The sequence below is a fragment of the Pinus tabuliformis genome, chromosome 1_1 (genome assembly GCF_031772625.1).
Source record: "Pinus tabuliformis cultivar Carrire ecotype Pingquan chromosome 1_1, CPIR1, whole genome shotgun sequence".
NCBI lineage: Eukaryota > Viridiplantae > Streptophyta > Pinopsida > Pinales > Pinaceae > Pinus > Pinus tabuliformis.
This window is the reverse complement of record NC_142297.1, coordinates 257,192,493-257,264,581: the sequence shown is the minus strand read 5'-3', so window position 1 is coordinate 257,264,581 and position 72,089 is coordinate 257,192,493. Positions and strand designations below refer to the sequence as shown.

The window sequence follows — 72,089 nt, the reverse complement described above, 5'->3', positions numbered from 1 at the left end:
TGCACTAACATTTTGACTGTAAATTTTGAAAAACAGAGTGGTGGCTGCGGAAACTGCTACCAGCTGCGGAAACTGACATAGCACCCACTTAGTTGAACAAATATAGTTAAATAATAACTAACTGAGAGAAAATGGTCCTGAAAGGGACATTTATTGATGAAATGGAATGAAATGAATGAAATGGAGTGAGATGAAGCGAAGTGAAGTGAAATGAAAATGAGATGGAGATGGAGTGGAATGGCAAATGAAGTGGAGTGAAGATGGAAAAAGAAGGAGAGAAGAATTTTTTTGGAAAATATAGAGTGTCAGGTGTCCCTGATTTTCACTCTATATTTTCTATATAAGACCGCCAATCTGTGATTGGTTTTCAGGCTTATACAATTTTATTTTATTTTTTAAACTGAAAGAAGTCAAAGGCTAAGCTGGTGGGGAAGAAGGATTCTTCTTCACGAGCCTTATTGCAGAATTCTCTTGAAATATTTTGACAAATTCCTCTTTTGAGAGTGGCTTATGATAAATTTTCAATCTGTGGCCATTCACAATAAGAGGAGTTTGAAATTCATCAATGGTCTTGATTCTTACCGCTCCATTGCTAAATACTTTGTCAATTTCATATGGCCCAAGCCAACGGGTCTGAAATTTACCTTTGAAGTCTTTAAACGTGGAATCAAACAGTAGTTCCCAATCTCCCTCTTGAAACTTTTTCTCTTTGATGTATCTGTCATGCCACTTAGCTCTTTGATGTTGAACTAGATCAGTTCTTAAGATTACTTCTTGTTTGATCTCATCTAGCTCGTTTAGTTGCTCCATTCTGTGCTTTTGGGCTTCTGATAGATTCATCCCCAACTGAACTGCCATCTTGAAAGTCTTGACTTGAAACTCAATGGGGAGTAGGACTTCTTTCCCATAAACGAGTTCATAGGGAGAATGTCCTGTTGTATTCCTCCATGTAGTTCTGTAGGCCCACAAGGCTTCAGGAAGCCTTTCTGCCCAATCTCTTATGTGTAGATGGACAGTTTTGGTGATGATGCTCTCAAGAACTTTGTTTGTAGACTCCACTTGGCCATTTGCTTGTGGATGGTAAGGAGTAGATTTTCTGTGCTTGATTTTGTATTCTTCCATCAGCTTCTCCATCAAGTTAGATGTAAATTGACTTCCCTGATCTGTCACAATTTCTCTTGGGACACCAAAACGAGTAAAAATATCCTCATAAAGAAAATTAACAACTGAATTTTCAGTGGCAAAAGGCAATGCTTTGGCTTCTACCCATTTAGTGACATAATCAATGCATACCAATATATACTTCTTCTGTTTAGATGGTGGATTAATGGGTCCAACGAAATCTAAAACCCATTTTTCAAAGGGTTCGATGAGTACCTGTGGTTGTAATGGCATTTCATTTGAAAGAGTCGGTCTCCCAACTCTTTGGCAGCTGTCACACCTTCTGACATATTGTTTTGTATCTTTGAAGAGGGAAGGCCAATAATATCCTAAAGAAAGGATTTTATAGGCCGTCCTTTTGTTAGCAAAGTGTCCACCGCATGGTTCATCATGACATGCCTTGAGGATGTCAGGAATTTCATCTTCCCAAACACATCTTCTGATCACACAATCTAGCCCTGTTTTAAACAATTCGTTAGAAATCCATGAATAATTCGAACTCTCCTGAATAATTCTTTTTTTTTCACTAGGAAATAAATGTGGAGGTAGCTTCCCTGTAACCAAATAGTTAGCAATATCTGCATACCAAGGAGTTTTAGTAATTACTGCAAATAAATATTCATCTGGAAACTTATCCTCTATAGGAGAATCTTCGTTAGTATTTTGGATCCTAGACAATAAAGTCAGCTACTGTATTTTGTTTCCCTGGTCTATCCAACACAGTAATATTGAATTCTTGTAAAAGTAAGAGCCATTTTGTAACTCTGCCATTAGTAACAGGTTTTTTCATTAGATATCTAATTGCAGAATGATCAGTATGGACAAAAGTTTCATAGCCTATTATATAATGTCTAAACTTATTGATTGCATGAACAACAACTAAGAACTCTTTTTCAGTCACAGTATAGTTCAACTCAGTGGGAGTCAAATTTTTACTGGTGTAGTAAATGGCATAAGGAACTAAGTCCTTTTGACCCAACACAGCTCCTAGCGCTGTATCTAAAGCATCTGTAGAAATATGGAAAGGAAGTTTCCAATTTGGCCCTCTCAAAATGGGTGCTTCAGATATTCTTGTTTTCAAAGTTTCAAATGCAGATTGACAATCAGGATCCCATTTGAATTCACAGTCTTTTGTAAGTAATTTGAAGAGTGGAGATGCTATTTTGGTGAAGTTTTCTATAAATCTTCTATAGTATCCAGTAAATCCCAGAAAACTTCTAACATCTTTTTGAAAATTTGGAATAGGCAACTTGGAGATGACTTCAACTTTTGATCTATCAACTTTAATCCCATCACCTGAAATATGATGTCCCAAAACAATACCTTCAGTAAACATCATAAAGCATTTTTCATGACTCAATGAAAGGTTTGTTTCTTTACACCTTATAAGGACTTTTTCCAAATTCTCTAATGCCTCTTCAAATGAATCACCATAAACTGTAAAATCATCCATATAAACCTCTACACAATCATGGATTAGATTAGAAAAGATTCCTAGTACTGCCCTTTGAAATGTTGCGGGTGCATTACATAATCCAAAAGGAAGTACTCGGTAAGAAAAAGTTCCCCATGGACAAGTAAATGTGGTCTTATCTTGATCTTCAGGTGCTACCTGAATATGATTATAGCCACTAAAACCATCCAAGAATGAAAAGTACTTCTTGCCTGATAGAGTATCTAATACCTGATCGATAAAGGGTAAAGGAAAGTGATCCTTCAAAGTTGCTTTGTTCAATTCCCTGTAATCAATGCATACCCTCCATTTACCATTCTTTTTAGGTACTATAACCAAAGGAGAAACCCATCGGCTATCTGAAATTGGATATGAAGTTTACATTGAGTAGTTTTTGGAGCTCTTCTTTCACTATCTCCCTAAGGTTTGGATTCATCCTTCTCTGAGGTTGTTTGATTGGTCTACCATTTTCCTCAATGTAGATGTGATGAATGCAAGTATTAGGGTCAATACCTTTCATATCAGTATACTCCCATGCAAATGCAGTAGAATGTTTTTGCAAGATTTTGGTTAGCTCTCCCTGTTGTGATTTTTCCAAGTTTTTGTTGATATTCAATGTTTTACCTGGAAAGATCTCAATGGCAGAACTACCAAACTCTTCCATATAGAAAAGAGACATTTGTCTAGATGATAGATACTCAATGTTAGAATCTAACTGAAACTGTGTGTGGTCATATTCTGAAGATGTTTCAAAGTTTTCTAATGTGTTCAAAATTTGACTATCTTCACTGATTTCAAAAATGGTAAAGACGGGTTGTATAGTATCCTCATCATCAATCCACTCATTATCTCCTATTTCTATAATTGCTTTTGCTGGAGGATACAGATTGAATTTCTTTGTCGAATTACCATCAGAAATATACATATCCCCAGATCTACAACTGATAAAAGCATCAGCCGTGGCTAGGCAAGGTCTTCCTAAGATGAGAGGGTGTCCTCCTAAATACTCTTGGGAGTTAAAATCATGAAATCTACTGGATATTCCCAAGAATCTAAAGAGACCAAAATGTCTTCTAATACACCATCTGGTTTGATAATTGATCGATTTGCAAGTTGCAGTAAATTAGGTGTAAAAAGAAGATTAGGAAGTTTTAGCTGTTCCATAGTCTCTCTACTCATAAGGTTGATAGCAGCCCCTAAATCAATCAAAATATTTGGAATTTCTACCCCATTGATATGTGTTTTGACAATTGGACTACCGGGATCTACATACTTCTGCATAGTAATTTTTCCCATCATGATATCTGCAATTTTTCCTACCAAGTGGATTCTTCTTGTATCTCTTGGTTTCCTTCCTGGTCTTTTAAGACTCAACTCCTTTATTGTTTTTTCTAGAATAGGAATCTCTCTAATGGCTTGTAACAAGGGAATCTTGATACAGACATTCTTTAATTCATCTAAAAAATCATAGTCAGGCAACAAGATTTGTTTTTCCACCCCTTTGTCAATTTGTAATCTTTCAGGAAAAGGAGGTGTGGATGAAGATGCAGGTTGCTCAACTATAGGAGTTGTGGGGGTTGACTCTTTTTTTCTTTTTTCTTTTTGAGTGCTTGGGTTTTGAAGAGATGCTTCAGAACCTTTATTGGCTTCAAGAGAATCTTCCTCACAAACGCTTTGATTTTGAGCATCTATAGAAGGCTTATCTAAAACTCTACCAGATCTGAGTTGTACATCATTGAGAGGAATAATCATATAGGTAGGAAATTGTTGTCCTTCTACCATGTAAGCATTTTGAGGGTTTTTATTGTTTGGGTTTGGCAATGGCTAGGAAGGTAGTTGATTTGTCTTCTGTTGGAATGGAAGCAAGAGTTGAGAATTTGGATTCTGTTGAGAAGGTTGTTGTTGTTGTGGAAATGGCAATGATAGTTGTGGATTTTGATTTGGAAGTTGTGGAGCTTGCTGATTTTGGAAAGATGGAGGATATTGATAAAATTGAGCAAATCTCCCATAAGGATTTTGCATACCTTGTACCCATGATTGAAAAGGATTTTGAGATTGGGACCTAGGTTGTTGCCAAGGATTCTAATTTGGTGGGGCTTAAAAGTTCATAGAGTTGTTAATCCCTTGATTTTGTTGCCCCTGCCAAGGTCTCCTTGCAACAAAACAAAGAGACTCAATTGAATTTGGATCTTCTTGAAAGACAGCTTTGAGCCCAGGAATTGAAGGACAATCCTTCGTCTCATGGTTTTCTGAACAAATCACACATGTTTCTACAACTTTTGCATCCAAGGGACATTCCCTTAGAGCATGTTTCTTTCTACATTTTGGGCAAAAGATAGCCAAAGCTTCAGCTTCTGCTTTCTGCTTGTTTTGTATCTTAAGGGTGTCTAGTTGCTCACTAAGACTCCCTAAGATATCAGTTTTGAATTCATCAATCATGTTGCCAATCTCAGCCCTACTTACTGATCCAGTTGCAGATTTGTTTGCTCTAATGAGAGAAGGATCTCTAGGCCCTTTTCTAGTCTTAGATTTTCCCCTTGAGAGATGGACACATAGCTCTGCTATATCATGAAGTGGAAGTTGAGATATATCTCCTTTTCCCATCATGTTCAAAATATCTATCCATTCATCTCTAATGGATTTTAATAGAAGGGCTTTCAAGGTTTCCTCATCTAAGTTATTTATTTTTGCTCTTTTCAGGTTGTATTGAAATCTTTCAAGTAAATCCTCTAAGTTTTCATCTTCTCTTTGCAACATTTTGAATACCTCATCCTTGTGATTTGTGGGCATACAATAGTCCAGGTATCTATCCAAATATTTTTTTTCATATCATTCCAAGTCCTAATGGATTGAGTGACTAATCCCATGAACCATTTCAAAGCAGCTCCTTTCAATGTTGAAGGAAACAATTTGAGTTTTTGAGAATCTTCCAGATAATCATAAGTTCGACTCACGACTTCAAACTCAAATAGAAATGTTTCAGGATCCTCATTTCTTAACCCATGAAAGTTTGGGAGGACAGATGGTGAGATGTTTTTCATTGTTGCTCGAGAATCCTCATCAACTATAGGAAATCCGAATGAGTCATCTCCATCCCTATTTCCCCCATTGTTACCTCTACCTCCTCCATTGTTTCATCCTCCTCCTCTACCTCTACCTCTACCAAATCCGTTTACTACTTCCTCTGTCATGATAGTTTCCTCAGAGACTTTAGAGTCCTCTGGTTCCTCTACTAATGGCGAGCAAGGAATAATTTCTCCCTCTTTTTCTTTAGGTGATTCTACTTCTTCAATTACAATGTGTTTTCCTGTAGAAGTAAAGAAAGGGTCTTTTCCTAATTCAGATTCGGTGGATAGAGTTGGAGAGTCTACTAATTCAACTACTGCCTCTTGAATTCCAGGAATCCTAAGGCTAGGAGTGTGAGTTGGAGATGATGGAGGTGTCTCTTGTCTATTCCTTGAAGTAGATGGAGTTGTAAAAATCGAACTCTTGGCCCTAGCTAAAAACCTTCTCCTAGAATCTCTTGCTCTATGCATGTCATTTTTTTTACTTTTCTTCAAGTCGGGCTAATAATTCTCTTTCTGATCTTCCAGGTCACTCTAGGTGTAAGAAGAGAGCATACTCAAGAAATTATTAAACCAATAACTCTCTTTTCTGATCCTCCAGATCACACTAGGTGCAAGAGGAGAGCATACTTTGAGAAGTTATCAATTTTTACCTTCCTTGAAATTTTCTTGTTTTTTTTTTTTAAGAAATTGGCTACCTAGTTTCACTTCCCCGACAACGGCACCAAAATGTTTGGTCAATTTAGTGTGTCCTAAATTGCTATTTAAAATGTCAATCCGAGAGTCGTAAACTGCTGAAGTGAAGTGCACTGTATATGCAAGATAACCGATTTCTTAGTTCTTTGTCGTTTTTGAGTTTTTGGTTTGTTTTTGGGTTTATCTTCTGTTGATTCCCTAATGTGAGATGGCAGAATTGAAAGTCAAGTATGGATGGTAATGGTGATTTCTACAATAATTTTCCAAACTTTAAAGTTCTCAAAAAGGATTCAAACTGGCTGTGATGAAATCAATTCTAAAAAGAAAATAAAAATGTACCAAAACAGTGAACTAGTGACAATGAAGCCCAGTATCCTTACTGCTGTATAAAAAGAAAATAAAAACTAAACTCAAAGCAATTCAAAGACTGTAAGCAAAGCAAACTAAATCACACTAATTCAACTCATATTCTGACCATTCACCTTTCGAATCGCTCTGGCTATAGGAAGTAATCATAAACAAATCGAGTAATATGATATCTAAATTGCAGGAAATGAAATTGCATAAAATGAAACTAAGATTTAAACTACTCATTCATACTTCAATCCCTGAAAATGACATAAGTAATTTAATCACTAACTTGCAGGAAAGTAAACTAAGTCATACTACATCAAGTAATATTCTGATTCTTCACTATTTGAGTCGCTTGGCTATAGGAAGGAAATCATAAACAAATGAGTAATATGATATCTGAATGGCATAAAAGTAAATAAGAAAAGCAGAACTGAAAGAAATGACAATGCTGGAATTAAAACTTACAAAATGAATCAACAGAAAGGACAAGATGATCTCATGTCATTATTCATTAAAACTATGTAAATTTCTCGGGCTGCCTACAAGAACCTGAAAGAAAAAAACTGATCAGCTAACAATCATGAGAAAGCATAAAAGGAAATATGGACAGCAGTTAACATGAATAATATACAAGTAAATGATTATGAAAGAAGTGAAATAATGAAAGAAAGCGAGAAACTATACAATAGATACAGAGCCTTGGTGTACAGGGGCCCTCTGCAACCTCGGCCAATCAATACTCAGTCACAAATTGAACTTAAGAATGCTATCTTCTCATATATTAAAGTGCAGCCAAAACATAAAGATAGAGCACGGCACAGTGGATCGTAAACAAAGTCAAGATTACATGTGAAAAGCTAACTATCAAGCGTATGATAACGTGTTATTTATAACTGAAGATTCTATAACTGATTCCTAAATTCTACGCTGCCAAACAGACACGTAAATCTCCACGTCCTGATATCTAGCAGTATGGTAGCTGTGACAAATAAATCTATGGAGTGGTGGCTGTTTGATTTGGTTCACGGATTGATCCACAGGTGTTAGTACACCTCCGGAGATTGAGGAACTTGCCACACAAAACTTCACGTGGGCAAAACAGAGTCATGCCACCGCAAAACTCTTGGTTTGACCACTCCTTTGATCGTCCTTGACCATGGCTGTTTGTGAGTGATTCGGCTGAACCAAGGGGACACGCTCCATGTACATGTCATTTGCATCTTGCCCATGTAGCCGGATTCTCCATTGGACCCCTGTAACATAGTCTTCAACAAAATGGCTACGGAAATTTGAGCTGGCTACGGAAAGTGACAAGTTTCCGCAGTTGATTGAACAAAAATCTAAATAAAACAGCAGTCACAAACATAGTTATGAAACCATTTTATAAGCTCTTTTTAAACTAATATGCAATGATTTCACAACTTGGTGGGTCAAGTAAATGGAAAAGAAGGTTGAAAAGGTGTATAGGGAAGATGCAAGTTTGGGACTCAAAAGCTGGAACCAAGATACAACTTCCTCTAGGCTATTCTTCTGGAATAAATGCGCTGATGTCGATAGAATAGGGCCAGTGATAAGGGAGGCAATGAGGATCCTCAAATAAAGCATGAGGGAAACTATTAATGTGGTTAATGTAATGACACCAGGGATAATGGGGAAAAGTGGGACCGAGGGGCCAAAAGAAAGCTTCCCTTGTCAGAGCATAAAGTGCATGGTTGACCTGGCAACAACTGACTCAACTCCTGAGGAGATGGGGACAGTATGAATAGAAGCCAAAATGGGTGACACAGGATGGGCGGTATGCAAATATGGATGCAATACAATGACATGATATGATGGGACATGACATAGAATCCAAGAATGCAAGGGTGACTCATCGCATATGCTCTGAACAAGGGTGACTCGATGACACTACCACACAGACTAGGCTTAGTGGGGACCCTGAAAACATGAGTAAATGATGGTTACTCATGATGAAAATCGACATATGGTATGAAAAGTATTAAGAGGAGGTGGACCTCAAAGTAAAAATGTCGCTTTATGATGAAATTTGATTTTGAGAGGCGACAAAGTGACCTTTCTTCGAAAAAAGGCTTCTTAGTGAAGTGCCAAATCATCAAAAAATGAGGAAGACCCATTATATAGCTCAGTGAGAGATTTCCAACGGTATTGACAGTTCGTCAAACTGAGCAATGGTATAGTCGCAATGGGCAATAGAAAAATTGTGGATTTTTCTATGAAAGGACGTTTTCCCTCCAATTTGGATTCATTTGCTAAGTGCGCTATGGTGAATTTAGAGAGGAGGAAAAGGCCCTAAACCTTGTGGAGATTGTAGCCAAGTCACTTTTTACATGTTCAAGGGATGTCTAAGCCTCAGTCATTCATCTGTGGTCCTCGTTGACCTTTTGTTTCAACCATCCTTGTGTGAGTTATACCTCATGACTTCATCCATTCACATAATATCTTGGTCTATTCCATGTCGATTCATGGGGGATACTATAAGGCCCTCCTTTAAAAAAAATTCCCATGGTGACTTTACCTAATTATTTAGAAGATTTATCTAGAACCAGTAGGAACTTAGAGCTTGCAAACGTCAATGACAAGCCTCCTCGTGATCGATAGTGGGTTTACCTCATTGAATCTTGATTTAACGAGTCTATGACTATTTGATTTTAACTCATTTATTCACGCTTTGTGGACTATATTAGGTACCTTGGGGTCCATTTTCATCATTGATGGGTCCCCTCACGTTTGTTTGTGGTATACACTAATGATCAAAAGTTAGAATATTTCGACCATGTTTGACATTAGCTCATTTATTCATATTTTGTAGATTCGTACCATCGAGGTTGAGTAGAAGACCTTAGGATATGGGCATCTCACTCTTATATGGAACCCTTCCCAAGTTGTGTTTGAGTTACATATCATTATATGTACTTTGAGGGCTACTCTTGGAAACATGTTCTATATGCTTCAATAGCCCTGCTAACGTAAAATGTGACATTGATCACATTGTTTTTACTAGTGGCTATGATCTTTTGGTTTGTCACATAGATCCATTATGTATGTCTCGTAGCCATGCACTAGCATTACACTGTGACGTTGATCACATTGTTTTAACTGGTGGCTATGATCTTTTGGTTTGTCACATATATCTATTGTGCCTGTCTCATGGTCATGTACTAGCATTTCATGTCATGGATTTGCAGTGTATGGTTAGCAACGTGATTATCGAAAACAAAATCTAATTAATTTTCTTAGGCATTAATATGTGAGGTCACTACATTATTTATTTTGCATTCAATTTAAAAAATTTAGACGAACCAATCAAATTCAATACATAGTTAGTAACCATGGCACTAAATAAAACTATTTAGTCATAAATAACAAAATGTTTCTCATTATTTGGTCACTGAAATTAGAATTTGAATGTTGTGAATGATAATTGAGCTCTATGAATAAGAAATGCATTATTGTTAATTTAAATTTAAAGTAATTGTTAAAGGATTGGGATAAGTTTTTTCTAAACATATATATCTTCAAATCTAGCTTTCCTCCATTCCATGCACGAAACAAGATTGAATTCTATTAGCCATGTCTAATATTCATTTCTTTTTTTTCAGGACGAAAAAGCTAGATATTATATTATATGAGAGATATAAGAGTTCATATATTTACATCTGTAATTGACCCAAAACATTTGGTCAAAAAAGGATCAACATGGAAGCAAATCCGGATAATAATAACAGGTTCTAGATATCGTATATATATCTGGGGGTTCCCCATTGTATAATGTTCCAGAGATCATAGAGTACGGAAATCGAAAACAGAAAACGCCAACCAGAAACACAATATATACATAAGCAGCAGCGTATGATCAAAACGATCCAAGTAAAACTTGTGAAATAAAAATATGCAACCTAAAAATCCGGGAGAGTAAACTCTTGGATATGAAAGATTTCCCCATCAGAGAAAATCTACAGAAACCATAATCCTGGAGCAGAATGAAGGCCCATTTTAGACAGAGAATCGACCTGCATATTTTTGTCCCTGCAGATATGGTGAATAGAGCCTCCGCCCAAACAGTCCCAGAAGAGATTAATCCTATTCATCCAGCCAATCAGATGAGGCACTGAAATATGATTTTTGCTTGTAACGAAATCTATCATAACCTTCGAATCTCCAAATACCGAGACATGCTGAATATCAAGAAAGAGGCAAAATTTTAATAACCCAGCGAGAGCCATAGCCTCCGGTTTACTGTTGGAGCCTTTCCCCCCATTCCAGTGAATGGAGAAATGAGTGTTTTCATTTATCATGATGAGGATACAACAACCGCATGAGCCAAGTTGTTCAGCTCCGTCAAAAAACGCCTTAGGGAAAGATGAGAACTCCTTTGATTGACCAGAGTAGTCGACCTTTTTTTGATTGATAGGCTTCTGCGGGAGGGCATCAAAATCAGCGACAATTTTAAAGATGATTTCTGAGTAGGTAATTTTAATGACATTGAAGATATTGATGTTACACCACTTCCAAATGCTCCACAGGGAAAGGATGAAGATCCTTCTCCATGTTTCCTTCTGCTCACTACACCATAGGATCATTTCATAAATTGAAGCATGCGCCATATGCTGAATTCCATAACTGATCTCCAGAGCCTGCCATATTTGTTGCGATTTTTTTCAATTTATAAACAAGTGAACATTACTTTCCCCTTCTAACCTGCATAATGGACATAAACCAGGCCCGTGCCATCCTCTTTTCATTAAATTATCCCAGGTTAAATTTTTGTTGTGAAAGGTAAGCCAAGCAAATAGGATCATTTTCGAAGGGCAACCATCCTTCCAGAAAATTTGAGGGAAAATAGGATTGCGCGAAGGTCGCTTCGAGTCAACTATATGTTGATATACAACTTTGACTCTTACAACGTTCATCTCTTTTGAGAGATTCCATATAAGGTAATCAGAATCCACAGTGCAAAAAATGCCACAGTTTCTAAGGCCTGCCCTAATGCAATCCCATTGAAGTGCGATCTCCTGAGGCATTTGTAGAGCGTCTGCATCTTTCCACAGAGGAATGGGACCCTGCCAGCTAGCTATCAAACTATCCCAATAGAAAAAACCTCTTCTATGAAAGAAATTCAATAAAGATTCTGGAATATTAATCTCCCCAGTGCCACTCTTGAACTGATCCTTACCAATAAGAATCTTACTACCAGAGTGAAAATGGAAGATTAAATTCTTCAAAAAATAAGCTTCAATCTTACGGAAGCTAAGCCAAATTGAAGAACCATATGAGGCACCGATCATTCCTTTTCTGTACCAGAAAGGTAAGCTCTTCCTTCTTAAGTATTTCGTCTCAATCATGTTACTCCATGGACCTTCACCATGAATAGCTCTCCACAGCAACTTTCATAATAGGGCCTTTCCAAATGAATGCATATCAATCAAACCCCAACCCCCCATGCTTTTTGGTAAAGAGATACTGGCTAGTTTTGTGAGATGGTATTTCCTCCTATCTACTTGACCACCCCACATGAAGTTAGCTGATAATCTATTCATGCTTTTGATAATACTCGCGGGGAGAGAAAATAAATGCGCCCAATAAACCGCGAGTTGATTTAATACGGATTGCACCAGAATCACTCTTCCCGCCAAGGATAGACATCTGAATTCCCAAGCTGAAATCCTCCTGTAGAATCTATCCAAGATCCAATTCCAATCAGTTTTTGAGTAACCATTAGCTTTAATCTGGAAACCCAAGTACTTAATACCACAACTGATAGATTGCGTATTTATTCCAAAAAGTTCAGATAACCATGCAACAGCGTCTTGATTTATATCATTGTGATAGATTGCTAACTTCTCATTGTTAACTTGCAAACCCGTAGCCTTTTGGAAGTTTTTTATGATTTCATAGAAACATATCTAAGTGACCCTGCAAAACAAGCCGAATAAGATGATATCATCTACGAATAAATTGTGTGAGATTGAGATATTTCTGCATATTTTTAGGGGACGGCACATGTTTTCCTTGACAGCGTTATTGATATGCAGGCTAAGAGAGTTCATTGCCAGAATAAATAGAAGGGGGGAGAGGGAACATCCCTGACGAAGACCCCTTTCTGCATGGAAGAAAGGGGATGGAATCCCATTAATGATGATTGCATAGACCACTGGCTCAACGCAGGCCATGATCCAGTTGATCATATTAGTTCTCAAACCAATTTTTGCGAGCAAACACCTGTTGAAGCCCCAATCTAGGCAGTCGTATGCCTTCCAGAGGTCGATTTTGAGAATAACCGCATCACATTTTTTTGAATGAATAGCATACAGACCCTCTTGAGTACTTGCAACAACATCATGAATATTTCTTCCTTTCAGAAAACCGTGTTGCTCCTTTATTAGGAACTCTGAAAAAACTCCTTTGATTCTCTCAGCTATGATCTTCGAAACAATCTTGAAAGAGATGTTACATAGCGAAATCGGCCTAAAATCCTTAAAAGATTGAGCATCCCCCTTTTTGGGAATAAGCGCTATGTTAATGAAGGAGAGTTTTTGATTAATACTGCCCGCCATCCTCGTGCCCTCTACCATCCGCAATAGATCAGATTTGATGATTTCGAAGAAATGAATGAGGAACTCTATCGTCCAGCCATCTGGACCAGGACTCTTGTCCCTTTTGAAGGATTTCATAATAGCAAGCAGCTCTTCGTCTGAAACTGGTTGGAAGATTTGATCATTTAAATCATCATCAAACATCCGTGGGAACAGATCAATTCCCCATAAAATATCCTGGATTTTGCATTTATTCGATCTTTTATACTGATTTTTGAAATATGCCACAACCTCATTTGTAATATCCTGTTGGGAATAGAGGAAGCCCCCTTTTCCGTCACTAATTTTCCATATCGGATTTTTTCCCTTTTGGAATAAGCGTAATTATGGAAAAATTTTGAATTTTTGTCTCCTTCTTTCATCCATATCGCTCTACTTTTTAACTTCCAGAAAGTTTCTTCTTGTTTCAATATAAAGAATCATAAGCCATGGAATACGCGACACTGTCTAGCTCCATTTGAATTTCCCGGAGATCTTTTTTATTCGCTGCCTTTTTTTAGCACTGCCACTCTTTTACAACCTTTCAGATTTATTCAATCTTATCTCTGAAAATCATTAAGGTAGGTAAAGATTTTGAAGACGACATCTCGTTCCACGCTTTTGTTATAGTGTTATTAAATTCTGGATCCTCAATAACGTTTGCAATATATTTGCAATATATTATTCCAGGTATGATCACAAACTATACAATTTGTTAAGTTTGATTGAATGTGCCCATGCAACTATGAAGTGAGATATTTAGTTTGCGTTCTCATCAAAAACTATAAATCATTTTGTATACAAATTATTTCAAAGAAAGTTTTATTATGAATTTAAAGTTGTTTCTCTTTCACTTTGTTCCTGCAAAAACGCTCTCTTGGAGAGCAAGTAATAATCAAAGTCTATCGCCACTTTGACCATCATTGCCTTGGAAAACTAGAAACACACATCAAAATAGCTTGCCCAGCAAGTAATACAAGTATATGTAAGTCTACCAATTAGCCTTTTCTTCAGGTTTTTTCGCTTTTTCAAATTACCTTATTATTTTAAACTATACGAGATATATATTTTGACCTTTACGCATTAGTTTTTTAATAAATTTTCAGCCGCCTCGTTTTTGTGAAAAAAATCTTTAGCCTTTTCTTTCTGGTTTTTTCGCTTTTTCAAATTACCTTATTATTTTAAACTATACGCGATATATATTTTGACCTCTACATATTAGTTTTTTAATAAAGCTTCAGCCGCTTCGTTTTTGTGAAAAAAAAATCTTTTCAGCCGCCTGGAAAATCAATGAAAATTAATTTTCTGCCAAAAGAATAAATCAGGCGGTTTATAAAATAATTGCCGCCTGGCAGTGAAATGCCAACTCCGCCGGTGGCCTAAGCGATATTATTATTATGTTTGATTTATTATACATGCGGTAGTTATTATGCATGGGGCTTTTCGTGCAAATATATTAGTTTGGTTTCAACCAACAATTTAATGAATTATTTTTACAATTTATTTTGAAAATGAAAATTTATTATTCTTAAAAATAATATCATTTATTTTATTGGTTATCTAATTTAATATGTTATTACTTATTGTATGGGGATTTATGTATTTAAGGCTTTTATGTTGATGGGTGAGTCTGCTTTGTCGCTGGTACTTTGGTGGTCTCTTGGTAAATTTTGATATGTTAGGCGTATTTTTCACTAAGGTCTGTAATACATGAATGACCTGATGCCAGTAACAATACTCTCTATTTAGGTAATTTTTTAGTGCATTGTATTTACTGCACTGAATTTATTAACTGAAAGTTGAAATAACCAATCAAGTACATCTGATATCATTACGATTTGTTCCTGAAATTCGATGGTCTGATTTTCAAAGCCCCACATTAGTTATGTGTTTGCATCAATTCCCGTGTAACTCCATGAAATGGACATAGAATCATAATTTCCAATCAATATTAATTATTATTTGATGTGTATTATTTTTATCTTTACAATAGATTATTTATTATTTTATTTTGATGTCATTTTTTTTTAATGAAAAGATAAATGTAGATTTTGTTATTTAATAAAAAAATAAATGTAAAGTTAAAAATACAAATTTAATTTGTAATTTTTGACTTTTAATAAAAAACTTTATTAATATAATAATTATTGATTTTAAATTTAATTTTTTACCTTTATTTAGTTTGTAGAATGTCATTATGTAATTTTGTTTTACATTATGTTATATGATTTTTTCACATTTTGAAAAAAGTTTGTTGTTTTATTTTATTTTATTTAATGATCTAAATTTTAATTTTATAAAATTTTAATGATCCCTTGTGCTTCTTAATCCCTTAGGTTTTTAACATTTATCCCTTGGCTTCACTAATTCCTTGGGCTTATAATATTAAATGGTTGGGTATATTAGTTCCTTGAGTTTATAATATTAATAATCCATTTAGTTTATTATTCGCTTGATTTTAAAATATTAATTCTTAGGCTTTATTAATTCAACCATGTTTATTTTAGTATTTTTAATATTTATCTTAGGGTTTGCATACCTTGGGTTTATAATATTAGTCCCTTTTGTTTAAGGAGTTGTCTATAATGCGACTTTTTGAAGATTCTGGTGACGGAATCCGTTGAGGTCAAATCTTGATTTCTTGCAGTTAAAATGGTTTTTTAACTGCATATTTGGATTCAGCATGAAAAACCCTGGGACGCTTTCATTGAAACTACCTATAAACTTGCGATTCCAATAATTCTATTTCGAAAAAATAATAAAAAGTATAGACAACTCCTTTGTTTAATATTGTTCCCTTTCATAATTTTGGAGTTTTGGTATTAATTTGATAATAATAATATAATATTATTATTATAATAATAATAATAATATATTATATTATTATAATAAGAATACAATACAATAATAATTATTATTATTATTATTATTATTATTATTATATAATACTACATCTTCATCATGTCCAAATTTTCACATATTATAATATTATTATCCATTATTACTATTTTATATTATTACTATATTAATATAATAATAATTATAATATACTATTATAATAATAATATAATATAATTATTATTACTAATAATATAATAACTATATTATTATTATTATTATTATTATTATTATATATTAAAATAATATAATAATAATTATATTATTATAATAATAATACAATATTATTATTATTATTATTTGTTAAGCTTGGCAGGACCATTTCATTTTCTATTAAATATAAACAAGTTTACACCACACAGATAAACCAAGTGGCTTCAACTTTCCCCGAAGGGAAACCAAGTCTGTTGGCGACCAGTCAGCTGTATAAGCCATCCAAAAACAAAATTGTCTTAGTATTTTTAGACAAGCTAGATATGTCTCTACTTCATGACCAACCACTACATAACTAAATAAACTAATAACTGCAACATAGAATTTAAAAGCTATCCGCATAAGACAAAATTATGCATGGGTGTCGTTCTAATCCTTCTTATCCTCTGAGATAGATTCAACAAGTGACGTGGTCCTAGGAAAAGTCACCAGGCATATCATACAACTCCATGATGCAAGGGATATAGTGGTCTATTATGTCCAGCCAAATGTTGTGTTTATGAACCTGAAAGAGGATTTTCTCCATATCCTTCTTGTAATTTAGCAATTCTTGTAGTGTCACTACCATCCCAACTAAGATTTTCTCCAAAGCCTTGCTTAATAGGCTCTTCATGAGCCAATCCAGGTATAGTTTGCTTAAACTGAGTGATTCTTCCACGGGTGTTTCCCAGATTTGGGACTAAGGTCCTCCAGCTGCCCATCTCCTCCTCTAACACACTGCCTTATTTCACTTCTTCTTCCCATTCTTCCAGCAGCTTCTGGGTGCCCTCATTTGTCCCCTCACGATAAGATTCTATTGCCTCTGTTATGAGCTGTTCAATAGATTTTCTTCCCTTGCGTGGCTCCGACGTGTTTAGCCCCTTATCTTGCTTGGGAGTCGGGCCTCTTCTGCCACATCCATGGCCTCGCACAGCACGGGTCATACCCTGATATCCTGAGCACTGATGACATCCACAGTAAGTTAGTTTGAAACACAGGATTGAAATAATACACCACGTCTTGCCTTGTTTCTCTTCACCACCCGTTCTCGCCACAGTCTTGCTAGGGTGGGTCGGAGCCCATAACCCCTAGTGGGGAAGGCCCTGGCCCCAACCCCTTGAAGCGGCATTTTCCCCCTCTCCAATTCTTGCGGCCATATGCAGGTTTACCGTCCCCTACCCATGCCAAGCTCTCATTCCCCCGTTGCAATCTATAATATACTAGCTATGGCTCAGGTTCATATCCCCCATTGCCTCCATCATAGAGATCTTACCGCTCGTTCCCCCCCAACTAGGTCTCCACCCATAATTTTTGGCAACCCAGTGCTTACTATGCGAATTGTAGGCATGGCTGCATCCGAGGACACCTACCACCTGTGTTCCCCTGCCCCCATCTATACTCCACTTCCCTTCCTGCGTTACCCTGTGACTAACAAGCTTCCCCTTCCCCTTGATGGCAGAGTGCAACACATCCCAACCTAATTGTGGACAATTGCCCCCCCCCAACCGGCATGGGTTTTACCCATTTGACATAGGGAAAAGATGCAAAACTAGGCCGTGACAAGAAGTTTCCTACCCCATTGCCACCAGCAATTTCCTATCCCCTAGAGAGACCCCCTTACACCCTAGCTTAACCACAGAGATACCATAATTACAAGTTTGAGGAGGAGCCGAATAACATGCCCGGAGTTCGCAGTTGTTTGACAACAATGACCCTGGTTCTTCACGTTCTGACGCCCACCACCAGCTCTGAGCCACCACCCTTCTCCACAGACTATTGCACTAAGACTGCATGTCAAAATGCCCCTTCGTCCGATATACCTTGTCGTTCCTCGAGTCCTGCCACCTTGCCCACTTCCCAGCTTGCCATCATGTCGAAGGACAATACAACCCCCACCTCGAGCATGTGGGGGGCGACAGTATTAAGTACATGGGTATCCAACATACCTACACCCATGTGCTCCAAGCTGTCGGCTCGCATCCCGATCGGGATTATTATTATATTATTATAATAATATAATGATAATCTAATATTATTATGAGTTATTATTATTAATAATTAATATTACTAATGTTATTATGAGTTAATATTATTATTATAATATTAGTATAATAATCATATAAAAATATATAAGAATGTGGTTATCATTATTTATATAATTATTAATAATCATAAATAATTTGTGTTTAAAAAAATATACGTAAAATTATTAATATAGTTAATATAAGTCTATTTTCTTAAAAAAATATACATAAAATTATTAATGTAGTTAATATAAGTCTATTTTCTTATACCAATTATATTAGAAAATGTAATCGTCTACATGTCCATATAAGATATCCGCCTATATCAATTTATACTACCAATGTCCAAAAATATTATAAGATGAGTGACTTGAAAACCTAATGAGTGATGCTTCATGACGAACCCCATGTTAATTTAATGATGCTTCATGCACACTTCGCCGGATGACGAACGCCATGACGATTGATCCTGCATTCACTCCGCAAAAACCAATTGATGTTAGACCAGATGGATTGAAAGCCGTGATGAATTGAAGTTGGTCCGTTCAACTTTAGACCACTGTCAGATGACGAACGCCGTGACGGACTGATTACAAATGAATTATTATTACCCCACATATACACCTCTATATATTGATGAACTCTCCTGCCTCCATCTACATCTACGAGGCTAAGCACCAACGAGAAGAAGAAGTACTATATTACCGGATCGATTGATTGAGTGCCGCGCAGAGAGCGGAGCAATGGCGGGATTACCATCAGTGGGCAGGTTAAGTTTGGGGTCACAAGGATTAGAAGTATCAGCACAGGGGTTAGGTTGCATGGGCATGTCGGCGTTCTATGGCCCTCCAAAGCCCGAGCAAGAAATGATATCTCTTATCCGACATGCCGTCTCCAGAGGTGTTACTTTCCTGGACACTTCGGACGTTTATGGCCCTTTCACCAACGAAATCCTCGTTGGAAAGGTAAGGTTGATGCATGTGGTTCTCTTTTTATCTTGTAATTGTTATTATTTTTTTGGGCTATATCATGGCTATGTTTAATCACTTTATATCCAAAACCAAACCCGTAAACAAACACCTTATAATTACTATTACCAGTTTTCATCTGCAATTTCTAATATACTGTAATATAACGGTTTGCAGGCCATTAAAGGAATTAGAGAGAAAGTCCAATTAGCCACAAAGTTTGGAGGTAGTTTTGTCGATGGAAAACTGAAGATTCGAGGAGACCCTGCATATGTCCGTGCCTGCTGCGAAGCAAGCTTGAAGCGACTTGAAGTGGATTGCATTGATCTTTATTACCAACATCGTATTGACACTAAAGTCCCCATTGAAGTTACGGTATGTGCTGTTGCAATAGCTCTGGTTTACTTCTGGAATGATTCTGGATTTCAGGTTTACTTCTGGAATGATTCTGGATTTCAGAATGGATTTCAGGTTTACTCCTGGAATGATTCTGGATTTTAGAATGGATTTTAGAATGGAGGCTTATGTGAAAAAAGCGATTCTGTTTTAGCATTTAGGAATTCCTCATATTGAAGCTTTTATGGTCAAAGTTTTTGGCTATCAAATATGACTCATCTACATCTTCAGTACAGAGATAGTTTATCTTCTAGACAGAAATTAACCACACTCAATGGCTCGAAATGTCCACTATGAGAAAAGCAAGATCTCTCGGTAACTTTCTTGTCCTTTTAAATACAGCTGTTTGATGTGGTGCTTTTTGTGTCCATCTGTGACAGATTGGAGAGCTGAAGAAATTAGTTGAAGAAGGGAAAATAAAGTACATCGGACTTTCGGAGGCCTCCCCATCGACAATTAGAAGGGCTCATGCTGTTCATCCTATAACAGCAGTTCAGTTAGAGTGGTCTTTGTGGACTAGGGATGTAGAGGACGAAATTATTCCCACTTGCAGGTATCATCAGATGTTGGAGTTGGCATTTTCCATATTGTTATTAGCTTTGTATTATGAATTACTAACATACATATTAACATTCTAATGGCAGAGAACTCGGTATTGGAATTGTGCCATACGGCCCTCTAGGGGGAGGTTTTCTTTCATCTGGAGCAAAGTTAGTTGAAAATTTAACGAATAATGATGCTAGAAAGGTATATCTGCGTTTATCTATATTTTATTTGAGTTTAGTATTTTAAAAAAGAATGTTGATATATAAAAAAAGTTGTATTATAAATATAAGTATTGCTTTAAAAGTTAAAGTTAACATTCTTAATCTTATTTGATATTTATCCGAAACATTTCATTTTAATACCCGTTCCCCGAAATTACTGAGTTCATTTTCTCAGGATTATATTGAGTTACTAGTAATGCATTGATAAATTTATGCATTTTATTGTTTTGTCGAAGGTTTTTTACAATTTTACTAAGTATTAATGTTTTGTACAGACAATGCCAAGGCTTACAGAAGAGAATCTTGAAAAGAATAAGGTGACTTTTGCAAAGATAGCTGAAATAGCTTCCAGCAAGGGATGTTCTCCGGGTCAACTTTCACTTGCTTGGATTTTTCATCAGGGAAATGATATTTCGCCCATTCCTGGAACCACCAAAGTGAAGAATTTAGAAGAAAATATTGGTGCTCTTTCTGTGAAGATCACACCTGATGAGATGAAGGAAATAGAAAATATATTATCCAATTATGGATTCTCAGGAAATCGATATCCTGATGATCACCAGGATTTCACGTGGATGAACTCAGAAACACCTCCTTTCTCTTCATGGAAGGATGCCGTCTGATAATTTTTAACATTGTTTTCTGCGAACAAAGCGAAATCTCGGATATATGGTTATAAATATTATGTTGCTTCCCTCTTAAGAAGTTGAGTGTATTGTAAGCGTCCTATCCCATTCCTATAATAGCGGCGTTGTGTGTTGTATGTGGTGGAGACAACCTTTAATGGCTTTTGTCCCATTTATTTAATAAATAAGTATTTGTAACAATATTGATTTCTATTCCAACATAGTGGGTCATTGTACTCAATGAGGTTTGAAGCAAAAGGGTGGATTTTTCAACCCTGTTTTGGCGGCACGTGAGTCTGCTCTAGCTAAAATAGGATCTTAGTATACCCGACTTGCTAAAATAGGATCTTAGTACACCCGACTTGCAGGTGGTTGGATGCACTCTTGATGTTATAGAGGCACCTACGAGGATTCATCCTAGGGTCTCCCATAGATTAAGACTGCCAATTACCCATTCACCATGTGGTTTAAAAAAAACAATATTGATTTGGATGGAGCCATCATCGAAACAAGCTTCTCGTCAATATTGTTATTAGACATAATGTACAAATATTTCTTGCAACTGTTGGTAGTAGACACAATGGAAAGAAGTTTCGTGCAAGTTTTGGTACTTATTACTTTAGTAGACTTTTTTATTTTGAAAAAAAAAGATGGAGGGGTAAGATTGAGGATTAATATTTGATAAATATTTTTATTTTGAAAATAAGATGAAGAGTATAAGATTGGATGGGTCTTTTTTTTTTCTAATTTTATTATCAAATAATTTAGTTTAATTTAGTTTTTAAGATGGGATTAAAATGTGTCATAGATAAGATATGTTTAGTTGATATATATAAGATAATTTATCGTTAATTGATGTTGTTGATAGCCTTATGAGTCATAGTTAATTATGGGTAAGATGATGCTAAGTTAGTATTGATAATTTTTTATATAATTAATTTTTAGTTTATTTTTTAAAAAAAATTGCTATTTTTCCAAATAAATTGTTATTTTTTTTGCAGTTGGAAAAAAAGTTGAATAATTATATATATATATATATATATATATATATATATATATATATATATATATATCGTAATATGTATGCTGATTTTTTTACAATGTTTTTTTAGATTGTGTATCATATGACAAGGAATATTTAAAGGTTAAGAAACTAATATGTTAAAATATTAATAAATATTTTTTTAGACAAACTTTTTTAAAATGAATAATTATTTTTGCAAAATAACTATAAAAAGATTGATTTTTTTTTGGGTGAATACTATTATCATTAGAAACTAAAATTTACACAGTGTAGCATATATCCTCAAGTTAACTCTTATTGTGGAGAATAAAAGTACACTCTCCATAAAGAGGAGAGAGATACATCAGTTTTAACATAGACAAAAAGAAAATGACTAAGATGGAGAAATTGGTCTAAATAACCATTTACAAAGTTGACTAAAAAAAAAAATATGAAATCCATCTCCAATATCATAACATATCTAAATCGAAGGATTTGTATTTAATGTTGGCATATGAATGGGTGCATTTTAGTTCTTTGGAGTGCCACTAGCTCTTGGAGGAATACCAAGGTGTAATTGAATCCTTTACATTCTCTCGTCCATATGCCTCTGATGCTTGTGCAAGTGTTCAAGAGAATGCATGATATCCATACATATCTTGTTCCAATCCAAGAGCGTCCAACACAATAAAAATTCCATCTACCAAATTCCAATATAAGTCTATAGTCTACATGTATTGAATGAGCATTCCCCTTGTGTGTCCAAGCAGTCCATTCAATCAACAACTTCATGTTTGAGAGAGCAATCCTATGAGAGGATGCTTCTCCCTTAGATTAAAAGAGTCCTTCTTGAACTTTCTCTTGAGCAAGCCACTGATACATGATGCATATGAGTGTGGCATCTATGGGCTAGCTCTTTAGAATAAGCGGCCCCTCTTCGGACCTGAGCATGCTAGCATGGTATGGTTGTTGGGCATGTCAGAAAAAGGAATCCAAAAATGGCCAATCTTAGCCTTGTTTATGAGAGTTGCAAAGGTAAAACCCTAAAACAAACTCCACCCATGAACCAAACCTCCAAATTTCCTCGGATTGAGAAAGGTAATACACACTCCCACCACCCCCAGAATTATAGTCCAACTTGCACCACCCATAAAGACAGTAACACACCTACAAAGCCACCTTTTGACAAAAGAAAATCCTTCATGCCAACAAGTATTCAACTCTAGTTAGAGAGAGGGTGAGTCAATAGCACAAAAATAAAACAACAAACGTGATAGGAAGCTGAGAGAACTACGCCAATAATTGCTCAAAGATAGAAATAGAAGGCCTTGAAAATGAACAACAACAGAGCAACTTACTAGTCATTAGTTCACCATCCAAAACAACCCATCACCAATATAAGAACACAAAAAGGCAAGCGTGTGACTGAGTATGGCATAAACTCTAGGAAAGAAGTAAAACAACATGGGTCTGATAGGGTGGAAGACGAGGGTGAAAATCTTAGACCAAAACTGGGGGAACGGGCATAGAAAATCACTTAGGGATTTGTCAAATAGTGAAAGAGGAAATCTCATCTTGGAATAACTAGCATGAGAAAGCAAGGATAGAAAAGGAAACAACCACCACTCTCATTTAGACGCCACACAAAGGCCCCTGAAGTAATTCTAAATTAACTTTAAAAAAGGAAATCAAGGGAGAAACATATCAATACTAGGTAGTCAACGCAATTGAACTAATTCGAAGAGGATGCTAGATGTATGCAAAAAAAATATCATTTTAAATGCCCTCACTTGCTGCCATTTTAAACACCCCAATTGCTAGCGAGGTGGACGCAACCTCCACCACTTACTTCCCTTTGTATGTAGCTAAGCCTCCAACATTCCACTTCTAAAAATTTAATAACCAAAGAAATTATTACATCTCCTTCCATCTCATGAATGCACCATCTTCTCTCACCATTCGTAGCATTTTGTCTTCACCTTCCCCTAAAGGATAATAAATCTCAATATATATCCATTATACACATATGATGGGTGCATTAAAATTCACTAGGGATGGGTTCCATGTCTCCCAACTTATTTTCCAAGTGGGGCAGTGGTTTCACCCGTGCCCCCCACCCCCCTTTCACCACCAACTATACAATGTTTGTCACCCCATCCATGAATCTATAGTCCTTCTCAGATAATTACCAATAAACCACCTTAAAATGAAAATCTTTTAGGAGATTCCAATTTGAAGCCAACTTGGAAGAGGCTTCTAGACATCCATGGTTCACTTGTAGGTATGCAATTTTGTTCCTAGTTCCCTAGGCATGGCCGGAATTAGAGCAATAATACAAGAGATGACGAAGGACACATGTTCCAAAATGGATTCCAACTTCCATCTTAATGAATTCTTATGAATGTGGGATCCCTTCTGGAGTTTCTATAGCGTACTTATAATGATTAGGGAGTCAACTTCCACCAGAATCTTAGAAAAACCTTGCATACGGGCATATTCTAACCCCATATAAAGACCAATTAGTTATGTGGAATTATTTTTGCTAATACGAATCATACCAGAATAAATGAACACAAGAAAACCATTGTGGTCTCAAATTGTACCTCCATATCTTGTAGGTCTTATATTTCCCTTAGTTGCACCTTCAAAGTTCAACTTAAAAAACTATGGTGAGGTGATTGCAATTTAACAAGGATCAAAGCCTGGTTACAGGGGAAATAGGAAGGCTACATCCCCTTAGGAGGAAAGGGGAACCACCCCTTCAAAATCCTTGCTTCATTGACAAATGCTAGCCAATCATAAGGAGAACATGATAGAGCTAAAATAGATTTCTTGATTTGTCTAGCTATGGATTATTAGGTGGAGTCCATAGAAATATACTTCCCTTTGAATATTATTTCCTTACATTCTTTCCAAAATCCCAAAAGGATGAATCTAAGTGATATGATCCAAATATGGTTAAGAACCGGATTGGAGAAAGCTTGATATCCCCATCTAACTATAGTATTATGTATACTCAAGCGATCTCTATCTATTCTTAGAAAGAAGTCAGATATTTTATTCCATAGTCCCATAGAGAAAATGTAATAGTTGAATAAGTTATGTAGATCCTATGAGTACATCAGACATATTTGACATCTATAGGGTCTCTCATAATCTATTTTTTGGATATTTTCCCGACTTAGTAGTTTATTCGATAGCAAGAGCGAGAGGAAAATATATATTATTGGCTATACCTTTTGTTTCCATATTTTAGCCCATACCTCCTCCCATTTTATATCTTGATGTCCCACTTCCAATTGATATTCTTCACTTATTAAGAAGATACCTTTGGGTTTATACCCTCTTGGAGTTTATGCTCTTGATGGGAAACAAGTATCCTTCGCTTTTGTAAATTACCCCAAAATTGTTTCCAAAACACCCTATCAAGTTTAGGATGTTGGTTTTCCAACATTATCCATTAGCGCTAACTCAAGTCTCAATCCCCCTCAATCCAATAACCAGTCATTGCCAATCACCATTGAGCTATCATTTTTTTCTTAGCCACTTAAGATCATCTTGCTCCCCTTGTTTCAACAGTTTTTGCGAGGCATCATCTCAAAATAATGTTGTTTGTCCATTTTTGATCTCCTAAAAGCAATGTTTCTAAATCAAATTCATTCCTTTCCTTGATAGATTCCATATTATTGAACCAGGAAAAGTGTATTCAATTTGATTAATTTTTGTTGAGAAGTCTCGGGGGCATACTTGCTACTCTACATTATTTCCCAAGATCTTTCCCCACATGTATCCACCTCCATCAAATATTCACAGCCAATATAGTTACCATTATAGATGGGCCTTGGAAGCCCTATCCACCCTTGAGATTTAGTCAAAATAGCTTATCCTATGATAATAGTAGCCACTCCCTTTCTAATGGAGCTTCACCCCATAGGAAGGATCTTCGTATTCTCTGAAGTTCTTTTTATAATGTTTTCTTCTCAAAGATGTATGAAAAGAACCCACTTAAGATTGTGGATGAAAAATAATCTCAAAAATATAAATGGATACTAAACATTGTGGATTTGTAGTAACTGATAGAAATAAAACCTACCAAAGTCTGAATCTATGCCACAATCATAGTTAAACAGAAAAAAGAAAGAGTAATAACTCCAATCATCCAATGGAAACCAGATATGTAAAGAATAATTTTATTATAACGCATGTCAAGAGATCAGATAAATGTTACTAGTCCCCCTCTATGGGATGGGTTCTAGTTATGTGTTTGCACCAATTCATTTAAAGTAAAATCAACATAGAATCATAATTTCTAATTAATGTTAATTATTATTTAATTTGTATTATTTTTAATGTTTAATTTTTTTTTTTATTTAAGGGATAATTCACAAGATTGATAGAATCTTTAAAAACAAAAGATTGACTCCATTTCTAGACTTTGTAAAACCATTTGTAGTTCTGTAAGATCTGTCAAAGACTCTATTGATCCCAAATGCATGAAAGGTGTTTATTTAATTCAGTGTTTTTGGGGAACCCCATCGGTGAGACTGGTCGTTTTATTTCGCAAAGGATTAGGGGCACGCAGCAGACTCTAGGCACTGTAGGACCGGCTCCTGTGCTCTGGCCGAACATGCTGAATTAACAAAGCACCATATTTGCTTAGATGATTCTTAGGTCTTCGCAAGGGTTGATCAATTTCATCAAGAAGCCATTTCAATTGAAACGAGGAGTAAAACTCTTAATATGGATGATAGATGGAAATTAAGTAACCCATAAATCCCTTCTCTTTTTTATTTCCCTCATTAGTTTCCTTCTTCGGCCTTAAAGTTTATAATATAAAATTTTTTAATAAAAAAATATTCAAATCTTAAAAAAAAATCATATTCAATAAATATATATATAATAAAATAAAAATAAAAATGAAATTCAAAATTGACTAATTTGACTTTATATATATATAAAATAAAATAAAAATAAAAATGAAATTTGAAATTAACTAATTTGACTTTATATATATATATATATATATATAATAAAATAAAAATAAAAATGAAATTCAAAATTAACTAATTTGACTTTATAAAAAAAAATGAAATGAAATCTTTAACCGTTGCGTCTTTTGTTCTCTATGTGACTTTTCCGGAAAATCTAAACATTAAAAAATATAGTTTGTCATTTGCTATTTATCATTTTATTTTGATGTCATTTGTTATACAACAAAAAGATAAATATAGATTTTGTTATTTAATAAAAAAGTAGACGTAAATTTAAAAATACAAATTTAATTTGTAATTTTTGACATTTAATAAAAACCCTTATCATCCTTAAATCTACTCTCCTCATAACTATTTAAATCCCTCAGTTAAGCTCTTCTACTATCAACATTCAAGAAGTCCTGATGATGGATCCCGGTTGGGATTTGAAACGTTGACGGAAAATGGTTTTTGCAGTGGATTCTCTGGTAACTAAGTCAAAACAATTATGTATTTTAAATTATTTAATTTTAGAAATATTTTGTAGAATGTGATTATACAATTTTGTTTTACACTGGCAAAAGTTGTGTTCTATTTTATTTTATTTAATAATATAAGTATAAAATTTGTAAAATTTAAATATAATAAATAATAAATTAAATTATATAATTCAAAAAATTAATAAATAAATAATTATAAATAATATAAAATATTTTTTTATTAATAAAATTGAAATCAATTAAATAATCTAAGATAATATTGTCAATAAAATTAAATCAATTAACATAATCTTAATTCAAGATAATATTGTAGTTAGTTGAAGAGAATGTTGAAAATATAATGAAATACCTTTGGTACTTGATGATGGATGGAGTTACCATGGGAAACATTGGAAGGATCACAAATATTAATTTCAACATTCGAATCAAATAATTTAATTAAAATAGAAGAAATGAGGTGAGCATCAATTTTATCCAAACATAACCACAAGTTTCTCAACATCTTTTTAGCATTGTCCACGGAGTAGAAGAGTTTGTACTTCTCTACTTGTTTTTCTCTTAGTACCAAACCCAATAGTGCCTTCATTTTCCTATGAAGTGAAATTGAATTCAAGTACTTCTTTCTAGCCCTGGTGTGATTAGGGTCTAGGACCCACCCTACCAGGTCGTCTACAATTTAGAGTCAGACAACGAGTGTCTCTCCTCCCTAAATTCTATGTCTAAATCCCTTATCTCCTTGAGCACTTCTTGTGGAATTTCTTTGAAATGTGTCCCCATAGAGTCGTGAGCAAAGAGCCTCACCCCCTCTGTCTCGGCTGAGTTTTGTCGTCACCACTCCTACTTCATGGTCTCTGTTTTTTCAGCATCTCTGAGTCATGAAGAGATAATTCTATATTCCTATGGAGATTTCCCCTACCTGCAAAAGGACACACAAATTGAAACAAACCCCCCTCAACCAAGTCGGAACACTCGCACACAATCTCTTCACAATAACACCAGACAAAGCCCTGAAACTTGGACAAAAATCCACCAAGAAAGAAGAAGGTGACTCAAAGTCATCCACAAACTCAATTCCCTCCACCATTGGACAAAAAAACACCACCCCAAGACTGCGGAGCTACATGGACCCAACGAATAGAGACCCAACTTCAAACCCCCTCACAAACCTAGACTCGATAACAAAATAAAACTGCCCATGCTAGTCCCTACCACAAAATCCAACTGAAGCCACCACCAACATTGCTATGCTGAGACAAACCGAGATATCAAATAACCCTAGACAAATCAATAAAAATACACAACTTCAAGAGGTAATTGATATGCCACAGTTGAGACACACACCCTTTGCAACTCAATTTACCACATAGACCCAACTGGACATCAACCAAGACCAGGAAAAAGACCAGAGCAGACGAACTTAACTTACAGGTCGAGCGCTCGAACCCAAATTGAGATGGTTTGAAGTTCACCACCCAGTGTGACCCAAATGAAAAAGCCACCACTACCTCTGCTCACCAGAGAGCAATAAGCCACAAAGTTCCTCTCCACCCTGTGCGAAACACCAAATATTTCCACACTAGGGTTATTTCCCACCTCACCTTCTCAAACAAGAAGCTCCAAGAGCCGGGGTCTTACCCTCGACTCTCGCTCTCTCTTCACAAACAAACTCGCCATATCTTCATATCATTACAAGAGACCTCAAAGAAAAGTATGAAACACCCGTTGCTTACCAACAACATTAAATAGAGGACATGACACCCTAAACCCCATCTCATCTACCATAATACCCAATCAAAGGTTGATATTGAATTTATTATATATAAAGAAGAATTAAATTTATTGAAGTCTTTTTTTTTAATTATTAAAAAATTATTCCTTAAAAAGAATTAATATTTATAAATAAATATAATTAATAAAGTTAGTAAAACAAATTTATATTGTATTTAAACTAAATAAATACATGCTATCAAATTTAAATTTAAAACATTCTTAAAGCAATGAAGCATGACAACATTCGAAATGGAATTTTCACGGCTAACCACCAAGACATTACAAGTCACATTAGTCACATTTGTTATTGACCAAGAAAATTTCAATTATTTTTACAAGCATGGTGTTTTTTAGGTTAGGTATTGTCTACTTTTTTCATCTCCATTTGACATTTGTCATTTTGTTGTTTTGACATGGGTCAACTTTAACTTAAGAAAAAAAGAATTACACATCTTATTGTAAATGGACCATTTTGTTAAATAAAATTTGGTTATACATAAATGAATGTTATAAATAATAAGGAAGAAATTATCATGGAAGAACCTATTAGAATTGGAATAATTTCAAATCCTTAGGAAATTGGTGGGTAGGGAGCCACTTGGAAGGAATCTAATTTTTTTAATTTATTAAAAGGAATTGACCATTTTGCTAAATAAATTTTGCTTATATATAAATGAATGTTATAAATTACAATCAGGAACTTATTAGAATTGGAATAATCTCAAATCAGATTGGTGGGCAAGAATCTAATTTTTAAAATTTATTAAAAGACAATGCAACCTAACAAACTCTGTAATACACTACAACTCTTGATAAAGATTTCACCAAGTGGAAGGCACAAGTTTATATACAAAAATAAGTGCATATGTATATATGGTTATATAACATGTGTAACTTTTCATTTTTAAAACCATATTTTTTAATGCATAAATGGATACAACATCTTGAAAATTTACTTGGACACTTGGATTGTGTAAACCACATAAATTTGCAATTCCAACAATTCTTTGCTAGACAAAATTTAAATTTAATTTAAAACTAGAATTAATGGCTTCGATAAAATGACTCCAAATTCTAAAACAAACCCCATACTTTATGTTGATTGTAGAAAACCATGGAATCTGATAGCCACTGAAGTGAAAAATGTTCTTTATTTAATCTCATTATCAACACAAACTGAATTTAGTCATTTCCTCCTCTATGCAATTACATTTTTTGTGCGCCACTGACCATGAGGAACTATGGTAACATTTCTCCTCATTACCTTGCATATTATAGGTTGGATATAATATGTATATAAAATTTTGACATAATAATATGATTGGGAAAAAATGATTTAGCGAGGTGATTTGAGCAACATCTATAAGGCTGACATCTGCACAAATGTGAGACTATTACAAGCATGAACACATTTTCTCCCTTCCATACTCCATCATTTAAATTATTATATTTTCTTTGTTACAATATTTTTACAATAATATCATAAACATCTTCAATTTTTTCAATATATCTTTACACATTTAAAAGCAATTGCTAATTTATAATGATTGAAAACCTAATGAGTGATACTTTATGACAAACCCCATGTTGATTTAATGATGCTTCATGCACACTTAGCCGAATGGCGAATGCCATGACGATTGATCCAGCATTCATTGAACAAAAAACAATTGATCTTAGACTAGATGGATTGAAAGCCGTGATGAATTGAACTTTAGACCACTTCCAGATGACGAACGCTGTGATGGACTGAATACAAATAAACTATTATTACGCGACATATCCAACTCTATATATTGATGAACTCGCTTGCCTCCATCTACATCTACGAGGCTAAGGACCAATGAGAATAAGCAGTACTATATTACCGGATCGATTGATTGAGTGCTGCACAGAGAGCAGAGCAATGGCGGGATTTGACACTTCACTTCCTAGTGAAGTGCCAAATCATCAAAAAATGAGGAAGACCCATTATACATCTCAGTGAGAGATTTCCAACAGTATTGACAGTTCGTCAAACTGAGCAATGGTCTAGTCGCAATGGGCAATAGAAAAATTGTGGATTTTTCTATGAAAGGACGTTTTCCATCCAATTTGGATTCATTTGCTAAGTGCGCTATGGTGAATTTAGAGAGGAGGAAAAGGCCCTAAACCTTGTGGAGATTGTAGCCAAGTCACTTTTCTATTATGTTGTTACATGTTCAAGGGATGTCTAAGCCTCAATCATTCATCTGTGGTCCTCGTTGACCTTTTGTGTCAACCATCCTTGTGTGAGTTATACCTCATGACTTCATCCATTCACATAATATGTTGGTCTATTCCATGTCGATTCATGGGGGATGCTATAAGGCCCTCCTTTAAAAAAAAATCCCATGGTGACTTTACCTCATTATTTAGAAGATTTATCTAGAACCAATTGGAACTTAGAGCTTGCAAACCTCAATGACAAGCCTCCTCGTGATCAATAGTGGGTTTACCTCATTGAATCTTGATTTAATGAGCCTATGACTGTTTGATTTTAACTCATTTATTCACGCTTTGTGGACTATGTTAGGTACCTTGGGGTCCATTTTCATCATTGATGGGTCCCCTCACGTTTGTTAGTTGTATACACTAATGATCAAAAGTTAGAATATTTCGACCATGTTTGACATTAGCTCATTTATTCATATTTTGTAGATTCGTACCATCGAGGTTGAGTAGAAAACCTTGGGATATGGGCATCTCACTCTTATATGGAACCCTTCCCAAGTTGTATTTGAGTTACATATCATTATATGTAGTTTGAAGGCTACTCTTGGACACATGTTCTATATGCCTCAATAGCCCTGCTAACGTAAAATGTGACATTGATCACATTTTTTTTACTAGTGGCTATGATCTTTTGGTTTGTCACATAGATCCATTATTTATGTCTCGTGGCCATACACTAGCATTACACTATGACATTGATCACATTGCTTTTACTGGTGGCTATGATCTTTTGGTTTGTCACATAGATCCATTGTGTGTGTCTCATGGTCATGTACTAGCATTTCATGTCATAGATTTGAAGTGTATAATTAGCAATGTGATTATCGAAAACAAAATCTAATTAATTTTCTTAGACATTAATATGTGAGATCACTACATTATTTATTTTGCATTCAATTTAAAAAAATTAGATGAACCAATCAAATTCAACACATAGTTAATAACCATGGCACTAAATAAAACTATTTAGTCATAAATAACAAAATGTTTCTCATTATTTGGTCACTGAAATTAGAATTTGAATGTTGTGAATGATAATTGAGCTCTATGAATAAGAAATGCATTATTGTTAATTTAAATTTAAAGTAATAGTTAAAGGATTGGGATAAGTTTTTTCTAAACATATATATCCTCAAATCTAGCTTTCCTTCATTCCGTACACGAAACAAGATTGAATTCTATTAGCCATGTCTAATATGCATTTCTCTTTGATGTTTCCTCAATAACATTTGCAATATATTATTCCACGTATGATCACAAACTATACAATTTGTTAAGTTTGATTGAATGTGCCCATGCAACTATGAAGTGAGATATTTAGTTTGCGTTCTCATCAAAAACTATAAATCATTTTGTACACAAATTATTTCAGAGCAAGGTTTATTATGAATTTAAAGTTGTTTCTCTTTCACTTTGTTCCTGCAAAAACGCTCTCTTGGAGAGCAAGTAATAATCAAAGTCTATCGCCACTTTGACCATCATTGCCTTGGAAAACTAGAAACACACATCAAAATAGCTTGCCCGGCAAGTAAGTAATACAAGTATATGTAAGTCTACCAATTAGCCTTTTCTTTCTGGTTTTTTCGCTTTTTCAAATTACCTTATTATTTTAAACTATACGAGATATATATTTTGACCTCTACACATTAGTTTTTTAATAAAGTTTCAGCCGCCTCGTTTTTGTGAAAAAAAAAATCTTTTCAGCCGCCTGGAAAATCAATTAAAATTAATTTTCTGCCAAAAGAATAAATCAGGCAGTTTATAAAATAATTGCCGCCTGGCAGTGAAATGCCAACTCCGCCGGTGGCCTCAGCGATATTATTATTATGTGAGATTTATTATACATGCGGTAGTTATTATGCATGGGGCTTTTCGTGCAAATATATTAGTTTGGTTTCGACCAACAATTTAATGAATTATTTTTACAATTTATTTTGAAAATGAAAATTTATTATTCTTAAAAATAATATCATTTATTTAATTAGTTATCTAATTTAATATGTTATTACTTATTGTATGGGGATTTGTGTTATGTATTTAAGGCTTTTATGTTGATGGGTGAGTCTGCTTTGTCGCTGGTACTTTGGTGGTCTCTCGGTAAATTTTGATATGTTAGGCGTATTTTTCCCTAAGGTCTGTAATACATGAATGACCCGTTGTTGCTCATCCCAGTAACAATACTCTCTATTTAGGTAATTTTTAAGTGCATTGTATTTACTGCACTGAATTTATTAACTGAAAGTTGAAACAACCAATCAAGTACATCAGATATCATTACAATTTGTTCCTAAAATTCGATGGTCTGATTTTCAAAGCCCCACATTAGTTATGTGTTTGCATCAATTCCAGTGTAACTCCATGAAATGGACATAAAATCATAATTTCCAATCAATATTAATTATTATTTGAGGTGTATTATTTTTTATCTTTACAATAGATTATTTATTATTTTATTTTGATGTCATTTGTTTTTTAATAGAAAGATAAATGTAGATTTTGTTATTTAATAAAAAAAATAAATGTAAGTTAAAAATAAAAATTTAATTTGTAATTTTTGACATTTAATAAAATTTTTTATTAATATAAAAATAATTATCTATTTTAAATTTAATTTTTTACCCTTATTTAATTTTAGAATGTTATTATGTAATTTCGTTTTAATTTTTTACCCTTATTTAATTTTTGGAATGTTATTATGTAATTTTGTTTTACACTGTTATATGACTTTTTGGCATTTTGAAAAAAGTTCTATTTTATTTTATTTTATTTAATGATCTAAATTTTAATTTTATAAAATTTTAATATAATAAATAATAAATTAATTTATATAATTAAAAAAAATTAATAAATAATTAATTATAAATAATATAAAATATTTTTTATTAATAAAATTTAAATCAATTAAATAATCTAAGATAATAATTAAATTAAATTGAATAATCTTTATTCAAGATAATATTGTATTTAGTTGAAGAGAATGTTGAAAATATAATGAAGGTTTGATGATGGATGGAGTTACCATCAAAAACATTAGACACATTAGACCTATCACAAATAATACACAGTTCTATCCCATAAATCTCTAACAACAATATGAATAACTATGGAAGTGTCCAATCTTATAATATAATGAAACTTTATTAGAAAGTTGAAAATATATGGAAATGAATAAATTGTGAAAGCTTTAAAAGCAAATTGGAAATATTGTGTAAAAATTAACCATACAATCTAGCTTATTTATATAATGATTATGACATTTTTTTCATTTTGAAAAAGTTATATCATGTATTTTATTTTATTTAACCATATAAATTCTAATAGTATAAAAAAAATTAATAGAATATATATTAAATTAATTAATATAATAGATATCAAATTAATTAATATAATTTTAAAAATAATAATAATTGAATAATTTAAAATGTTTTTTATTAATGAAATTAAATCAATTAGATAATGTTAATTCAATTTGATATTGTATTTAATTGAAACGAAAATTGAAAAAAAAAAATATTTAAATGTTTTAAAATTAAGTAATTTAAAATAATTATAAAAGATTAAATTTAAAATAGATAATTATTATTACGTTCATAAAGGTTTGCTTGTTTTTGTTTTTGGTTTTTTTGTTTTTTAATTACAAATTAATTTTGTATTTATTTTTTTATTAAATAATAAAATCTACATTTATTTTTTTATTAAATAACAAATGACATCAAAACAAAAATAATAAATAACTAATCATTAACAAACTACAATTTGTAAAGAGAAAAATAATGCAAATCAAATTATGATTTGAATGTTGAAATTAATATTTGTGATCTGCCCAAAGTTTTGGATAGTAACTCTATCTATCATCAAGGACCAAAGAGCTTTAATTATATTTTCTTATCTTCAATTAACATTATTTTAATTGATTTAATTTTATTGACAATATTATTTTAGATTATTTAACTTATTTAATTTTTATTAATAAAAAAATATTTCAAATATTTTATAATTATTTATTTATTAAATTTTGAATTATATAGATTATTTTGTTATTTATTATATCAAAATTTATATCATTAAATAAAATAAAATAAAATGGAACACAACTTTTTTCAAAATGAGAAAAGGTTATACAACATAGTGTAAAACAAAATTCCATGATCACATTCTAGAAAACATTTTTGATAAGATTTTAAAGCTTATGGTCGTATTGGAAAAAAATTTCATTAAAAAAAGGCGTGTACATTATTTTTGTAAGTTGTGTGATCACATTATAGAAAACATTTCCTATTTGATTTTAAAGCCTATGAGCGTATCACAAAAAAACAAAGTGTTGTACATTACTTTTGTTATTATCATTATGTATGGTGTGGTGTAGCAGGTATTAGCCATTTGGTAATAGGTCAATAATGTTGAATTACAAATAACCAAATACCCCAATTTACCAATCATTACCAATCACTAGAATTTGAATTGATCCCATTCTAAATCTTAAAACTAACTTGAATTTAATATTTTTATTTTGATTTAATTACATTTAAACTAAGCGACAAACACTAGCTATTGTATAGCTTTTGTTATTATTATTATTCATTGGCTAACTATGTCATGAATTGACATTTTTCACATTGAGTTTATAAACCATGTATAACATATAATCATTAAAAGCATTAATGACAACATCATGAGGAAAAAATGTAAAAAAAACACCATCATAAACATAATATATATATCATAATTCTTTTAAAATTAATTATAGAACTCAAAAAATAGAAAAAATATGATTTTTTTTACCTTACCCATGTTTTATTTCTTTCATTATGTGATTTAACCATGGTCTAGTCTTTCTAGATGGTTTTTTCAAGATGAGGTGGTGTTTTTATTGTAACATGCACTCGACCTTAGGTGTGTTTCTCCTGAACCTGTAATAGAGGGTTGGGTCTCTCACTTCCATCTTTATTACATTGTTGACCATCATCGCCATCTTCATTGCATCTTAGGTATGACCCTATCAAGTTGCGATATTAACCCATCACTCTTTGCACATTATAAATTAGTGATAGAGATACCCTGTACATGGATGCCCTAGATTAGTACCTCATTGTCATGGATGCCCTAGATTAGTACCTAGATTAGTGAAAACCCTCCTTCACGCTTGTTGTCGAACGACGAAGTTAGAGAGCCCGTGGTAACTGTTGAAGGAGCCATAATAGTTTAGCAGAGCATTCATGGTAGCAATGAGCAAGCATAAAACAAAACTACAAGTAAACTACAAGCAGAAGTCAGAGGAAGTCACCTACACCTGGAAGACTCCATACAGAGCAGACATAAATCCTCCTCCAGGGAAGAACAATGGGAATGAGATGGAGATTACACTGGATGCATAGAAATTCAGAACCTGCTCCCACCGTCCGATCACTACAACAGTTGGAGATCACAAAGGCAAGGTGAATCCCAAAGTCGGCTATAGAACATACCGCATTAAAGTTTTCCGATGAGCCACCTCACCACCTAGGCCGTCATATAAGCTGAGAGTTAATACAGCTGTAAGGAAGCCATAGTGATGGCTTAAATGAGCAAAGACAGAACTACATATATCACTTTTAACAATAAATACCCACCTTAAATCAGATAATTTGTCAATAAAAAAGCCTCTCTCACATCAATAATAATGGGCCTGTAATGTTTAATACAATAACCTCTAAATACTATCAAAGCCTCAGTTTATATATATTTGTAGACATGTCAAATCAAGTAGGATTGAACCTTTTCACATATAATAATTTCAAATATTGTAATATGCAAATTTCGTCGGAAATCATATCATAGATGGTAACCATTGATATTTACTCGGTGAAAGTATTAAATAGAAAAAACGTAAACGTGCCAGTTAGCTTTGCCTTTTTGACCTCTTCGCTCGTTATTTAAAAAAATTTAGAACTACGGTATCCAATATATTTTGATGTTCACACACTCTAGTGTTCTAGAAATTTTTCAGCCGCCCTGGTTGAAATGTCACTTTTATGAAACCATATATTCTGTTCACACTAGCGTTCTACAAAATTTTCAGCCGCCCTTGTTGAAATGTCACTTTTATTATAAGTTTATTTTAAGCAACGTTCATCGAAAGTTCTTCCAAACGACAAAATCCGACTACAAAACTTTCAGCCGCCCTTGTTGAAGTGTCACTTTTATTATAAGTTTATTTTCAGGAACGTTCGTCGAAAGTTCATGTCTTCCAATTAAAAATAATTTTCTTCCAAACGACAAAATCCGACAATTGGAGCGCACTGCCGTGCAGTGAATAAACAATGGTAGCGAGGGGACAATTTTGACGTTTGGTTATTTTTATTTTCAAATAATTTAATTTTATTTTGGGATCGTTTAATTTTTTTAATGGCGTAGTTTATTGAGATTATGTTTCTGTAATGACCGTTCTATTTTGAAAAATTTAGGTAGGGATTTTTGTAAATCCAAGTTATAACTATCAAATTTCAAGATTCTAAGTGCCTCATAAGTTTTTGATGGTGTTGAATCTATTTCCACTCTAAAAAACATGATTCAAACACTGTATTTACAAGAATTTTTGAAACTTTTTTGCCCACCATCCTGGCTTCAATAGACTACTGGTTTTTTAATATTGGAAATAGATTCAGCGTCATTAAAAACTTCTGGCTCACCCAAAATCATAAAGTTTAACAGTGGTAATCCAAGTTTCCAAAAATTTCCATTGTAAAAAGTCATTTTCTTAAACTAGGCCATATTGTTGACATATTTGGTATCTGTTATTGTTTTGTAAGAGTTAACTCAGAGTGAAATGACACTAATTTTGTTTTCACTTTTTCTTAAGTAAATTAATTAGTAGATGTAGCTTATTGAGATTGTGTTTTTGTAATGACAGTTATATTTTGAAAAAATCAGCAGGGATTTTTGTAAATCCAAGTTTTTTTTTTCAGTAGGAAAAAATCATCATATTATATATTGAGAAATATATCATGTTTACATTGAGACCGCAGTCCTGGAAATATGGATATATGGCGTCGAGAGGACGCAAGAGGAGATGCATCAGACAGCATCAATCAGATATAATCAGCATCTAGATATGATTCATAAATTTGTATGTAGGATCGGCAGCATGTGTAAATATACAAGGCATGAACATATGAGGAAAACCTGTATAGAGAAAGGATAAACAGATGAGATCAAAACTGTAACCGCCATAGGAAAAGTGTTCATATAAAAAGCCCTGTGCATCAGTGTTGATATAGAATGGCGATGGAAGGGCGCATATGAAGCTGCGTCCGACAGCATCAATCGGATGTAACAGCATCAAAGTTCTGGATCAAAATATAGGAAGATAGATCGGCGGCATGAGATAGCAGCCGAGTCATATACATATAAGGAAACCCACCTGTATATATTGCGCTGGACATTATTCCCCAGTTAGAGCCGAGAGGAAATGGATCCCGAGATGAGAGGAAGGATGGAGAGCAAAGACAGGCAGGAGGCCTGAAAAATGCGCCGATTCCTCCATAACCAAATATTCCAGCAAGTAAGGCAGAAGAGTGCCTGTCTGTCAGAGCATTGGTCTGCCCACCATTTGAAAGCCTCCTGGATGGAAGAGAAGTGTTTGAGAGGGAAACTGTGAAGAGTCGAGAGCTCCCGCCAGATTCCTTGGACAGCATGACAGTGAAGAAACATGTGGAGATTTGTTTCATTGTCCTGTAGACAAAGAACACATCGACCAGGACCAATCCAGCCCTTTCGTAGTAATACATCCCAGGAGAGATTTTTATCATAGAAAAGCAACCAGGAGAATAGAATGACTTTAAGAGGGCAAGGGGCCTTCCAAAACTTGACAGGAAAAAAGGAGGAAAGGGGAGGGAGTTCAGCAATGATGGAAGAATATATTTTCCTGACAGTGATGAAATGGATGGAGGAATCGGTAGACCATATGAGGGAATCCTTTGTTCCATGTTGGAGGATCCCCTGATGGGAAAAGTGAGAAGTGAAGGAAGTCCAATGGGCAAGTAGATGGGGAGGGATGGCAAGCATGAGGGCGGATTTCCAAACCGGTTGTAGAGAGGACCAGGACTCAATGAGGGTGTTCCATGTGAAAAAGCCTCGAGAGTGAAAAAAGGAGAGAAGGGGGGGGGGGGGGGATCATAGACTCAAAATTGTAAAGAGTGGGGTCAATGCCTATGAGAATGGAGGAGCCCGAGTAAAGTGTCCATTTGAGATGGATTCTGAAGAAAGGATGGATTTTTTTAAAACAATTCCATATTGGGGAGCCACGACGGATGCCAAGAGTAGGCCGATGAAGCCAGTGAGCCAGAGGGCGTCCTTTGAGATACTTCTGTTTTATCAAAAGACTCCATGGGCTGTCGCCAAAAAAGCCTCTGTGTAAAGACTTGCATATAAGAGCCTTGCCAAAGAGATGCATATCAAGGAGGCCCCATCCACCTTTCTCCTTTGGGCGTGAGATAGAGCCCAGCTTAACCAGATGTAGTTTGTAGGGGGAGGACCGACCGCTCCACAAAAAAGTGGCAGAGATGGATTTGAATTGATTGATGACGGAGGATGGAAGGAGAAAGAGGTGTCGCCAATAAATTGAGAGCTGTGAAAGGACAGACTGTACCAAAATAAAACGACCAGCAAGAGAGAGAAGACGCATTTCCCATCGAGAGATTTTATGGAGGAAACGGTCGACCAGCCATGCCCAGTCCATGCATTGGTATCCCATGGCTTTGAGGCGAAATCCCAGGTAGGAGAAGCCATCCTTGATGAGGGCAAGATTGATGCCAAAACGATCTGCAATCCAGAGCGCCAGAGCAGGGTCCGAATTGTTATGATATAGCACAGATTTGCTGCAGTTTATCGAGAGGCCAGTGGCAGCATGGAATCTGTTGAAGAGCATGTAGAGGAAGATCCAGGATGACTTGCAGAGCATAGCGAAGAGAAGGATGTCATCAACAAAAAAGTTGTGAGAGAGGGAGATATCCCTGCATATGCGGACCGGCTTGCATCTACCATCATTCACAGCAAGGTTGATGTGAGAGCTTAGGCAATTCATGACCAATATAAACAGGAGAGGGGAGAGAGGGCAGCCCTGTCGGAGTCCTCTCTCGGCATGGAAGAAAGAAGTAGGAACCCCGTTGATGATGACTGAATACTGGACTGATTCCACGCATGCCATAATCCATTTGATAGCCTGGGGTCTCAAGCCGATTTTGGCTAGAAGTATGTGGAGAAAACTCCAATTGACACAGTCAAAGGCCTTTTTGAGGTCGATTTTGAGAGCAGCAGCGTTGATGTTCTTACTGCAAATAGAATGTATGCATTCCTGAGCCATGGCAACCGCATCCATAATAAGCCGGTCCTTGAGGAAGGCATGCTGTTCTCCTGATATAAATGAATTTAATACCTTCTTCAATCTGTCAGCTATAATTTTTGAGATGATCTTATAGAGGGTGTTGCATAGAGAAATCGGTCGATAATCACCAAAGGTAGAGGGCCGATCAGACTTTGGGATTAAAGCAATAAATGTGGCCATGAGTGCGCTGTTGATGTTTCCCGAGAGGCGAGACATGTCGACCATACAGAGGAGATCTTTTTTGAAGAGCTCGAAAAAGTGGGAGAAGAATTCCACCGGCCAGCCGTCGGGGCCGGGACTCTTGTCTTTACCGAGAGACTTTATGGAGGCCGACAGTTCCTCCTCCGTGACGGTTCTGAAGAAGGCGTTATAACTGTCAAATTTCAAGATTTTAGGCGGCCCATAAGTTTTTGATGGTGCTGAATCTATTTCCACTATAAAATACATGATTTAAAAATTTCAACGATAAAAAATCATTTTCTTAAACTACGCCATATTGTTGACATATTTAGTATCTATTATTATTTTGTAAGAGTTAACTCACAATTAAATGACATTGTAATTTTGTTTTTATCTTTTTTTAAGTAAATTAATTAGTAGATAAATCATCTTATTTTTTGTTATTTAAAATTGTTTTTTTTTAATTTATTTATTTATGATGGTATATATGGTTTTAACATTTGGAAGAACTTTGAGGCACTATGATAAAAAGTTATTTTATATATTAAAATAAATATGTGATAATATGTGTGAAGATTTTTTGGTGCTCGGTGTTGTTATAAAGCCCAATCTAAAAATGACCGGCAGTGTCCATATCATTGATAAATCTTTTAAATTTAGAAGTAGATTCATCATCAAGATCAATTTATCCAGAAAAACGGCATAAAAAAATAGTAAATATAAAATCTATGTGATAATATGTGGTTTTATATATTGAAATAAATTTCGACTTTCGAAGAAATTATCCTAACTACAATCAACTTATTTATATTTATAACTTGCAATGTCCCAAAATATTGTACCCTAAACCTGCTGTGGCGGTCACTCACAAAAAAACATTAAAAAACCAGATTACTATTTTTTTTAATATCTCCATCTATATATATATATATGTGGGGTGAACTCGCTGAGGGCGAAGGAGAAGGAACGGTTCTATATTACCGGATTGATTGTTTCAGTGCCGCGCAGAGAGCAGAGCAGAGCAGAGCAATGGCGGGATTACCATCAGTGGGCAGAATACGTTTGGGGTCACAAGGATTAGAAGTATCAGCACTGGGGTTAGGTTGCATGGGCATGTCGGCCTTCTATGGCCCTCCAAAGCCCGACCAAGAAATGATATCTCTCATCCGCCATGCCGTCTCTAGAGGTGTCAGTTTTCTTGATACTTCGGATATTTATGGCCCTTTCACCAACGAGATCCTCGTTGGAAAGGTACGACTGTTGTATGGGATTTTCTCTTTCCTTGTAATTGCAATTATCTAGAGCTTACCCAATTTGATAGAATTTTTACCTACGGTATGTTGTTTGCAGGCCATTAAAGGAATTAGGGAAAAAGTCCAATTAGCCACAAAGTTTGGGGTAACACATGATGGAAAACCCGGGATTCGAGGAGATCCCGCATATGTTCGTGCCGCCTGTGAAGCAAGCTTGAAGAGACTTGAAGTGGATTTTATCGATCTTTATTATCAACATCGTATTGACACTAAAGTCCCCATTGAAGTTACGGTATGTGCTGTTGGAATATCTCTGGTTTACTTCTCGAATGATTCTGGATTTCAGAATGGATTTCAGGTTTACTCCTGGAATGATTCTGGATTTTAGGATGGAGGCTTATGTCTTATGTGAAAAAAGCAATTCTGTTTTAGCATTTAGGAATTGCTCATATGGAAGTTTTTATGGTCAAAGTGTCTGGCCATCAAGTATGACTCATCTTCATCTTCAGCACAGAGATAGTCATCTTATCTTCCAGACAGAGATGAACCACACTCGATGGCTGGAAACCTCCACCATAAAACATCCATAGGAGAGAAGCAAGATGTCTCTATGACTTTCATGTCCTTTTAAATACAGCTGTTTGATGTGGTGCTTTTTGTTTCCATCTGTGACAGATTGGAGAGCTGAAGAAATTAGTTGAAGAAGGGAAAATAAAGTACATCGGACTTTCGGAGGCGTCCCCATCGACAATTAGAAGGGCTCATGCTGTCCATCCTATAACAGCAGTTCAATTAGAGTGGTCTTTGTGGACTAGGGATGTAGAGGACGAAATTATTCCCACTTGCAGGTATATCAGATGTTGGAGTTGGCATTTTCCATATTGTTATTAGCTTTGTATTATGAATTACTAACTAACATATTAACATTCTAATGGCAGAGAACTCGGTATTGGAATTGTGCCATACAGCCCTCTAGGGGGAGGTTTTCTTTCATCTGGAGCAAAGTTAGTTGAAAATTTAACGAATAATGATGTTAGAAAGGTATATCTGCGTTTATCTATACTTTATTTGAGTTTAGTATTTAAAAAAAGAATATTGATATATAAAAGAGTTGTATTATAAATATAAGTATTCCTTTAAAAATTAACATTCTTAATCTTATTTGATATTTATCCGAAACATTTCATTTTAATACCCGTTCCCCGAAATTACTGAGTTCATTTTCTCAAAATTATATTGAGTTACTAGTAATGCATTGATAAATTACTGCATTTGATTGTTTTGTTGAAGGATTTTTACAATTTTATAAAGTATTGATGTTTTGTACAGACAATGCCAAGGCTTACAGTAGAGAATCTTGAAAAGAATAAGGCGACTTTTGCAAAGATAGCTGAAATAGCTTCCAGGAAGGGATGTTCTCCGGGTCAACTTTCACTTGGTTGGATTTTTCATCAGGGAAATGATATTTCACCCATTCCTGGAACCACTAAAGTGGAGAATTTAGAAGAAAATATTGGTTCTCTTTCTGTTAAGATCACACCCGATGAGATGAAGGAAATAGAAAATATCTTATCAACCTATAGTTTCTCTGGAAATCGACTTGGTAAGCAGCATGAACAATTCACCTGGATCAACTCAGAAACACCTCCTCTCTCTTCATGGAAGGATTCCATTTGATGATTTCTAACATCTTTCTCTGCAAACACAGCAAAATTATCATTTTCCCCTTTGTTTTAAAAGGCATATGTTCGGATATATGAAGAGACAACGCATGTTCAGTTAGTTGGTTATGCATATTCTGTTGCGAGTATTTTATTAAGTTGAGAGTATTGTAAGCGTGGTATCCCATACATACAATAATGTTAATGTTGTGTGCTTACTGTCAGGGTCTTCAACCCATTGACTTAAAAACAAGAACTGCAAGACTTAATAAACAAGAATTGGTTTTTAAATGTAAGCCGCAGAGTTATTTTGTTTCTAAGCCCGTGATTAATTGACACCGAATAACTAAGCTTGGGATTAATTCCATATAATCCAAGAGCATTCAGAATATCAACAAGAAGAATATCAACAATTGATATATTTGCAATACCAGCATAGTATGTCCAAAACAAAAAAGAGATTAAAAGAGGACAGTATTCAGAAAATTTATGTATTGGTAGCAAAAGAGAGATTAAAAAAGGATAGTATTCAGAAAATTCATTTATTGCTAATCTGCTCCAGGGATCTAGCTACTTGACTCTTGAACGCAATTCATAATCAGACACCAGAATGTGTCCATGTTTACAAAGAAAAGTTGTATGTCGGTTATCACATTACCATTTTAAAGTTATCACAGTACCATTTTAAAGTTAGTTGAATAGGTTTTATCACAGTACCATTTTAAAGTTAGTTGAATAGGTTGAGGTGGGCTGCGTGAAATGTTGATCAAATATCAAGACAATAAGAATATGAAGAACGACCAGCAGAAGAAAATTATTGAATATTGAACGACTCTTGAATGTTGCTGCAAAAAGTTCAAATAACATTATTCAGAAAAGTCAAACATTGAGGCTGAAATTAACAATATCAATGATCCTAGCGGAAAGGTTGCCCTGTAACAGCTTTTGCAAATGCTCCCTAGAACACCCTATACAAAAGAGGGAATCAATTGTTTCATAAATTCTTTCTAATTTGTTATCCATGGAAACGTTTATGCAATGGGTTCAAGTTGTAATACAACTTATCACATTGTGATCACAAAACAAAAAAGAACTCATCACTGGAAAAATAAGAAGCTTTATACCAACAATTTACTCATAAATCATTTATGCGTTGGAGTCAAATCATATAAATATCTCAATGTCTCTTTTTAGGATTTCGGTCTGGGTTTCCTTTTTCTCATCCTCGTTGCAAACTAATTATAGATTATTTGTCTATCTTGAAGATATAATTAATCAATGAATTAGTTGTAGGCTAAGAGTTGTACATGTATATATGAAAAGAGTTGAAATTAATGGAGAAAGTTTGTTTCACTATTGTGTGTGTCTTAGTTTAGACTTAGTTCCTATTTTTCAGGAGATAGTTTTTATCTCTCTAACTTGAATGTAAATTTATATATTTCTGATTTGATGATTAATGGTATATAGAGCGGTACTGCTTGAGCAGTCTCTAGGTGTAGCTTGCTCACCTGTGAGCTGCTAGTAAGTTCCATTCTAGTTTGTCTTTCCATTTTTTAGCATTTGGTGGCTAGATTGATAACTTTGTGGCTGAGTTGGTTTTGTGGTGAGCCTTAGTGGTTGAGAGCCCTTGTGGCTGAGATTGGAGAGCGTGTAAGCCTTGGTGGTTGAGAGCCTTAGTGGTTGGTACAACCTTTTTTGTGACAGAGCACTGAGATTTTGAGTAAGCCTCATCAACGTGACCCCAAAAAAGGAGAAGCCATGCTGAACATTGATGGTGGTACACAGTGAAAGGGTTTAGATCAGCGTTGGTGGCCCAAGACCAACTGTACCTATGTTGGTGGTCTTGTCCAACATTTTTTTAAGGCTATATGTCTCGAGTTGGATCTGTAGCACCTGAATTTGGAGCTATTGGAGGATCTCAAGTTCGATTTGTAGATCGACTGTTGGAGGATCTAGGTTTGATCCACAGATCAGTTGTTGGATGATCTGAAGTTCGATCCGTAGATCAACTATTGGAGGATCTGAAGTTTGATCCATAGATCGATTGTTGAAGGATCTGGAGTTAGATACTTAGATTTTTTGGTGGAGGATCTAGCGTTGGATCTGTAGATCATTTGTTGGATTACTAGATCTGTAGATTGGACCAATGGATATGTTATTGGAGTCGTGGTTCTGTCACAATGAATAATTACACTACAGAGACATACCTTAATGAGAGAAATAAACTCGATGGGTAAAATTATGCCAACTGAAAGTTCAAGTTGTAGACATTGGTTGAAGGTTCAAGTGCGTGGACAATTGCAAACAGAGATGAAGCAAAGCCGATTGCAGTCAGTGGTGCCACAACCGCATCAATTCAAATTTTGGGAAAAGAGGGGAAATAAAGTGAATGTGTTGTTGAAGATGTTGATAAAAGACAACATAATCCCTCATATCCGAGAATGAAAAACCACTAATGACATTTGGGTGACACTCAAGGATTTGTATGAAACAAAAAATAGAAATCATCTATTGTTTCTGAAGAATAAGATTATATCCATTAGAATGTAGGAGAATGAATCTGTTGGTGCATTCATCTCACATATTAAAGAACAAATAGACAAGTTGGGTGACATAGGGGAGAAAGTGTCCAACACAGATCTCGTCGGACTTAAATTAATTGGCGTGACAAAGGATTATCAAATGTTCATTACAGGGCTTGCGGTGAGGGAGAAAGCTCCCACCTTTGAAGAGTTGATAGGGATTTTGATGTAGGAAGAAGAGAGATGTATGAATCTGAAGCCCTAGAATGCAGATCTGGCATTGGTGGGGGAAACTAGGAGGACATAAAAGAGGTGGTCCATCCTAGAAAAAGCCATTTAAAGGTATGTCATCTACCAAAATGATTCAGCAATTAATTTTTTTTATTGTGGCAGAATTGGTCATATTGCTAGAGATTGTTACAAAAAGAAGATTGATGAAACCAAACATAAACAGAAGAGGCATACAAGACATTTTGCTAGTGAAGATCAGAATCATGATCTTAAATTATTCATGTCTGATGCTGCTCTTTCTGTTGAGACCGCTGAGGCTAAGACTTGGTTTGTGGATTCTAGAGCATCCACTCATATGACAGGGAATAAACACTGGTATGGAAATTTTAAGGAGACCAATAATAGTGATAACATCTACCTTGGAGATGAAAGAGAATATCATATTAAAGGGTATAGAGATACTCATGTGATATTGCCTAATGGTAATATCAGGCACATTGAGAATGTCATGTATGTACCTAGTATTAAAAAGAATTTGATCTCTATCTCGACGATTGCAGATTATAATTTAAAGGTAGAATTTTTCAAAACTTACTGTGTTAGAAAGGATTTTCTTGATCATCAAAAGACGGTCGCATCAGGAGTACAAGTTGGAGGCCTGTATAAGTTAAATGTTACAAGCATGCCACATCAAGCTTTAACTTCAATGACTATGACAACATATAATCTTTGAGAACATATAATATTTGGCATCAAAGGTTTGGTCACATCAACCTTCATGACTTATTATTGCTGCAGAAACAAGGTATGGTTGATGGACTTCCTATTTTAAGAAATGAACATATTGATTGTGAAGGTTGTACACTTGGAAAAATGCACAGGGATGAATTTCCTTCTAGCTTAAATTAGAGAAAGAAAGATATACTTGAACTTGTGCATACTGATATTTGTGGACTTATGCAAACAAGGTCCTTAGGTGGAGCTTATTATTTTTTTCAATTTATTAATGACTGCACAAGATATACATGGATAGACTTCCTTAGAAGGAAAAGAGATGCTTTCGAATATTTTAAAGAATTTAGTAATATGGTTGAAAAGCAAACAGGGAAATTCATCAAAATTCTCCGCTCAGATCAAGGGGGAGAATACAGGCTTGGAAACTTCATCAAATATTGCAAATATCTTGGAATACTACAATAGTTTACAATACCCCACGCTCGACAATGAAATGGGGGTGTAGAGGGAAATAACAAAACTCTGGTTGAGTGTGCACACAACATGATGAAAGGTAAGAACCTATCTAATGGTTTTTGGGCAGAAGCTATTAGTACTGCAATTCACTTAAAGAAAAGAATTCCAACTAGGTGTCTTTATCTCAAGCCTCCATTTGAGGCTTTGTGTGGTTTTAAACCTACAGTCCATCACTTGAGAGTATTTGGTTCTAAAGCTTTTGAACATGTTTCCTAAGGAAGATAGAAATAAATTTGATGCTAAAGCCATAAAATGCATATTTTTAGGGTATTGTTCTAATTTCAACGCATATAAGATGTTTAATCCATCTAATCACAAGGTATTGCAAGTAGAGATGTTGTCTTCAATGAACAGGTTGACGAAGGGAATAAGGACAGAAGTTATGAGGAGTTCCACATGCCTTTACTGATTGATGAAAACAATGATGAAGCCAAAGATAGTCATTTACAACAGTAGCAGTAGCAGAAAGAGGAACCTAGCGATGTGGATAATTTCAACAATCGAAGTCTATTCAGAGGAGAGCAATAAATCACACAGGGCAAAATTGAGGCAAGTCCACTACCAAGGAGATCAAGACAACAAACTCACTTACCTGCAAGGTACAAATATTATGCTCTTATGACTAGTATTTTAAATGTTGTTGAGCCCATGAATTGTAATGAAACAAACCAATATGATGAATGAAGGTTAGCTATGAAAGACAAATATTATGCTCTTATGACTAGCATTTTAAATGTTGTTGAGCCCATGAATTGTAGTGAAACAAACCAATATGATGAATGAAGGTTAGCTATGAAAGAAGAGTATGAGTCCATAATTAAAAATAAAACTTGGGAAATAGTTGAACTGCCAAAAGGAAAAGAGCCCATAGGTTGTAAATGGCTATATAAACCTAAGTTCAAAGCCAATGGTAGTGTAGACAAATATAAATCTAGGTTGGTGGCCAAAGGGTACTCATAGAAAGAAGGGATTGATTATGAGGAGACTTTTTCTCCTGTAGCTAATTTAAATACTATTGGACTGTTAATAGATCTAGCTATAAAGCACCATTGGAGTTTACACCAGCTAGATGTGAAATGTGCTTTTCTAAATGGGAAATTGAAGGAAAAAGTTTGTTTAACACAACCAAAAGAGTTTATTAAAAAGGGGCAGGACCACTTGGTCTTTAAATTAAAGAAGACATTGTATGGATTGAAATGAGCTCCCAGATCTTGGTATGAAAACATAGACTCTTTCTTCTTACAATATGGTTATAAGATAAGTAAAATGATCCAAATTTGTATACCAGATTCTATTCAAAGGGGAAGATTGTGTTGATTTCATTATATGTTAATGATTTGATTGTCACCAGAAATTATGATCAATTGGTTGAATAAATTAAAGTGCAGATGTCATAGGTGTTTGAAATGAAGGACCTCAGAGAACTGCATTATTTTGTGGGTCTTGAAGTCTCGAAGGGCTCTAGCTAGAATTTTGTTACTCAAGGAAAGTATGTCAGGGACTTGTTGAAGAAATTCAGAATGGGTCAGTGTAAAGACGTTTCAGTACTTATACAACAGAATGTTAAATTTCAAAGTGATGATGGTTCTAAAAAGGTCAATGCTACATTATACAAAAAACTGGTTGGAAGTTTGATTTACGTGACTACAACCAGACCTGACTTATCATATTTAGTTAGTGTGTTGATTCAATTCATGACAAAACATCTTGAAAATCATTGGGTTGTAGCAAAAGGTGTGCTAAGGTATCTTCAAGGAACCATAAACTTTGGCATTAAATATATTGATTCTTTTGATGTTAACTGATCATAGGCTATTTAGATTCAGATTGGGCTGGAGATCTGGATGATATAAGATCTATAACTGGGTATTATTTCAATACTGGTTCCGGAGTCATTTATTGGAGCAATAAAAAGCAGAGTATTGTATCTTTATCATCAAAAAAAGTAGAGTATCAAGTCGTGTGTGGAGCCACTTGCGAAGCAATTTGGTTGACAAGACTTCTTCATGATGTAGGAGAAGAACAAGAGGATGTTACAGTGATCAAATGCGACAACTGAAGTTTAATCAAGCTATAAAGTAATCATGTTTTTCATAAAATCACAAAACATATAGATACTCAATTTCATTTTGTTAGAGAAAAGGTTTAGTCCAAAGAGTTTTTTATTGAATATTGTAACACCTGTGAAAATGTAGTTGATATCTTCATAGAGTCTCTTGGGAAGATCAAATTTGAACTGTTTAGGGAGATGTTAGGTGTGCAAGTGAATCCTTTTTCCATTAAGGGGAAGAGTTGAAATTAATGGAGAAAGTTTGTTTCATGATTGTGTGTGTATCTTAGTTCAGACTTATTTCCTATTTTTTAGGAGATAGTTTTGATCTCCCTAAAGTGAATGTAAACTTATATATTTCTGATTTGATGATTAATTGTATATAGAGTGGTACTACTTGGGGAGTCTCCATGTTTAGCTTGCTCATCTATGAGCTGCTAGTTTCATTGTGTAAGTTTCATTCTATTTTGTCTTTCCATTTTTTAACAAAAATTGGTACATGTATATATGAAACATTACAAAGATCTACTTACATGGTCAGTGTCCACATTGGTAATATTTTGCTTAATTGTTTTGCCATAATCTATTCCGTTCTTTTTCAAAGCTGGTTCCAACTCATCCAAAGATATACCTGTTAAGTAGTACAAGATGAATGCCAAGTAGTACAAAATGAATGCCCTCCAAAAGCATTGACAAATGATCCATTGAAACAATTAAATCCAAATATTAAGAGATTCCTTTTAAACATAACTTGATGAAAAGAGATTTTGGGGTAAGGCCAAAACCCCTTTTCTTCACAATAATTCAATCCTGAGGCCTGTGGGTTATGGGCCCACAAACTTTATCGGAAGCATTCCTTTAATCCTAAGCCTTTAAATGGCACTTTTACATTAAATCGAGACCATATAACTTTCGTAGGCCATTAATTATAGGGATTTCCTTTAAAGCCCGAAGCATCAAAACTTAACCGCAATACACTGAAACACGAGAAAATTCCGCTCCCGAAAATATAGGCGAATCTCAAATATTATAAACCTGTGCTCAGAATTGTTGTCGGGTTCGCTCCTTATTGGTTTTCGTTGTGCTAATCCTCCGACCTTTGATCGGCCCAATCTCCGATTGTCGATTGGCTTATCGGCGATATTGTAATATCGGCCATCGACATATTGCTGTTCCACAGACCATTGTCCCTTGACCTCCCCAATATGTGATCGCCGATTTCATCTAAACCATCGATCCAGACCCTCGATCTGACTGTTGCGATTCAAATCGCATATTGCTATCGCTATATTGAAAAGGCTGGTTCTGATATCATTATAATGGTTTCGCTGATGAGATAAAGCTCTGTCCCTCAGCGACATCATCTGGACCGTTGATCATATTGACCCAACGGCTCCTGTGTATCGTTCCTCCAACCTCCTCTTGGACTTAATATCTTTCGATTGATGGATTTCTGCATTAAATCCACAGTTTCTGCCATACTCCACTTTAGACACACGACACACAGTTAACTCATTTATCAATGGATCACCATCGATCCTTAAGTGATCGATGGTTGATCAAAATTACCTACAAACGGAATTTAAGTCATTCGCACATATATATAGCATAACTGAACAAAGGCATAAACACAGGCACACAGAACTCACAGAACACATAATCTATACATTATACAATATTGAATATAGGTTAAGGCATTTCAGCCTTAGATACAAGTTCTCCTCTCAGCTATATTTTTAACACTCAGGTTTACAAAGCTTTACCTATCACTCTATTCCTCCCCCTGTCTATCTCACGATATATATATAACACGCAGGTTCATCAGTCTCTAAGAAACATTGGATTGGATCACTGAAAGGATCTGATCAATCCTCTAACAAACCATTCCATAATGCATACATGGCAGATTACATTTAATAACAAGTCTTCGAGAGATTTATCCATTCCATCATTCACTCTGTTTTAAACAGGAAAGTCTCCTTATTCAGCGCGATGGTCCACATCCTCTCTTTGCTCCACTTTGGATTCTTCGTTCAATTAAGAGTGCCGGATGCTCCTGCATCAGACTCTCGAGGCACAAAATTTTAGACCTCCTAGTCATATGCTTCTCCTTATCCTTAGCAATTCTACCCACTGTTTCAGTGGAACTGCCTTCATGATCTTCTGTGAGTTGCAACCAAACTCTGTAGTAACAGTCTTCTCCCTGATACATGATACCTCAACAAGCCCTCCTCACTCAGTCTTTTGGCATCCTTCTGGTTCTTTTCTCTGGAACCAATTGAGCACACCTTGCTCTAGGTTGCTGCAAATCTTCTCACCTTTCGTTGTCATTCTCTGCATGACAGTAAGACCACAAGCTCTCTAGCTTTAATACAATTGTACCTATTTTCCCTTATGATTGCACTCTTCTTCCTTCTCACAGGAAAACTTTCCCTACTTTGATACCACTTGATGAAAATATATTTTTGGGTAAGGCCAAAACCCCTTTTCTTCATAATAATTCGATCCTAAGGCCTGTGAGTTATGGGCCCATAAACCTTATCGGAAGCATTCCTTTAACCCTAAGCCTTTAAATGGTGCTTTTACATTAAACCAAGAACATATAACTTTCGTAGGCCATTAATTATTGGGATTTCCTTTAAAGCCTAGAGCATCAAAACTTAACCGCAATACGCAGAAACACGGGAAAATTCCACTCCCAAACATATAGGCAGATCTCAAATATTATAAACCCACACTCAGAATTGTTGTCGGGTCCGCTCCTTATTGCTTTTTGCTGCGCTAATCCTCCGACCTTCGATTGGCCCAATCTCCGATTGTCGATCGGCTTATCGGCGATATTGCAATATCGGCCATTGGCATATCGTCGTTCCATAGACCACCGTCCCTTGACCTCCCCAATATGCGATCGCTGATTTCATCTAAACCATCGATTTGGACGTTCGGTCCGATGGTTGTGACTTAAATCGCATATTGCTATCGCTATATTGAAAAGGTCGGTTCCGATATCATTATAATGGTTCCGCCTATGCGATAAAGCTCTGTCCCTCAGCGACATCATATGGACTATTGATCATATTGATCCAACGACTCCTGTGTATCGTTCCTCCACCCTCCTCTTGGACTTAATATCTTTCGATTGATGGATTTATGTGTTAAATCCACAGTTTCTACCATACTCCACTTTAGACACACGACACACAGTTAACTCATTTATTAATGGGTCACCATTGATCCTTAAGTGATCGATGGTCGATCAACATTACCTACAAATGGAATTTAAGTCATTTGCACATATATACATCATAACAGAACAAAGGCATAAACACATGCACACGGAAATCATAGAACACATAATCTATACATTTTACAATATTGAATACAGGTTAAGGCATTTTAGACTTAGATACAAGTTCTCCTCTCAGCGAAATTTTTAACACTCAGGTTTACAAAGCTTTACCTATCACTTCCTCCCCCTATCTGTCTCACGGTATATATATATAACACGCAAGTTCATAAATCTCTAAGAAACATTGGATCGGATCACTGAAAGGATCCGATCAATCCTCTAACAAACCACTCCATAATGCATACATGGCAGATTACATTTAATAACAAGTCTTCGAGAGATTTATCCATTCCATCATTCACTCTGTTTTAAAAAGAAAAGTCCCCTTATTCAGCTTGATGGTCCACCTCTTCTCTTTGCTCCGCTTTGGATTCTTCGTTCAATTAAGTGTGTTGGATGCTCCTACATCAAATTACAAAAGCTTACATCACTTTTTAGAAATATTTTAGGTTACACATGTTATTTTAGATCGCAGGACTTGGACACATGGTAATTTAATCCATATTTTTTATTGTAACTATAATTAGAATTTCATGTGAATACAACATCAATTGGGTAGGTATTCATTGTATATAATTTTAGTTTAAATGATACTTCCTCTTTACTAGGGAGTAGTATATTATTATAAAAAAGTGGTGTTACAAACTAAATAATTTTCTCTGCAATTTATCTTTTAATGGTCACTATATCATAATTTTTTTGGCCTTCAAGAAATTATGTTTGAAGTCTTTTCATTCAAAATTCGTTGTAGAATTTCTAACTAAATACCAAGTTATAACTCGAATTACAAAATAATGTTAATTATGGATTTATAGAATTTATGAAAATCCCCACTAAGTAATTACTCTATATGATTTTTTTGTTGATTTATATCTTACAAATATCTGAGAAACAGTTTTGCATAACATCTACATGATTGCACAATGAAATGGAAAGTTAAAGAGATTCCTTTTAAACATAAATTACAAAAACTTACATCACTTTTTAGACATATTTTAGCCTACACATGTTATTTTAGGCTACACATGATACCCTATTTGAACACATGCACAACACCAGTGCATGGGTATGCAACCTTTGACGATTTGTCCACATTGTGACGACATCCTCTTACCCTCTGTGTCCCTTGTACCTGTATCGTTGCTAGTATTTCTTGGGTTCATTTGGCAAGAAGAGATACCAAGATCCTACCCTGTTATGGATCCCTTATTCTTCCATTGGCTCTGTTAGTCTCTTGTGCTTCATTGATACTCTTATGCCACTGCTTACAGTTTCCATCTCTAACTTTAGGGAATGGTCATATGAGATTCAACTCAACTTTTCTTTGCCTGAGGATTCAAACTTCTATAGATCCTGTAAAGCATCAAAGGTATCTATTCTTACAATTTCGTGAAAAGGAATGATCTTTTCTTATGCAATGACTGGAAAGCTAAACAAAGATCAAGGATGGCAATGGTGTACATAGTGCAAACAAATTGTTGAAAAACTGTCTCGATGTCATCACATGAGTTATTGGTAAGTAAACTAGTAACTTTTTGTTCAGTTAATATATGCTTTCAAGTTATTCCAGGAGAAAGGAAAAACCTACTTACCATTTTGTGTGACCTTTGATTTTAAAATCTTTCGGCACTAAGATAGATATACAACTTAAGCTTATTCAAATTTTGGATTTTTAGATCATTGATTTTCCATCATTGCAATCACCAACCAACTTCTATCTTCCATTCTTTCATCTTCAATATTTGATGGAGCGTCAGCTTTAATTGAAGATTTAAATATTGATAAGTAAAACCAACCAATATGTTACTAAACCTGATCTATCTATTGTTTAAAAAAAAGAATTAGATTCAAAACACCGTTTCAACAAAACATTGGTTGGTGTAAAAAAAGAAAACAAATTCAATAATATGGTCATATTTTCTCAATTATAAATATAATAACAAACACATGATTTGATAGCTGTATATTGTGAGTGGTCCCTAAATGATGAAGAGTTACATTTGAAACTAGCTCAGCTCAAAGTCCAACACAAGTGTAGCTGTTCGTTGTTGAAACTACATTGCGGCTACTCCTACTCCCTCTTATCGTGGTGGCAACTCTGTTGTACTTCCGCAAAAATCCCAAAAAGCTCCAAACAATGGACAATATTGTCATAAAATAAAGAAAAACATTTCTTCCAAGGGTCCCAAGAATATACTTTTCTTGTCATTGTGTGATCTTCACTTTATCAACACAGTAGCATCTTCAGTTTGATAGAATGGGAGACTTCTTATACAAGATTTCTCAATCATAAATGAAAGCAGCATGACTTCTGTTACAGGATTTCTCAATTAATGCTAATGGAAAGCAACAATATCCTAACAAAAAAGAAATGAAAAATTAAGGTCATGCTCTGGTGGTTTACTGCAAGCAAAAGAAAAGCATAGAAAGTGATTTGAGGTGGGCATTCAAGACCATGAAAAGCAAGAGAAGGTATATTTTCACTAATAAGATTATGAAAGTTGGTTTAGAACATTAATAAAAAACCATACGAGAGTTGTGTTTCTTCTCTGTCAAATACATGTTTCAGTCAAGTAGTTTGTTTAACCAATTTTTCAATTGGAGTTATTTTGGGTAGTTGGGCAGAACAATTATTATTCTTCCACCCAATTACTAGCGAGTGACATGTTGAACATTGATGCCTTAATAAATATTTTTTCAATGGCTTAAACTCTCAAAAAAGTATTATTAAATGAGTATAATTATAATCTGACCTGTTATCAACAACCTCACTCTTACCTTCTAGCCTTTTAGCCGAGAGGAAAACAAATTCCTTTCATTTAAAAAAAAGAGGTGTGTTTATTGGGCTTGCTTAATTGAGTGTGAAATGGTCTAGCTTGATTTCTTTTGAATTGTTCTCAAAAATAATTTCCCATAATTGAGTGAAGATAAGGTAACCACGTGCTATACTTGACTTGTTGACAGAGTTTTTAGGTAGACATAGGGTTGAAATGTGGCCTTATGTGGCCTTTAACTTATGTTGCAAGAGAACTCCACGAGTCTGAATTAAGCTATCAAAAACCTAATAATCATAATGGATATATCAGTATTCCATCCAAAAACATAATAATCATAATGGAACTATCCGTATTGCATATAGTATAATAACAGACTTTAAATTCCTCATGCACCATATTTACACTTGCATGGAGTTTGTAACTTTTTTTTTTCATAAAGTAGACTTGGTTATATGTGATGTGAAAAACTGAAGGCCAGGGGAATAGAAGAAGATCTAATCCAAAATATACACTAACCAATGCTAATTTTGTAGTGTAGAAGAGTTAGTCATCTATGCCTCCATGGTGGGCATCTAGAAGAGTTATGTAGTGATGGGTGTTGTTATCGGAAATGAATTATCAAAGGGGATGAATCCTATCGCTTTCATAATTTATTTCGACGTGGTTGGAGCACTGGTCATTACCCCATTTTCCTTATTCCTTGAGAAGAATGTATGGCTCCCTCACTTTATTTCAATTGAAGTTAATAACCACTTTGAAGTGTTGAGCATTGTTTTAATTCCAAGCAATTCATAGTCATGGTTTTATGTCTAGAATGAAGGAAGAATCAACCAACAATAGTGAGTTTAACTTTGTTCGGATAATTCTTTATATTTTATTTTGGAGGGTGAGTTAAGTATTGGAAGTCCACATCCTGCATCCTCACGATTGTCATTAATTCATATCAGAATCTCAATAATCTCGATGTTTGTTACAATGTTTGTGCTTTTAAAGCATTCTTACTAATGGGATTGAAGGATACATCTCCTACCTTCGCTTCAGCAATGCCCTATTTGGCTCCTGCTATTATATTTTTCATGGCATGGGCTTCATGGTGAGTATTCAGAGACACATTAGTTGAAATTAATGGTTGGTTCTTTTAGTTGGATTATCTTGCAGTGTTCAAACATTAATGTGAGTTTAAAATGTGTAGCATGGAGAAAGCTAACATAATGTGCACTCATAGCAAAGCCAAAATTGTGGGAACTTTGATTTATTTTTGTGGAGAAATGGCTATGAGTTTCCTACAGGGTCCTGCTCTAAGTCACCTCTGGTCTCCAGTGACACATTCAAATTCCAACAATGACCCTAATCCACTACACTTAGTGGAAAACATTATTGTTAGATTTTACCAGGAGAGAAAGGAAAATTCAAGAGAATGGATTAGAGGGTGTATTTACCTCATCTTAGTAGTTCTAACCGTATCTGCTACAATGAAATTGCAGGTTTCCTCACTACCTTACATATTAAACTGATCTTATCCAATAATCCTTTCCCCTACTCTAACCTTCATTCAATTAAGTTTTGGAGCTAAAATTATTTTATGATTAAGGTTAAAAATACCAAATCTAATGCATCCCTATTATGATATGCACTAATAACAACAACCAACAAGGATGTCAAAACCGAATTCAAACAAAGCACATAAGTAACCTTGTTTTACTGTCATCAGTACAACAGAATTCTCAACGCAACATTGTTACATTATAAGATTGAACTGAATCAACCACATAATGATTGACAAACCCCCTCAGCACTGATTTGGTAACTTATATTTGGTTAACTTCTATCGAAATTTCATGGAAGTTGGTCTTCTTATAACTTCTTGTAGCATACCACAAGTTAACAATATATCATCATAAAAAAACATTAAATATGTAAATAAAACATAACTATGTATAAATTTAAAATAAATACCAAGACTATAATTATATATTTAATCCCACATACAGAGTTATTGGTTATAACATAGTCTACTTAACTAAATTATAAACTTGGTCCAGCATGACCCATCATGACTTTCATATCATTCATAATGTAATTACACTTAAAAACATAAGAGCGAGATTTTGTGTGACACTTTTCCCTTTGTCGTTTTCAAGGAGTCTTCTCGTGCTTGGAATTTAAGCGTGATTGTATAGTTGTCCGACTTATGTTCGTTAACAACACTACTACCTGTTCTCACACATTGCATTAATAACTTGGCTGTCAATTTGGCCTAGGTGGAGTCCTTTCCTAGCTGAATCCTTTATGGCGGTACCAGTCAACTTCTATCCTTAGGACTGGCTTCAAATCGACGTCTCTCCTTTTTTGTTTGGATCACACGGTGGTGATGCCTTCTAGGGTTTCTATGCCTTGACAAAATTGATGAATTTTTTTCATTATTCGCTTTCGAGAGTTGGAGGCCGCACCTTAGAAGGGTTTCACCATTCTCAGGTACCCATGCGTGCTATCACTCGAAATGCACTGTAAAATTGTTTGTTTTTGTCGAATCATGGCTTTTGACTTTCTTTGGCCTTGATGGCAGACGTATTGACCTTTGATTCAACTTTCTTCCGCGTCGAGGATTTTCTCCGAAGTCGATAAGGTAATATTCATGGTTCTTGACTGTTACCATGTATTATTTTCCTGTGGGCCCCTTTCTATGTCCTCTAACTGCCCTTGGCTTCTTGGCAGGTGTTGTGGCCATTGTTTTGATACTCTACGGCTACGAGGGTTTACATAAGAAGTTCTAGCTAGGTAATGATTGTATTTCTTTTCCAAGATTTCACATGCAATTCTTGTTTTTATTGTTCAGTTTGCTTTCCCTATTAAACCGGTTACCTCTCCCAGTTTGGGTGGAGGGTTTTACAGGTATTCATGTCTTGCGAGCTACGCGGGTGGGAAATCTTGTTTGGAATGCATTAAATCTCCTCTGGGTACTTCATTTCTTAAGTTTTCTTAGAGTGTGGACTTTTGGCTCCCATATGGCTCTATTTGGTCTATATAGAAATGTTTAATTTCAAAAGTAATAGACAAGCCGACCCTTAAGGGCGACATGTGGTGGCACAAATTATGACGGGTTTCTGCTATGAATATTTCTGTTTAATTTATGAGTTTTAACATTTCCTTCCACTATCTTTAAAGCGAATGCATATTTTGTTTATTTTTCCAGAGGAATTTCAACCCGGCGTGTCCAATTCTATTGTTGGTTAGCCAGTTGTGTAGTTGTTTTTCCTGAGGACCTACTGTTCTTAATATTATAATTTTCATTACGACTGTGTAATGCATTGTGCTATTTAAATGTCAACAGTTCCTTGTTCTTTCATTTCCTGTTATTACAGTTTATAAATTTTAATTATCGTAGCATTTTCATTGATATGGTAAAGGGTATATGCCCAAAATGTGAGGGTAGTATAATGAGATTCTTGTAATCCTGTTGCGTACTCTATATCTCATTTTTATTACATCTACTATTTCCTTTATTCTATTTCGTGAATGTTGAATCGATATGTTTATACTTGAATGCTTGTTTTTCTTCGTCCCTGTTACTTAGGGTTAATTAACAAGGGTTTTAGTATTCTACTATTCTTTAGAAGAGGAAATTTTGGTAGTTTATATTTATTCTTTGACAGTGGTATTCGATATTGAATCATACTAGTTTAAAACTATTTTCCAATATTGAAATATGCTTATTAAATCAGCCATATGTTCCTTAGTAGGAACTTATTAAGATTATTTCCAATACTAAAATACACTTGTTCAGTTCTAGCATATATTCTTAATAAGAGCTACCAAATTTCGATGGTAAATTATTTTACCAGTTTATACATAATTTTTCCCTTCGGTTAATAGAAAGGAAATTATTTATTGTCTACTCCTACTATTTCCATTAATCCATTAATTTCCACAGTCTATTACAATGGCCTATACATATATTTATGTAACAAATCATAACATAATTCTAATTACTTTAGGGAAATTTCACCTATCTGGTCCAATCTTTCCACACTTAGCCTGCAAATAAACCTTGTTGCTTGATATTTTGCCTCCCAACCTTAAGACTACTAATTCCTGCAGTCTTCCCCCAAGATGTTCCTGTACACTGGAACCCTTTATTCTTTTTTAATATGAGATATTTATGGTCTCACAACTATCTGGTCCACAATAGACGTAGCTATAGAAATCTGCCTGACATCTCAACACGTATTATCCTTTTCTCTTTTCTTCTCTTTCTTTTCTTCTTGATCTTAGATACCCCTATCCTCTTGATATTTCTTGAATAAATACCCAAGAATTAGTTAGGGCAAATAATTATCTCCCTAACTACTTATAAGTAAAAACAACAAAACATTATTTACAAATAATTGCTAATTCATTTTCTACATGCTTAATCCAAGAAACAGATTTATAATTAAAGAAATAACAAATTTTTAGTTTGCAGTAAATTAAATATTTACATAATTTGGGGATATCACATCTCCCCCCCTAAGATGTAACATCTTCCCGATGTTTTCCCTCTGAAAATAAATCTGAAAAGGTTTCCTTCATAGCCTGCTCTCTTCCTAGGTGGTCTCCTCATCTTCCCAGGTGGTCTCCTCAGGCCCATAGTGTTTTGATTGCACTTTAACCTAGGTGATAACTCATTTTCGCAACGTTACTTCTCTTTGAGCGAGTATAACCAATGGCTCGACCAAAAAATTGCCTTCCGTTTCAACATATACAAAGCAATAAAACACTTTAAATAATCAACCAACCTGTCTAATAAATCTGAACTCAAACAATATGCTTATTATACACTTCACCAGAATCTGTTGCCAATTGATTATGTGGTTAGCATCATAAATGTATTTCTTAAGTACAGAAATGTGAAAGACATTATGCACATGAATATGACTGGGTAAAGCAAGTTGGTAAGCCACTGGTCCAATTTGAGCTAAAATTTGGAAAGGGCCACAGAATCGGGGTGCTAGTTCAGCACACCCGGTCCACTCCAAGGTGCCTTTCTTGGCACGTACCCGAATATAAACATGATCCCCCACTTGAAATTCTAGGAAGCTCCTCTTCTCATCAACAAAGTTCTTTTTTTGATCTTGGGCAACTTTCAAATTATTTCGTACCCTTTTCACTATCTCCTCCATTTCTTCTAACATGTCTGGTCCTAGCATCAGCTTGTCTTCTGGGCCACTCCAACTCAAAGGTGTCCTACACTTACACCCATATAACATTTCAAGGGGACTCATTTGTAAGGATGTATGGTATCCATTGTTATAGGAAAACTTTACCAAGTGCAGGCAGTCCTCCCACTTAGATGGTTGTTGCATTATGTAAGTTCGCAACATGTCTTCAACTACTTGATTTACTCACTCCATCTACCCATCCATTTGAGGATGATATGTAGTGTTGAAGTGTAATTGTTTGCCCAATCCTTCAAAAAGGGCAGTCCAGAAGCTGATGTGAATTTCACATCACGGTCATAAATGATCATCTTGGGTATTCCATGTAATTTAAAAATGTTTTGCCTAAAAATGTTAGCAATTTTCACTGCTTTATAAGATGACTGGACTGGTATGAAATGAGCAGATTTGATAAATTTTTCCATTACCATGATGCTAGAGTCATTTTGCCTCTTAGGCTTGAGCAGTCCGGTAATGAAATCGATGGATATGGTTTCCCATTTCCACTCAGGAATAGGCAGTGGGTGGAGTAGTCCTGCTCGGTTTTGGTGCTCCGCCTCTACTTACTGGCATTCCAGACGACGAGCTATATATTCTGCTACCTCCTTCTTCATACCTGGCCAGGTAAATTCTTTTCTAAGGGAAGAAATCATTTTCAAGTATCTGGGGTGCCTTGCATAAGGATTCTTATGATACTCGTCTAAAATTAAATTTTCGAGAAGTTTCTGGTTAGGCACATATAACCTCTTCCTATAGATCAACAATTCTTTTGAATTTACCTCGTATCCTAGTTGTTGTTCATGGCTATTCATAATTTTCGCTTGCTGCCACAAATGTTTATATACTAAATCTTGCATGGTTGTTTCATGAATCTGCGCATAAAAAGTGGTTCATGATTCGCTAATAGAAATCTCATATAAGAAATTTACCTTATGACTTAAGGCATCCACAACTCGGTTCTCTTTTCCCTTCAAGTGTCTGATTTCAAAATCAAATTCACTTAGGAAGTCAGCCCACTGAACTTGCCTAGAATTTAATGTGGCATGTTTGAAATAGCTTGTTAAACTATGACGATCAGTCATTAACAGATATTTCTTACCCAACAAGTAATGTTGCCACATCTTTAAGGCACAAATCACAGTTGTCAGTTCTAAATCATATGCCGAATACCTTTTCTCATACTCTTTAAGATTCCTAGACTCATAGGCAACCACCCTACCTTCTTGCATTAATACACCACCTACACCTTCTTTGTTATCATCAGTAAAAAGCATGTATTCCTTATTGGGATCAATGATGCTCAAAATAGGTGCGGTGGTGAGTAAATGTTTGAGCTGATCAAAGCTCCTATGACAGTCAGGAGTCCATCTAAAGGCTTTTCCTTTCTTTTGCAAAGAGGTAATATGATATGCCACCCTAGAAAAACCTTCAACAAATCGTCTGTAATATCTTGTTAGACCCATGAACGATCTTATGTCAGCTACATCTTTCGATACCATCCACTCCATGATAGTCCTTATTTTCTTTGGATCCACTGTGATTCCATTCTTGGTGATGACATGTCCCAAGTACTGGATTTTCCCCTTAAAGAAATCACATTTACTATACTTAGCGTACAATTGGTGCTCTTTTAGGATTTGCAGAACAATATGGAGATGCTCCTCATGTTCTTCTATGCTCCGAGAATAAATTAGTATGTCATCAATAAATATTAACACGAACTTGTCTAAGAACTGGTGATATATATTGTTCATGAGGCACATGAAAGTTTTTGGGGAATAAGTTAGCCCAAACGGTAAAAATACGAACTCATAATGTACATAACGAGTCCTAAACGCATTTTTTGCTATATCTTCCTCTTTTATTCTGATCTGATGATAGCTTGAGCAGAGATCAATCTTTGAGAGCATGGTTGCACCTTTCACCTCATCAAATAACTCATCTATACGAGGAAGGGTGTATTTGTTCTTAATGGTCAGCTTATTTAACTGATGGTAATCCATGCATATTCGCAGGGTTCCATCCTTCTTTTTAACAAATAATACCGGAGGTCCCCAAGGGGACACACTAGGATGGATATACTTTTTATCAAACAACTCTTGAAGCTCCAACTTTAATTTTGTTAGCTTTGGTATGCTCATTCGATAAGAGGCTCGGGAATCTGGGGCAGCCCCTGGAATTAACTCAATGGTGAAATCTACATCCCTTTTTGGGGGTAGACATGAAAATTCTTCAGGGAATGCATCTAGAAAATTTTGTACCACAGGTATATTTTCTAGTCACACAGTTTTATCTTTAGAGTCAGCATACCCTACTTGTATTGCATAGACTTGGCAACCTTTTCTGATGCATTTTGCTACTTGGGAGCTTGTTATAGGTTTTAATTGCAAAGGTTTTTTAATACCTTAAATTTCCAGCCTTTCACCCTTCTCATCCCGGTAATTAATAGTTTTGGTTTTACAGTTAATGAGAGACCAATGTTTTTCCAACCAGTCGATACCTATAAGGATGTCGTATGACCCCAGGGGTAACACATTCGAATCTTCCATGATAGGTTGATTAACTAATTTTAAAGGGAAATTACTTTGACCAAAACTCTTCTTTTTTCTCTTGTGGCTAGCTGTACTAACCAAAGATTTTTAAACTTAGAAACTTGAAATTTACATCGTTCCACTATCTTGGGGATAATATAACTCAACGTGGCCCCGGGATCAATTAAAATAGAGATGGTTTGGTCAAAAAATGTACCTTCAAATTCAACCATGATTGGCTGAAATTCTACCTGATGATCTTCAAGGGTAGCATTAATTTTTAGAATGGTTATTGCCACTTCTTCTATGGTAGATGCTTCTTGTATTTGTGAGATCTGATAAGCTCCCTTGCGGCATGGGAAATCTTTGACATAATGCAGGCCTCCGCATCCCCAACACTGTACAGGTGGTCTGTTAGTCAATTTTGCTTCATTCCTATCAGATTACTCATTCATCCTGGTTTCGTCTGGTACATTAAATCTGGGTTGATTCCTATTCATATTTCGATTGGTTTGACCTTTATACCATCCTTTGTTGCCTGTTCCCTTGTTCCCCTTGTGGCTAGGAACAAATCTACCTCCTTTTTCGTCAGCCCACCTCTTAACCATATCTCCCTTTGGTTTGTTTTTCTGATAGCAAATCTGTGCCTTACGAATAATTTTTTCCATGGCTTTTGGGTTGTCAAACTCTAGTCGTTCTTTCATGAACAACGAAACACTGCTGATAAACCATTGCACTTTTTCTTTTTCTTCACGTATGTAAGGGAGATACTGAATTAATGACGTAAGCTTTGTTATGAATTCATCCATGGACATTTGACCTAGTCGGAGATAATGAAACTATTTTTCTTTTTCGTCATAAAATCTTTCTATTAGATATTTTTATTTAAAATATCTTTGAAATTTTTCCCAGGTTATGCTTTGTTCATAGACTCCGCGAACTATTTTTACTTCGTCCCACCATAATATGGCTTTCCCTTGTAGCTGGAAAATGGCCAGACGAGCCTTTAGATTATGGTCATACTCATACAACTGGAAATACTTGTTCATATTGATGAACCATGCTTCCACCACCTCTTCTTGTTCACCATCAAAGAGATGAGGCTTTATTTTTCGAAACTCACCTTGAAGTTCCATTTTTTGTCTCTTATGTGTCTTGTGATCAGACACATTATCTGATTCTTCTTTATGATTTTCTTCACCACCTTTTGTCTCCACATTCTCAGTTCGAAACTCTCGTTCCCCTGTCATATTTTCGTGTTCAGGGCTACGGACTAATTTCCTATGATTTTGTCTATCAGATAGTCTCTTCATAATCTTTCCTTGCTCCTGCATTAGTCGTTCATTATCTGCCCTTAGCCCAACGATCTCATCTTTCAATTCTTGTACAGTCTCCATGATATCTGTATTGGTATTTCCTGGCTCATTTCCCAACTGCACCCATACCTCAAGAGTACCTTCTTGAAATGGTGTTGGTCCTACTCCCAGTATCGACTTATGTGACGGATTCCTAGTTCTCCTCATGCTAGTTGCTTCTCTACTTCCTCTGTGCATATCACCAATGTTGTTATTTTCTTTGTTCTAGAGGTCTTAGCTTTTGCAACCTGAACGCTCTGATACCATACGTAACATACACATAAGTTAAAAATATATCATCATAAAAAAAATATTAAATCTGTAAATAAAACATAACTGTGTATAAATTCAAAGTAAATACCAAGGCTGTAATTATATATTTAATTCCACATACAGAGTTACTGGTTATAACATAGTCTAATTAACTAAATTACAAACTTGGCCTACCACGACACATCGTGACTTTCATATCATTCATAAAGTAATTACACTTAAAAACATAAGAGTGGTATTTTGTGTGACACTTATCCCTTCATCGTTTTCAAGGAGCCTGCTCATGCTTTGCATTTAAGCCTGACCATATAATTGTCTGACTCTCTGTGCGTTAACAACACTACTACTTGTTCTCACACACTGCATTAATAACTTGGCTATCAATTCAGCGTAGGTGGAGAACTTTCCTGGCTGAAGCCTTTATGGCGGTACCGCTCCACTGATGTCCTCAGGACTGGCTTCAGATCGACGTCTCTCCTTTGTTCTTTGGATCACATGGTGGTGATGCCTTCCCAGGTTTCTATGCCTTGACAAACTCGATGCATTTCTGTCATTCTTCCCTTTTGGGAGTTGGAGGCCGCAACGTAGTAGGGTTTTGCCATTCTCAAGTGCTCATGGGTGATATCACTCGAAATACATTGTAAATTTGTTTGTTGTTGTCGAATCATGGCTTTTGACTTTCTCTGTCCTCTATGGAAGACATATTAACCTCTGATTCAACTTTCTTCCGCGTCAAGGGTTTGCTCCGAAGTCACTTCATTAGGTAATATTCACGATGCTTGACTATTACCCTGTATTATTTTCCTGTGGGTGCCTTTCTATGACCTCTAACTGCCCCTGGCTTCTTGATAAGTGTTGTGGCCTCCGTTTTGATACTCTGCTACTACGAGGGTTTGCATAAGAAGTTCCAGCCAGGTAATGACTGTATTGTTTTTCTAAGATTTCGCATACAATTCTTGTTTTTATTGTTCTGTTTGCTTTCCCTATTAAACCGGTTACCCCTCCCAGTTGGGGTGGAGGTTTTTACAAGTATTCATGTATTGCAAGGAACGCGAGTGGGAAATCTTGCTTGGAATGCGTTAAATCTCCTTCGGGTATCACATTTCTTAAGTTTTCTTATAGTGTGGGGTTTCGGCTACCATAGGGCTTTGTTTGGTCTATACATAATTGTTTAATTTCGAAAGTACTAGACAAGCCAGCCCTTAAGGGCGACAAGCGGTGGCATAAATTATGATGGGTTTCCTCTATGAAGATTTCTGTTTAAGTTATGAGTTTCAACATTTTCTTCCGCTATCTTTGAAGCGAATGTATATTTTGTTTATTTTGCTAGAAAGATTTCAACCCCATCTGTCCAATTCTACAGTTGATTAACTAGTTGTGTAGTTGTTTTACGTGAGGACCTATTATTTTTAATATTATAATTTTCATTACGACTGTGTAATGCATTGTGCTATTTAAATGTAAGAAGTTCCTTGGTCTTTCGCTTCTTGTTATTATAGTTTAGCCAATTTAATTATAGTACCATTTGCATTGATATGGTAAAGGGTATATGCCCAAACCGTGAGGGTAGTATAATGGGATTCTTTTAATCGTGTCGCGTACGTTATATCTCGTTTTATTACATCTAATGTTTCCTTTATTCTATCTTGTGAATGTTGAATCGATATGTTTATATCAGAATGCTTGGTTTGCTTCATCCCTATTACTCAGAATTTAGCAAGGGTTTTAGAAGAGTTTAGCAAGGGTTTTAGTATTCTATTGTTCTTTAGAAGATGAAAATTTGGTAGTTTATATTTATTCTTTGACAGTGGTATTTGATATTGAATCATACTAGTTTAAAACTATTTTCCAATATTGAAATATGATTATTTTAATTATGCAATATGTTCCTTAATACTAACTTGTTAAAATTATTTCCAATACTCAGTACTAACATATATTCTTAATAAGAATTTAGTAATTTAGATGGTAAATTCTTTTACCAGTTTATAAACAAGGAAATTATTTACTCTCTACTGCTACTATTTCCATTAATCCATTAATTTCCACTCTCTATTTCGTCGACTACTCCTTATCAGTAACTCCATTTCCTACCGGTTGTCAACATGTACCGGAAGAAGAGTTGCACGCAGACGAAAAGTAACGTAACTCGCACGTAACTTTGATTTCTCTTCATCTTGATTCTTTCAAGATAATATTGATTAAAACGTTAAATTAACATTTTTAATTCAACTGCGTGCGATCATTTTCCTCTTTATGGTTTCAGACATAATTTTGATTTGTTATAAAACGGGAGAAAGGTCACTGGTATACAATATTGGCTATAAACCAACAAAGGTGGGTGTTTTCGGAGTGAGATTTCATTTACTTTAGCAAAAGTTGCAAACTTAAAAAATGCATATTTCATTCTTTGGGTTGTAAAAATGTGGACAAAAAAGCATCCAGGAAATTGATTATTTTTATTAAATTATATTAGTTTAATAAGTGATTCTGCAAACTTTTATAGTTAAAATGTGGAATTTTAATAATCTTACTCATTTTATAATTTTTATATTGACTTTTGAATATATATATATATTAAACCCAGTTAGATTCATCTTGATTTTGTATTTATAAATCTTTTTTCAAATTCCCATTTACACTTTGAACTATTTAATCTCCCTTAATTTAATAAATTAAAAATTAAAAAATTAAAATAAATCTAAACTAATTATATAAGTTAAACTAATAAAAATATAAAAAATTTTACTTATACATGACATTACCGTTAAAATTTAAGCAAAGTTTCAAAATACTTCACAAACTCACTTTTCTCACTAACATCATCTAACCGTGCATACTTTGTATTGATAAAAAATAAATTTATGAATAAATAGTAAAGTGGACATGTACACCGATCTACACCATTGGTGAGCACATTCCACTTTAAATAAAAAAAATAAAAAAACATCAATAACAGAGCGAAAATTGACACCAATAATGCCAATCACTATGTTTGTTTCACTTTTATTTCTCATGGCTTAAAAACGTGATTGACAAGCCCACAGTCAATAAACCTCGAGAAAAGTTGTGATAAGTGACCTAAAGTAACTTTGCGTTGCTGTGTTTTCAACTTTACCCAAACATGAAAGTACTACGTGGCCATGGAAAACGAAATCTGATTAGTTTTCGTAGCCATGAATATGCCAATTTGGTCGGTCGATTATCTAATAGGCATTGAATTTTAGAGATTACAATATCTTATTAGTGTTCGTAGCCATTAATATGCTAATTTGGTTGGTAGATTATCTAATTGGCAATGAATTTTCGAGATTACAAAATCTGATTAGTTTAGTAGCCATTAATATGCCAATTTGTTCGGTAGGTTATCTAACTGGTATTGAATTTTAGAGATTCATATAATCCAACCTAGATTGAGTAATAATGGCAGTAGATGAAGTCGTATTGGTTATAAATAATGAAATATTTTCGAGTGTTTAGTTATTGACGTTAGAAAATATTTTTGAGTCTACGCCAATGAAAAAACTGCTGCCCCACTGTAGGGACCAATTCAAATTATTCATGAAATATTGTTCAACTTTGCGGAAGCTGAGCCATATGGCTGACCCGTAAGATATTCCAATCTTGCCTTGCCTGTACCAATGCGCCAAGGATTTTCCTTTCATATACTTATTTTTGATGGTAAAACTCTACGGCCCATCTCCAAACATGCCTCTCCACAACGATTTGCTCGAAAGACCTCACGTCCAGTGAGCTCTTGGGCATGGCTATCTCTTCTACTTTTGAGAGGTGAAATTTGCTCTGTGAAGATTTACCACCCCATAAGAAATTTGCAGTGACCCTGTTTATTTCGTGAATGATACTAGCAGGGAGGAAAAAAATGTGAGCCCAATAAACAGCCAATTGCATTAAAACAGCTTGAGTAAGAACAATTCTGCCTCCCGGAGAAAGGAATCTATTTTCCCAGGCAAGTTTTTTTTTGTAATACCTGTCAGTAAGCCACAACCAATCTGATTTAGAGTACCCTTTGGCTTTTAGCTGGAAGCCTAAATATTTTATGCCATCCTTAATCGATCTCGCCTCTATACCAAACTGCTCCAAGATCCACTTCACCATGTCCATGTCGGTATCGTTGTGGAAAAGAGTTGATTTTGCACTATTTATATGCAACCCTGTAGCAAATTGGAATCTGTTCAGGATGTCATTGAGGCAAATCCAAGATATCCTGCAGAGCATAGCAAAGATAAGCACATCGTCAACAAATAAATTATGCGATAAGAAAATATTCCTGCAAATTTTTACAGGCTTGCACTTGTTTTCCGACACCGCCTTATTTAAATGAAGACTGAGAGTGTTCATAGCCAGGATGAACAAGAGCGGGGAGAGTGGGCATCCTTGGCGCAACCCTCTTTCAGCACGGAAAAAGGGAGATGGCATCCCATTAATAATGATAGCGTAATGAACATTTTCGACGCATGCCATGATCCATCTGATGGTATTTGGTTGTAAGCCAATTTTTGCTAATAAACACCTTAAGAACCCCCAATCTAAGGAATCAAAAGCTTTTTGTAGATCAATTTTGAGGATGGCAGCGTTCGTCTTTTTTTGAAACATTGAGAACAGGCATTCTTGAGTGATTGCGACTACATCTAAAATGTTCCTTCCCTTTAAGAATGCATGCTGATCCTTTGTAATGAACTTTGCTAAGGTCGCTTTTATCCTTTCTGCAATAATTTTTGTTATGATCTTGAAAGATATATTGCATAAGGAGATTGGCCTGAAATCTAGAAAAGACTCCGCTTCCTCTTTTTTGGGGATAAGGGCTATCTGAGTGGAGGATGTAAGCTGGTGAATACTGCCGAATATCCTTGAAGCTTCCACCATCCTGAGCAGATCATGTTTGATGATTTCGAAAAAGTGAAGAAAAAAATCAATTGTCCAGCCATCCGGGCCTGGACACTTATCTTTTTTAATGGATTCCATTACTCCAAGCAACTCTTCCTCTGAAATGGGGTTAAAGAGGCTGTTATTTGTTTCCTCATCAAACATTTGAGGTGCCAGATCTATACCCCATCGGATGTCATGGAAACCGCATCCCCCACCTCGTTTATATTGTCTTTCAAAATGCCTGACTGCTTCCTCTGATATATCTTGTTGTGAGAATAGAAATCCTCCCTGACTATCCTTTATTTTCCATATTGAATTTCGCTCGCGCCTTGAGTTAGCATACTTGTGGAAAAACTTGGTGTTGCGGTCCCCTTCATTGAGCCATAAAGCTCGGCTTTTAAGCCTCCAGGAGACTTCTTCCTGCTTCAGAAGGCTTTGTTTTTTTTGATCAAGCTCCCTCAATCGACATCTCATACTAAAAGGAGGGGAGTTTGCATCCATGGACTCGATAATGCTGTCAATTTCTCTCTGAGTTTCCTGGAGAGCATTTTTATCCCTCTGTCTCTTTTTTTTTGCCACTCTTTGACAACCTTTTTCGTGGCAGACAACTTGTCGCGGAATGTCATAAATGGAGGGGGCGAGTTCTTTTCAGAGAGATCTTTCCAAGTTTTGATTACGATTTCATTGAAACCAGGGTCCTCCAGGCATATTCGGTTGAATTTAAAAGGATATCCGGATCTGAAACATTTTTCCCTCCAGGAGAGGTAAATCGGCCTATGGTCCGAGATAAATACATTCCCTATTGAGAATAAAGGCATGCCCATATTATCGATGATGCTAGCATGGACGATGAACCTGTCAATCCTTTTTGCAATGTATGCCTTCTCCGCTCTCCCATTGTCCCAAGTGGGCATCATTTTCGATGGCCTTATGTCTACAAAATTCCTGAGCATTAGCTCATTCTTTATGCGCTCTGCAATCGGGTCCCTCTTCCTGCAGTTACCCCAGCACTCTTCTGAGCTGAGTGTCAAATTTAAATCACCTGCAATCATGAGCGAATCAATCTCAAAAATTTCTGAGTCAATTTTTTTTTCCCAAAAAGGGATTTTGTTCTTATATGGAGCGTTGATATTTAAAATATTAATAGGGTGCTCATATCCTCTGATGGATGCAGAGATCAGGATGCTAGCAAAGCACTTATATGCTTTTTCTCTGATCCATGTAGGATCCCATAGGACTGCCAGTCCCCCTGAAAGACCCTGGGCCTCCGAAGCAACTAGGAACCAAGAGGGAAACATTTTCCTGAAGTAAGATATGGATGCTTGCTTGCTGTTCATTGTTTCTTGAATTAGTATGATTTTAGGGAGGACTGAATAGAAAGTATCTTTTAACGCCAAAAATTTGGGGCCAGCTCCCAGGCCTCTAATGTTCATGGACATTAAAAAGGTCATTTTGACAATGCACCAGCCATGCTTGATCTAAGACGCTGTGGATCAGTCGAGACTGAAATGGGAACATTAACGA

The 72,089-nt window shown here is 35.2% G+C and overlaps 2 protein-coding genes across 2 annotated transcripts; both read left to right on the top strand.

Annotated features, from left to right (window-relative positions):
• The first annotated feature begins 19,084 nt into the window (after positions 1-19,084).
• LOC149212508 (putative aldo-keto reductase 2) lies at positions 19,085-21,222 on the top strand. The gene is made up of 5 exons (XM_089391864.1): positions 19,085-19,401; positions 19,582-19,779; positions 20,181-20,353; positions 20,445-20,547; positions 20,843-21,222. Exons 1-5 carry the CDS (start codon positions 19,180-19,182, stop codon positions 21,188-21,190), a joined length of 1,044 nt encoding a protein of 347 aa, XP_089247990.1. The 5' UTR covers positions 19,085-19,179; the 3' UTR covers positions 21,191-21,222.
• A 20,949-nt stretch (positions 21,223-42,171) lies between these two features.
• On the top strand, positions 42,172-44,440 carry LOC149212507 (putative aldo-keto reductase 2). Its single transcript, XM_089391861.1, has 5 exons — positions 42,172-42,481; positions 42,581-42,775; positions 43,159-43,331; positions 43,422-43,524; positions 43,813-44,440. Exons 1-5 carry the CDS (start codon positions 42,260-42,262, stop codon positions 44,158-44,160), a joined length of 1,041 nt encoding a protein of 346 aa, XP_089247987.1. The 5' UTR covers positions 42,172-42,259; the 3' UTR covers positions 44,161-44,440.
• The last annotated feature ends 27,649 nt before the right edge of the window (positions 44,441-72,089 follow it).

Bases quoted from the DNA above. Each gene is read 5' to 3' on its own strand.
- LOC149212508 (XM_089391864.1), top strand. From the start codon at position 19,180: ATGGCGGGATTACCATCAGTGGGCAGGTTAAGTTTGGGGTCACAAGGA. The intron at 20,354-20,444 runs GTATCATCAGAT...TTCTAATGGCAG, and splicing joins GAAATTATTCCCACTTGCAG to AGAACTCGGTATTGGAATTG. The intron at 20,548-20,842 runs GTATATCTGCGT...TGTTTTGTACAG, and splicing joins CGAATAATGATGCTAGAAAG to ACAATGCCAAGGCTTACAGA.
- LOC149212507 (XM_089391861.1), top strand. From the start codon at position 42,260: ATGGCGGGATTACCATCAGTGGGCAGAATACGTTTGGGGTCACAAGGA. The intron at 42,482-42,580 runs GTACGACTGTTG...TGTTGTTTGCAG, and splicing joins ACGAGATCCTCGTTGGAAAG to GCCATTAAAGGAATTAGGGA. The intron at 43,525-43,812 runs GTATATCTGCGT...TGTTTTGTACAG, and splicing joins CGAATAATGATGTTAGAAAG to ACAATGCCAAGGCTTACAGT.